This window comes from Arctopsyche grandis, chromosome 1 (genome assembly GCF_051622035.1).
Source record: "Arctopsyche grandis isolate Sample6627 chromosome 1, ASM5162203v2, whole genome shotgun sequence".
In the NCBI taxonomy this organism is placed as follows: domain Eukaryota; kingdom Metazoa; phylum Arthropoda; class Insecta; order Trichoptera; family Hydropsychidae; genus Arctopsyche; species Arctopsyche grandis.
The window spans coordinates 5,093,147-5,152,602 of record NC_135355.1 but is presented as its reverse complement, the minus strand read 5'-3'; the positions used below and the strand labels follow the sequence as shown (position 1 = coordinate 5,152,602).

The following is a 59,456-nucleotide window of genomic DNA, read 5'->3' as shown; positions in this document are numbered from 1 at the left end:
TACCTACAAGTATAAACCATTTTCTTAGAAAAAATATTGTATGTATGTTTGTAGAAATTATTAAATAAAATGTATTTTTTGTTCCAAAAGTACCGCTATAATTTAGTACGTGTTGTAGAATTTTATTGAAATAAAAATGTGTTTTTTTTTCTCTTGCGAACCTGAATTTAAAGGCGAGATTTTTTTAATGAACTCAATAAAATTTGTGAAATATTTCCTTTAATTTCAGCGTGAAATTTATTAAGGTAAAAACCTATTAAACTTAAAAATGTTATCGGATTTATTTATCCACGTTATAACGTGCTTTTTCGTAAATTAAATTTGACCACGTTATATTTCATTAATAAAATGAAATTCTTACGTTATCGAAACTATTTTTTCATGATATATCAAATAACTACTAAACCAAAAGCTTTGCAGTTTTGTCTGCAGATGACGATTATTGAATATACATAATTATCGATTGGTTCAAGAATCGGATTTTATTTGAAAATTTATTATTTAGTTGTGTTTATATTCGATAGAAAATAAACTTTATATATTTTTTTTAGATAGTTATTTCTCAATACTAAATTTAATATACGAATATTAAAATTTCATCTTATATAGCAATTTTATTCTACATATGTATGTATGTACATATATAATGCGATTTACTTTGACTAAATAAAATTATTTATAGTATGTTTTCGACTTATCGAATTTATAGAAAAATTAATAGCTTATATAATAATATAATCGCAATGATCAAAGACTTTATAAATATTTATTAAAATATATTTTTTTGAATATTTCATCGTATATTACTTAATGCCATCTTGTTATGAGAAGGTATTTAAATAAAGTTTTTAATAAAAAAAAAATATATATTTATTTGAAATAATATATACAATTTACATATGCATGGATTTCATTATTTTATACAAAAAATTACTCGATACGAGTAATGCAAAAAATATATATTATATGTATGTATGGGGGGATGTGAGATATACAACGATTGGAATTTTATGGTGTAATTTAAGTGCTTGGTTAAGTAATTAAACGAATTAAGCTTGAGGCAAATGAGCTCCAGAAGGCTGGAAACCATTTTCATCGGCAATATAATTGAGAGTATACTGCTGACCATCTGGGGCCACCCAAGAAATGGTACCTCGAACTACGAGTGCTTCGTTTTCAGTGCCTACATTTTTTAATTCGGCCTGTTCCTGTCTGGAAGTTCCATCACTCGTCTCGAACCTGAAACACCAAGTATTAGGATATATTAAAAAGAAAAGTTTAAGCTCTGTGTTTAAACTTCGGCACAGCTTAATTTTGAATTGTTGCATCAAAGTGTTTAATTGTTTTAGTGTTTAATTCAATTGTCTTACCACATGTGGTTTATTGTGCCACTGTGCTTAGTTTGTTTAGTGACCAAGATTTAGAAAAAGTCAGCTGATAACTAAAAATAATTGTATGTGATGTATGTATGTAAGCTTATTGTAAAAAACTAAATGTATGTAAGCTTATTGTAAATCATATTAACAATTAGATACAACATAACTTCTTATTGAATACTTATCTCGCAGATAAAACCGACTGAGGAGATATACAGTGAAATGTCAGATTTGACATATTTGGCCAAAAATCAATATATATCGTGTATTACATTACATGAAGCTAGACGCCAAATTTGAAATTTATATATACATATGAGAGTTGAAACTATAAATATTTAAATATTAGAGATAACGAGAACCTATAGAGCAAATTTTATAAAATATAGAGTGAATTATAGGCGTTTATACAATTAAAATCTGAAATAGCATATCAAGGCGAAAAGATTGAAGATAGATTATGGTAGCCTTACGTACCGTCATAAACGTCACCGTATCCGAGATTCTGGATATTTGTTACGCATTGTATACGATATTTTATCTCCAACGTAATGGCAGACGATACATTTACGTATATTGATGACCAAAATGAGCAATATGGCAAAGTATGAAAACGATCGGATAAGAGATAAAAATGACCACTGACACGAAAGCCATGTGAAACGTAAAGGAGGTATGTAAAAATGTAAAAAATACAGAGTAAAGCTATGATAGGTATTTTGAATGTGAGTAGATTTAAGAGTATTGGAAGTATGTTAGATGAATTAGGATGAATGAGTATTAGAATTAGTCTAAATATTAGTACATTGTCTTTTGTTTATAAGTTAGATCATAAGTTATTGCCTAAGTATTTTGATGATTATATAATAAGGAATAGAGATAAACATAGTTTTTTTGAAATCTAGAAATAAAGACAAACTAGTTGTAAGTAGAGTAAGAAAAAATAAGACAGCTGGGGGTTTTTTTCACAGGGGTGTGCTCATGTTTAATGCCCTCCTTGAGTGCATCAGGTTTGCTAAGACCATGGATGCATTCTTGCGAGGTGCGAAGAGACACCTCTGTGAGGGACAGTACATATAAGTTAATTATAAATTAAGTAATTAAGATGTATTTTTTAAATTAGCTTGATAGCTGAGGTAATATATAAATAAATAAATAAATAAAGTTGCTATTTTGTAAAGATTGATGTATTTTACTGTTCTAAATTTGTTCTGGAGACAATTGAGAGATAATTTTAAGGGTCTGGGCTGCTGCCAAAATATTGCCTTATGAAGAGGCGTAGTCCTGCGTCAAATGAGAAATGAAACGTGATTGGATAATTGACACATATGATACTGTGATGTGAATGCATGTCGCAAGCGCAATGTTGCATCTGTTTAGCGCGACGATATATCTATCAAACTTGTTTGGTCAATACGAAAAATTTCACCAAATCTGGCGAAGGTCTTCGCCCACGTTGCGTAGGTAACCCAAGAGATGAGTTTTCCTCACGTGTGAAATTAGCACCGTTGCATAATACGAACGTGTGCAAACAGAACGGTTGCGAAATGTCACACAGTCCTTGAAATAACTTTTGACTTAGAAATACGTCCATCCACGTAGGTGCATGGCGGCAGACGATTCAAAATATGTCACCTTTAAAATCACTACAGATCTGAAATTGCATATTGCATAATCAGCATGATGATTTATAGTTCAACAGATGCAATATTGCACTTGCGACATGTATTCACTACAATGTATAATACATATCACATGTGCCAATCATCCAATCGCGTCCTTTTTCATTTGATGTAAAATTATGTCTATACCAGCTGTTAAAACGACGCTTTTAAAAGACGAACTTTCAAATGATTCTTATATCATTGAATAGAGGAAGAAATATACTTTACAATGTGACTTATGATCAGTCTACAGCATTGCTTCAAAGCTATGCGATAAATGTATGAAATTTAGCTTGTAAATAGGTTTTTGAGCTCTTTTTCCTATTATGCTGTACATTAACATTAAAATAATATAATACCATGATTACTAACCAAATTAAATTAAATTGTAAAATAGAAAATGATCAGTAGATCAGTAGCTATTAAAATAGATATAATATGTATTGCGAACATAATTTCGTAATAATAAAAAGCATTTAAAAATCAAAATCAAATGAAGTCATGTTGTAAATGAAACGATTGTTACTTCCAACGATGAAAGCAACTTTGTTGTCTTAATTTTTCCAGATATCTTCAGCTAAGAAGTATATACTTTTATGTTTGAACTAAACTCCAGGTATGTATGTATATATCAGTATGCTTACGCAAAATTGTATCCTTCCAATCCTATATTGTCGTTCTCATATCTGATGATAGTTGCCTGTTTAGGGTCCTGTTGAGGTGCTGCCAAAGCTGCGGTTATGAAGACTACGAAGAAGATTGCCTGGAGATAAGAAAAATCAATGTAAAAAAATGAGAATTCGTTTGAACAAATGTACGTGACAGGTTCAAGGTAAAGCTGTGCAATTTATTTGTTTAATACCGTTTCGAGCATATTTAGTTAGCTATGCGTCGAATTGTAATTCAAACTACGTAAGTGTACGTACATACTTGTGGAAAACTTACGTAATTGTTTTTCGACAAACAAAAAAAAAATGGCTATTCAACGGTAGCATCTTTAGACAACAATGGCTGTCGTTGAATAAATCTTATGGGTATAATTAGGCGCAGTGTGAGTGTTAGTAATTCGTTGGATGTGATATAAACTGTAATTTACATACATATAAAAAGTCGAATGTGACATTTCTATGTTGATTGAATTTTAAATTTTACTTAGCAATTATTTTACATACAAAACTATTTGGATATTTACATATACTGAAAACTAGATATCTTTTACAATATAGACTTGTATCATTGCTTTACTCCTTGTGTATAGGAAAATTGTACAATGAAAGATCTAATCGAAAACAGCACTTACTGAAAACTAGATATCTTTTACAATATAGACTTCTGTCATTGCTTTACTCTTTATGTATAGGAAAATTGTACAATAAAATAGAATATATCGAAAACAGCACTTACTTAAGTACAAAAAAAATTGATATAAACAAATAGTATTTATAAATTGAAACAATTCGATGTGATGTTTTTTATGCGTTGTTTACATTTTGTTTTTTTTTATCAATTGATTTTTTGCATGTATTTATTGTTTGCTCAATATCAATTCAAAATGCAAGTGGTCATTCGCTAGAGTACACTCGTTTTATTTTTTTTATTAATATTAAAATCAATTTGCATGAAATAATAAATATAATTCAACAACTTAAATATTATGCTAGTGAAATTATTATTCAAATATAGTTTTTTTGCTAAACGGTCATACTATGCGTATAGACTTTATGTTTATTCAACTTAGTGATATTTTAAAAGGTTATTGAACTTTTTTCTATCATATCTTAAGCACTAAGCATTACCTATATAATAAGAAAAATATTAAAAATAGTTAAACCAGTAAAAATATGCAAATAAGACTAGTAACTATTAGAATAAACCTAAGACAAATGAGATGTTATATTTTAAAGTGGCGAAAGTCCAATTTTCAGTTCCAAAAATACTATTTCTGTTTGATTTAATGCAATAATTTTACTTAATTTACTAATTTTAATTCGATTTGTCTAGAATCTCGGAAAAGCAGAATAAACGTATTGCAAGTCACTACCTGTATTTTTAAACATTGTTAAACGCCAAACATTATATTTATTGTTTTGCAAAATATATCTCGAAAGTGGACTTACATATATCAAATATAACGGCTATTATTTTTATAACAAATATAAAGGTTATTATAATATTATTGTGACCATATATATATATATATATATATATATATATATATATATATATATATATATATATATATATATATATATATATATATATATATATATATATATATATATATATATATATATATATATATATATGTATGTATGCATTTATCAAAAGTAATTATACTGTTAAAAATTAAATCGATTAAATGGATATTTTTTCAAAATGAAAGTAAATCATCAAATATTGATTATTTAAATTGATTCAATTTTTTTTTATTATAAATTCGAATAAAAATGTTAGGTTTTATCTGTCATAGTTTCCTAGCAAATGTGTCTACTTAACTTATCGCTTAATACTACTTAACTTAATATTATGTATTATGAGCATTTATAAGAATTGAAAATTGGTTTTTGAGCTCTTTTTCCTATTATGCTGTACATTAACATTAGAATAATATAATACTATGATTACTAACCAAATTAAATTAAATTGTAAAATAGAAAATGATCAGTAGATCAGTAGCTATTAAAATAGATATAAGATGTATTGTGAACATAATTTCGTAATAATAAAAAGCATTTAAAAGTAAAACAAAAAAAATATATAATAAGTTTTAAATAGAAATATATATATATATATTTTAAGTTAGTTGATATATACATATACATATGCACATATGTACAAATATTCCTTTAGATATGTGTGTACTCACTAGTTTCATTTTGGGTTAGATGTAGAGAGTAGTTGTGTTCGCGGAAGTCTCGATACGTTTGCAGTATAGACTATAATAGCGCACCCCTTTATATATATGCACCCCACCTTTCTGTTGCTGTCAACAATTTTCCTCTTCTGATATTCACCCAATACCCTTCCTACTTCTGCTAGACATCTTCTTCTTCTAGTCGAAACGACATTTGTTAATTCGCTCGTAGTCTCCACTCAAACGAAAGCGCCGAAATGACCTAATGAATTATTGATACAGTAAACAACGCATCATTTAAAATATAATAGAAAATGTACGAAAGCTTTCCCAATTCGTACGATACATACTTACATGATAATTAAGGGTTGTCAAAGCCTTCCAAGCTTACCATCGGATACTATATGTATATATATATATATATATATATATATATATATATATATATATATATATATATATATATATATATATATATACATATAGTATCCGATCCGATGTATATTACGCCTAATTTGCTATGAAATTGTCAAAATTGTGCTCAGTTGAAGGAACCTGTTGCCTTTTTTATTACATATTTACGTTTCACTTACGATTACAATTCAGGAAAAGATTTGCCTCTTATCCGATCGCTTTCATACTTTGCCATATTGCTCATTTTGGTCATCAATATAAGTAAATGGATCCTCCGCCATTACGATGGTGCAAAAATAGAGTGTAAGACACTTTGAAATTTGAATTTCTGAAAAGTGCCTAACGTTTATCCAGTTTTTAGTTTTAAACATAGATGACGGTAGTAAAATAAAATTATTGGTATTTTTATTTAAAATAATAATTTTATATACAAATTATAGAAGAGCTATGTTTTTTAAAATCATTTTTTTATAATATTATATATTACATACCTCTTTTATGTTTCACTTACTATTACTATTAAGAAAATTTTTTGCTTCTTATCCGCCATTATAAGGTATCATCCGCCATTATGATTGTGAAAAAATATCGTATTAGACGCGTTTGAAAATTCTCCCACAAAGATGTGCCTGACGTTAATCGCCCAAATTGTTCGGTCGCATTGTTCTACTGCGATCGCTTCGGATTGCTTTGTCAGATTCTAACTATTTCTTTGTCACTCTATATTTTATAATTCCATGTATTGTTCATAATTTGCTTTATACCGGGTTGACACGATACGAATAAACCTAGACCGAGCTCATCGGACGTTACCCGTAACGTGGCAACATCCGAGTAAGGCCCGAGTGCATTAGTATATCTTGAAACCGGTAATGGATTAAAAATCGTACGAATCGTAAAGCATGGTTTGATATAGCCAGCAGTGTGGCTTAATCAGTGGGTTTGATCCACCATACTGCTAGATTTTGGGGGTTTGTGACTCCAAATCGATCATTTCTTATCAGAGTTTGCCAATTTTATCTGATCATTGTTGAAACGGTTCCTCAAAATTGGCAAAAAATCATCTTTCCTGTTGTCACAAATCTTCTGTATTCATTATATGTACAATTTGTAAAAAATATGTACTAATCAATAATCCATAGATGTCTCAATGGATTAATTCTATAATTAATTGTTATTTCGTGTTCTTCAGCTTCTGGAAATACCGTGATTTATTTAATAATAAAAAGCTGCATTGTTTCTAACTAATTGTCCAGGAAGGCGCATTGGGGTCTTCCTGTCAAGCCTTCCTGGTAATATATCTATGTAAAAATACTCAATTAAAATTAAAAATATATATTTTTTCGTTCATAGCGTACATCGTCGTATTATTTCTATAGACTTTTATGACAACATAATTCGAAATGAGAATTACTGTTTGGTTAGTAAAGTAGTCTAATTTTTTTTAAATAGTAAAATAAGAGGTGAATGTCCCGAAATAAGCAATAAAAAATTAAATTGACAGATTTTTGACAATTTCAATAAATATCAAATTTCCAATCTTATTACATCCAACGAAAACACTCACCTCAGAGGTCACTCGCTTAGATTCCAAAAAGAAAAATCTAATAAATTGATCAGAGATTCCTTCTTTTCAAACAGAGTGGTTTCAGTTTGGAATAGTCTTCCCAATGATATTGTAATTTCTGACAACCCTAATATTTTTAAGAATAAGCTTGGTGTATTTCTCAAACTTAAAGGATTTCTGTAACTCTTTCCCAATATATCTTATTTCTGTTTTTTGTTTATTTTTATTTTAATATTGTCAATTTGAATATATTTTACTTTTTTCTCATTTAATTTACAAATATGTATAAATTGATATAATATGTATAAATCAAACCCCTTGGGTCTATCTTTTTTACCGCCTCTCCTAAATATGTTAAATAAATGAATAAACAAACTACAAAATTAATATAAAATGATTTTGTTATTTAGTGAAATCGTATAATTTTCAATTCAATAAGAATTTTAAGATTTTAAAATGCCTCTTTACAGAATCTTTTTCATCTTCAAATTGAGATTTAAAATTTCAGAAAATAAGCACTATCTCATTCGAAAACTGTACGTACGCAATATTGCCGAATGTGCCGCTAAATATCGATTGCAATATCGATGTGTTTATTTTGTATTCTCACATATGTATTTATTTATTGTAACACACACTTTTTGGATTTGACGCGATCGTAAATCCAACACGTGACATTTTCGACGATTTCGTGTATTTTCACGAAATAAAAATATGTATATAAATATATTGAAATTGCGACCTTTGGTTTTTATCACCCGATCGATTTCGCATCAATGGAAGCCGACCGACTAATTTAAAATTTATTTGTCCCAATGCGCGGCGAGCATTTCAATCGAACATCACGTACTTACTTGCATATGTACATACTTGGAGTTTAAAAAAAATGTATGCATACATACGTGTATGTGTTCGGTTTCGAAACGGACCAAAACACACTCGGCAAAGGTTAATAATCGTGGTATTCAAGCGATTCAAATCGATTTTCAGAGAAATAATCGATTTTGTAATAACGAGAGTGATGTACGGTCGTAAATGGACGTAACATATCGAGGTGCAATGAGGTCATCGGAAAGATGCAGCTGATTTGACTTTTACTTTCATCTGGGTGAGTGTGTCCGTGCTTTACTGTCGTTGTTTGCAGAAAGTCATCTCTGTTTCCCAAACTGTAATTAGTTATGTTAAATATCTACGTACATACGCAGTGGAGTACTAATCCAAACTAACAATGACTTGAATGTTCGACTACGATGAAAATTTCTTAATTAAAAATATGATTGCTTTATTGAAAATTATCACAGTGTATGTTATCCGCATACATATATGTGTTTTATTTATTTTATAAAAAAATATTTAAAAAATATTAGGATTTAATATTTATACTTTCAATGTGCAATACCACAATAACGCGTGCAATTCCCGTTCCCGTTCCACAATCATTCAATTTTATATATATAGGTATAGATATATTTGCTGACGTGGGCCATCCGCTGTGTGTTTGTGGTACAGCCCTGAATGGTCAGTACATTCGAGTGTGAGGTAGGCGTGGCGCGATTATTGTCACACTCGCGGTGTAGTGCTTTGAAAGCTTTACTTTCGCGTCAGTAAAATCGATATTACGATAGAGGTTTTTTCCGGTTCTTTTTTCACAGTGATCTTCCCGGACATGCATACAACAAATCCGGAAAGTTCCATCGTAATCGGTTCAGTGGTATAGGAGCCTATTCGAGACACACACGTAGACTATAAGTGGAGGTACTATTTCCGGCCAACTTAAAAATTTGAAAAAAATTTACGTCGTGTCGATAAGAATTTCAGTAACCGATACTAAGTTTCAGTTTGATAAGACTAACGGTGTTCAAAAAATCCCCAAAATACACAGACACACACACATTTTTTCTAGATCATGAAAACAGTGATCAGTGATCTATTATGAGTTCGAATCAGTCAAAATCTCGAGTTTGAATTTTCGCATGATGACAAAACTTCATCTATTGTTACTACGTATATAGATAAAGTTAAAAACAAAAAGTTAACAATATGGTAAATACACATCTATATACATATATGTACATATATATATAAATCAATGTTTGTATGTCTCGTATGCATTATTCTTATTATACCATTCAACCAATTGCGATGAAACTTACAAGACTTATTGTTTGTATGTCTGCGATGGTTTCTATAAAAAAAAATCAGCCAAAAACTGGAACGGAAACGGGAAAAACGGGAATGAGTGGCATTGCAACGCTATAATTTCAAATGTCTCCACCTGCGTTGTTAGGGTAAAATAAACAAACAATTGAATAATTTCAAATGTGTTCGCTGCATGGGTTTCTCCGTTGTTAAACACTGGATACATCAGATTACCATGACTTTAGCTCGGGAACGGGAAAAACGGGAACGGGAACGGTAATTGCATGCGTTATTGTGGCATTGTAACGCATGCCGGGTTCAGCTAGTTGTATATTAAAAAAATTAACGTTTGTTTGCTTGTCTGTTTTAAAAGCAGTTTTCAATTTTGATTTACAAAATGTTGTATATTATCTACATATATGTATATACTATTGGTTTTACCTGGCTTCGCTTGGTATTTGGCATATAAACCGCTTAAACATGGCTAATCTAATAGTAAATATTTTATTAAATTTATTTGAATATATTCATTTGTATTTTTTTTTAATTTAACGTCATGGATTCTACCACCCAAACTTTTTATAGTTACATACATTAAACCTTACAAAGTCTCTTTCAAAATTATGTATACATATGTATTATATATTAGATTTTTATTTGATTTTAAGGGCTTTTTATTGTTTATAAATTATGTTCACAATACATCTTAGGTATATTCTAATAGCTACTGATTCAGTGATAATTTTCTATTTTACAATTTTTTTATAGTATTATCTTAATTTAATATAAGTGATGTATAAAGAAAATGGAAAAATAAACTTATTTAAATTTTTTATGAATATTCATAACTCATTTTATACATATACATACATATGAGGGATTGAAATTTACCATCGAATTTCATAAACTAGTAAATTATTTTTCCTACTTATAGCGAAATAGCGAAATTTTGCCATACATATACATATGTAGTTATATTATTTTTAACTTAAAATTAAAGTCGACGTTCTGAATCAAATTTTGTTAAGGTAATTTGTATTAAATATACTTTACTACATATACATATGTATTTTATGAAGTATACTAAATTTGATAGTAAAAATATGTAGTTAAACTGTAGAATTTTTTTTAAAAACGTTCCATTTTTGGCTCTATTTTTACGTGGTTTTGCTTAGTTTTTTTGACTTTGACTCAATGCTGAGTACTTCAGTTATGGTTAAAAAAATTGTTTTAATTAATTAAATTAAATAAAAAATTGTTTGAGGAATATGACAAAAGAATTACAAATTTGGGAAAAGAAACTAGTTTACATAATAAAGGTCAAAACGAAGCTGTAATGAAGCTAATAAAAAAACCAACGTGGGTTGTAAAGCCGTTAAATGAAGAGCAGAATCTGTGTAGCATTTAAAAATATCTATCTGAATTTTTAAACTATTGTCAGCATGACTGGATTAATAAGAATTCAAAATCTAATATATAATTTCGAAAGAGATTCGTAAATGAATTTAAATAAAATTTTTACTATTAGGTTGGCCATGCTTAAGCGGTTTATATTCGAAATACCGAGCGAAGCCGGGTAAAAACACTAGTATATAATATGATCTAAAGTGTGTAGAAAGTGATTTTAGTCCTAATTTTCCAGTTAATTTATTTAAAAATTTGTTGCAAATATCTGAAATGTATGGTAATATTTTCAATGTTTTAAAGGTGAGTTTATATACATAAATACGTACAATATATGTACATATTATGTGTGTACGTATGTAAAAAAACTATTGAATTGTGAATGAATGAATGAAAATGGCTGAAAGACATTAGAAGTAACTTGCGAAAGATGGATGGATAGAAATGGAAATGAATTGAAAAGACCTTCGTCTTGCATTCGATGGAGAAAGGTTGAAGATGATGACATACATAGGTATGTATGTACATACATATATATAAATCATATAATACAGAGTCAAAGGTGAGATGTTAATATTTGATGATCTTTATTTAAGTTGACTTTTCACTTACGGATTTCGTACATCAAACAAACTCAGCACGATGATAAATGCTATTTTGATTTGCTATTTCGTTTAAGTTCGTTTCAATTATTGATCTTTTATATGAAATGTTTAAAAATGACACATCGTTTTGTCGTGGGAAGTGTTGTAGACAAGTGTAAACAACACTGTAAGATTTGTCATTGAAAATATTACATTTCCTTGTGCTTAAGTTCAGAAAAATATTTGCTAAGCCTTGATTATTGAATTTTCATTCGGTTCTATTGTTGCTTTGAGTCGAGTGTCTCTTCTACGAAAACAAAAATACAATTTTCAAGTGTTCTAATTAGCTTACATGAAAAATCTGTAAGCTTTGTAGTATTGAAAGGCGAAAATGAAGCAAGGAAAATTTCTACTGAGATCTAAATCGAAAATTTTTAAATACACGTCGTCGTCTTTTCGTTGTTGCGAAATTAGAGATGCTCTTTTGGTCGTTGGCGTTTCAGAGCTTGTTCGTTGTTCCACTTAATTTATGATAAGACATGTAATTACCCACTTCTTGGTATTGTGTAATGTTGCCATAAGCATGTTCGTTGAATAATAACAATAATCATTTATAATCGTATTTTACAAATGGAAACTGGTGGTGTTTCCTTATATTATAGTTAAATATGAATACACACACGTGTTAACTTACACATATGAATCATAATTATCTCGCAGATAAAACCCAGTGAAGAGATATACTTTTAGTCGTGAAATGTCAGATCTGACATATTTGGCCAAAAATCAACATATATATCGTGTATTACCTTACAAGAAGCTAGACGCCAAATTTGAAATTTATATATACATATGAGAGTCAAAACTATAAATATTTATATATTAGAGATAACGAGAACGTGAATTATAGGCGCTTAAACAATTAAAATCTTATATGGCCATATCAAGGCGAAAAAGTTGGAAGACACGGGACGAACGCTTGTTAAACGTCAGGAAGGTCTACGTGCCCCGTTTATAAAACGCGTTGTATACGATATTTTATCTCCAACGTAATGGCAGACGATACATTAACGTATATTGATGACCATAATGAGCAATATGGCAAAGTATGAAAACGATCGGATAAGAGATAGGAGATATAAAAAATGACCACTAACACGAAAGCCACGTGAAATGCAAAGGAGATATGTAATAAAAAACATGAACTTTCTTAATGCATACTATTATATTATATTGGATTATATTTAAACGTAGATAAGTACATATTTAAAATTTAAATAGCTTGTGGAATGTGTTCTCCTTCCGGTTTAAAGCCTTCTTCATCTGCAACGTAGTTGACTACGTATTGTTTTCCATCAGCGTCGAACCAACTGTATGATCCTTTGACGGTCAGAGATTCATCTTTACTTCCGGCATTTTTCAATTCGGCTGCTTCCTGTCTGGAAATTCCATCGCTTGTTTCATATCTGAAATTTAAATATTAAATGAAAAGTTTTTCATACTATGAAAAAGTTTGGAAAATTTTCGACAGATGTCTCATTTTTTTTAAATATTGAATTTATCACTCACGCAAAGTTATAACCAGTTAAGCCGATGTCGTTTTCGTATTTTATAATTCGAGCATCTTTTGAAGAGGATTGAGGAGCTGAGAATGCTGTTGCTATCAAAAGCGCCATGAATACCATTATCTGAAAATTTTACGACGGTAAATTATAAAGTGGATTAGTTTGCTTATAATATTATTAGTAATAAATACACACGGTTTCATTTAGATTAGATTTTTTGTGTATACGAGTCAAATTATATAATCAATTTTGGAATGATCTCTACAGAGTCGATTTTCTTATAATTTCGAACACATACGAATTTCCGATGACAATAAAATCAAAATAAACATATTTAAAAAGCTTTTGAATCGTCAGTGAGAGTTAATATAAGCTGTAGTAGATAAATGTTATATATGTTTACTTGATTACCATATCAATTAATCAATATGAAATGTGTATTTGCATTATAAAAGTGAGTGAATATGTTGTGTTTTTCCAGTACTATGTAACATATATTGAAAAATGTTTAGACACGATTTTTATATATGTATAGATAAGTTGAACTTACGAATTTCATGTTGAATTGCATGTTTTCGTACTTGGTTGGAGTGAAACGCTTGTGTAAATGATATCAGATCCAATTTTTTCATACTATTTATACTGAATAACCCTCGCGTAAAAAGATGTAGGTTTTATGAAATTCCAAAGAATTTTTACTCACTCGTGTTACGAAATGAGACGTACTCTTTTCGCAACCGAAGAACCCATTAAACGCTTTGTCCTTTCGATCTCTCGAAATTCTTTGCAATGTTAAGCACAAATGTACGAACTTGGGTTCGAAAGGAGACGATGTTGTGTAGTTTTCACAAGATTTTATTGTACGATAAATTTAACAATACAAAGGTGATATTTTCAAGGTCCTGAAATTCGTTTTATTATGGGTCGAAAGCCCTTTTTGTCGGCTCTGAATATCATTTGGTATCGAGATCCGTCGTCTGCTACCCAGGATATTGTTCCATCTACTGCCAGAGTGTCATCTGCATTGTTTCTGCCGTCTTCTGATCTTGATGTACCATCGCTGGTATCAAATCTGTATTAAAAATTAAATTTGCTTAGAAATTGATTTGCAGAATAAAATTATGATGTTTGATATAATCCATTTAAGTGGTTCTTAAATGAATAGTTATTCTATGCGTCTTAATCAAAATGATCTTTACATACTTAAATTAAAAAAATATATCAACTATTATAATGCATATATACATAAGTATGTATTTGTAATATTTGATGACAAAGCAAACCTAAAATATAATGAAAATTTTGATATATGTAATTATATCATACAAGGAAATTGCAAGATTTATATGATATGTGATGTTGAGTTTTGAATCAATTATATTAAAAAAAACATTGTTAAATATAAGTATGACTTAATAGAAGAAGTTGAAAAACAGTTGAAAAAAAATTGCACGAGGCGAAAACGATAAAAATTACTTTTTAATACATAAAATTACTTTTTAGTACATAAAATTATTTTTTAACATAAAAAAATTACGTTTAAACACAAAAAATACTTTTAAACGTAAAAAATGAACTTTTAGCAATCAATAATATAAAATTATTCCAAGAATTTATAAATATTTAATCATATTAAAAAATCGAGGCTATCAAGACTATTCGTCATGTCACCTTCTCTAATTATAAAATGACAAACCTGTTCTTCTTTCAGATATATATTTAATGTTTTCTTTTAACATATCAACCCAGCTTATTTTTATTTTCAATAACAGATGATATCATGTAGCTAATTTCAATGCAGTGTAATACTGCTAATTTCCAAGCATAAATACACATATATTTACCCAAAATGATAACTGTTTGACGGTCCGCGTTCGTATTCGTAATTCGTAATCACAGCATCTTTGTAATCTTGACATGCACACATTAGAAAGACTGCCATGAAAATAATCACGGTTTGTAGCTGAAACATTTAAAATATAATTTTAATCAATGGTACATCTTCAATTGATGATCTTTTGGGTCTGAATGTAGCTTTCGCCCACGATTTATAAAATTTACTTTATTACTTCAACGTATTGACACTGAAAATCTCGAAGATGCGTATTTACTTTTTATTTATATACATATTTATATGTATTTCGTTGTCTGATGAAAGGTCGTTGAAAAAATAAAATGTACGTTTCGTCACTTTGAGGCTTTTAGGAAGTAATGTATTGTATAATTTAAACTCACTTTAGACATGATGATTTGGAAAATATGTTGCCGATCAGTCAAGTTCTACAGTTAGAGAAGAACTGTGATCCAATGACCGCTTGTTATTAGTTATATCATGATGTTAATGTTACTCATCTAATGTTTGTCTGTTTTTTTTTATTATAAAATTGAAGAAAAAAAGGAAAACTTGAATTCTTTTGAACGAGATCGAATCGACTGCAATCGTAGTCGTGTTTACAAACGGCTTTATACTGCTAGTAATAATAGGAAAATAATTGAGAATCGTTATACGAGGTGGCTATTAAGCTGTAGGAGTGTCTATTTCGGTTATATTTTTTAGTAGAATGTATCTTTTCAAGTAATACAGTTGGTTTTGCTTAAAACGAACACATATGAAATTTCCAAATTTTTTGTATGACTACGTGTATGTTTACCCTTCAGTTTATTACTACCAGCGGAAACCTATAATTGGTCTTTTGTAATATATTTTATTATTTGTTCTGTTTTGAATTAAGACTGTTGGTTTTCCTTTTAAAATAAAATAAAATAAATACATAAAATATGTAGTGTGATCTTGAAGAAATAGCTTCAATGGGTTTGGTTCAATAGTTTTCCTATAAAATGGCTTAGTCATATGTACATACATATATCTACATACATAATATGTATATCGACTTATTATCGACTACTATTTGAATATTCTTTATAAGTTTGCAAAAAAATTCCGATTAAAAAGCCCAATTGCAAAAGTCTAGAAATTGACCATTCCCAATAAAGCACCGAGTGTTGCTTGAAAACGTTTTTATTTATTAATTTGTTTAATAAATAGACAATTTTGTAGACCTTTTCAAAGGCAATTTTGTAGACATTTCGAAAAAATCATAATTGAAAATCTTAACTTGTTGGGAAATGAAGATCAGTGCTAAGGAAAGACTTGTATTAGATTATATAATATCTCCAAATAATTTAACAGTATTTTTGAAATCAAATAAAACCTTCTTATTAAAATCATATCTGCTTTGATGATTCGTGAAATTATATAGAGAAAATTTATTTATATAAAATATATTATTTAGTGCATCGTTGCTTATACAAGCATATTAACGTTGATTGAATGTAGGTACATATCTACTGATTTATAATTAAAAAATAAATTGAAGGTAGATTTGACTCGATACTGATATTCAGTCAGCAGTATATATAACTCCGTGGCTGCGTTAATGCAAACCACCGAGAGGTTCCCAGGTTCAAGCCGTGGGTTGACCTCGACTGAAAAAAAAATATTCCCAGTATTTCTGCAGTGCTGCTGGTCAGATTTGGAAATCAGTGACTCCAAGTCGATTGTTTTCTATCGGTGTTTGCCAATTTATCTGATTTCATTATTTAAACGGTTCTTCATCAAATTTATATATGTATACATTTAATATTGTAATGGCATGATGGGAAAAATATAAATTAAAAAAAATAACAAGAAAATGTACTCTGTAATTTGAATCTCGTTATAAGCGAGATGTTTTGGAAATTAAACCATTCAATAGCCCAATAATTTGTGTAGATAAATTTTAAATATTTGGAACTGTTTTTGGTCTTTAATCCATTTAATCAATTTTAATTTTTAAATATTACTTCAGTACGATAACCAACAAGTCTTTGAGATTTTAATAAGTCGCTTATATTATTATAAATTATTAACCTTCCAGTGGGTGCGCGGAGTTATTTCCTTTGAGCAGGCGCATGTCGTAAATTTTACGTCATCAAGTTTTCTCCATGTAAATGCTGTTTTATTTATGTAAATGGTGATTTATTTATGTAAATGTTAAGGAAATATTGTAAGGTTATGAAAAATGATAAATGACAATACTTTAAAAAATATATGTTTTACTTTCTAAACAAAAAACCAAAACAACACTCTAAATATGCTACTATTTAAAAACAAAATATTTTATCGACCAATTCGATCATTAGTTAAAATTATTAATCAGAATCAATATTACTTATTAGTCCAAATTAATATTTTCATCCTTACAATTATTACAAACCACATCAACGGCAGAACGCTCAACGGAAATTCCCAAATATCGATGACTCACAAAAACTTCTAAGCACAACCGATTCGCCTGCAGTTTCGGGAAACACTGACCTACGAATAGCTCGAAGCTCGATGCTTATCACTAAGTGGTAAAAGTAGGAGATGCGATAAAGCGCATTTGTCGTAAATTTTACGACAGCGCGCCCGCTGGAAGGTTAATTTATCTAATGTATAATTTCGAAAGAGACTTTGTATGTATGTATATATATTTGTTTGGGAATTTCGTAAACAAGTCAAAATTTCTATGACGACGAGTCAATTTTATTTTTCGATTCAAATAAATTTAATGAAAAAACAAATTAATATTTACTATAAGATTCGCCATGTTTACGCTGTTTATATTACAAATACTGAGCGAAACCGGGTAAAACAACTACTATGTATAATACAAATTATCGTCTAGGTATTGGAGTTATTTAATGTAAGCTCTGGTAGTTTTAAAGTCATTTAGTGTGCAAACGATTAGCCTGAAGTTTAAAAAATCACTTCAGACACTAATAGGCATCTCTGCCTCTTGCAAAACGACATGACAAGACCGAAACGACATGACAAGTCGAACCAAACACTTTAGTCTGAATGTACCTAGTCAATTACCAATAAGATTAGTAAAGTAAAAGCTTTTTTACCATCAAAATATAAATAAATAAATAAACTGTTTGATTGCTAGAAGCTCGTTGGGCCTGTCTAATAAATTAACAAATTTAAAGTTTGAAACAATCTATTTGGGCACGATTATCTTTCGATCTAAAATAATTAAAGGAATAGGTGTACATACTAAGAAGGTCACATTGCAATATATAAAATCATTATGCTCTTTTTACAGTGGAATAATTTTATCAAGAAAAGTTTGAGATGCGCAGATGTGTAAATAGGCAATGAATTACAAACATACATACATAAACCATACACGATGAGATTTATTAGCGATGATCATACCGGCAGTTGATTTTTATTTATTTCAAATATTACTGATCTTTGTTTTTTTATGTATGTACATACCTACCTACCTATGAAACATCAACATGATGGCGTTCGCAAGGATGATTTTTCAATGTTTAAATGATCATAATGATAAATATCGTCACTCTCAAAAATTTAGGTCAGTAGGGATTTTACGCTTCATTGTTTATTGCATGTTTAGAAACAAACAGAAACATGTCATCACATATGCGTATAGGTTTTAACTTAGAGATTGGCAATATTTGAGATACAGAAATGAGGAAAACGCTTAATTCTCGAAATTCCAATTGAGAAATTAGCTCTTAAAAGGGCTGGATACCCGAAACGTTAATGTTGTTGCCGTTCCTTTCTTCGATATATATATTGAGTGAATGCGACAATATATATATATATATATATATATATATATATATATATATATATATATATATATATATATATATATATATATATATATATATATATATATATATATATATATATATATATATATATATATATATATATATATATATATATATATATATAGATCATCGGTATGAGAAAGATATTTTTTATGTTTGTGTGGTTGTATTTTTTTTAAAAATCGACCATTAAATAAACACGCTGGACTCTTTTCGTGGGTGTAAAAAAGAGCGATTTTATAGATGTTTGGTGGCTCCTAACTCATATAAAAAATAACTAATCAAAAAAATAAAACCACAGAAACATGCCAATGGTGGATATTCATAGGATATTAAAAAAAAATTTCTCTAGTGCCATAATTGAGGAAGGAAAAAGTGTAATACGTTTGTATGAACAAAGCGCTGGTGTACAGCCCTCTTAATGTTTTCGAATATATTATATTTATGGATTGTTTTGAATTGATATGTTGTGTTATATATTAGGGATTTAAACTGTATGTTCATATTTATATTTATATATATATATATATATATATATATATATATATATATATATATATATATATATATATATATATATATTACACACACACACACACACACATACATACATACGTAATTTAAATGTACGTATGTATGTATATTAAATGTTAAACTTAATGAGCAATCTAAGCGCGTCTCGTTCAAGTTAAATGTCAAATTAATTCATTAGAATGTATGTATGTGCGTATGAGAGCTGTGCGATATTTAAAGGTTAAATATTAAAATAATCTACCAATTGGAATGATGTTGAATTTTATTTCTATTTAATTGAAAATTTAAAATAATGAGGCATCTTTTGTCGTATTGTTAAAGTTTCGTCTGTGTAAATTGATTGTTTTATTATCCGTGTAGTACATAAAAAAACAAATAAATATTAACGAAAGTTTATTTATAAAAAAATAAAAACAATATATTTTAAGTATATGTACAGCGTGTCATATTATGAGGTATTTTTTTGGTATAAAATAATGACGTAAAAAATTAAAATAAATTATAAAGGTTTCGGAATATGATCTCCCGTTGGCTGGAATCCATTTTCATCGGCAATGTAATCCACCTTGTACAAAACTCCATCAGGTCCCAAGTATTGGAATGTACCCGTTACGGATAAGGCTTCGTTTTCAGTGCCAGGGTTCTTCAATTGACCCTGTTCTGAGCGAGATGTGCCATCACTGGTTTCGTAACTGAAAATAATTATCCGTTAAAAATACTATTTAAGTAGCATAGTTGTATAAAGTTTCATATTTCATTCCTCGACTAAAGGAAAAACTATGTAGTATTTAACATATGAAGCTTCGAAATTACATATCTATCGATGGTAATTCAAAAACGTTGTAAAGAATAAACCTGCCTTTTTGTTGTTGCAACTTGCCAATGTTGCAACAACAAAAAGACAGTAGTGACGATAGCGTAAGTAATGTGCTACTACGATCACCGAAGTAATTGTCACTAGGCGTGGTCAGTGTTTGTATAAGTTTGCATAGATTCATATTTTAAAATTTGATTCAATAAAAGTCTATTCATACTATCTAACAGTTCACGGTTACAGCACAGTACAGCAGTTCACGTTAACGACAGTTTCTATTCATACTATAAAGCAACGTACGTTTTGGCACGTTCAGACAAGTTTCGGTCGAGTGCAAAGCAACATCGACTTACCTATACATAACAGAGCGCAACGATACGGCGCAATATTGCTTGCGTCGTGTCAATATTGTCACAATATGACGTTTCCGAAAATATTCATTTGCGCATGCGCACTTTCGTTAGTACGCGTGCACTCGCTACTATGATGTCACATGGTGCGTGAATATTTCTACAGTGGTCGAATAAAACCGGCTATGCTTGAGGCGTACTGCTGTATAGTATGAATACATTTTAGTACGCCACGTTAGATATGAATGTGTCCATATAAAATGTACCAAAGAATACTTTTCGTACTGCTGATTTCGTGCAGTTCTCGGTACGTGCTATGCTAGTATAAATAGCCCTTAAATTGAATTACATCAAATTATTAATCGTTCAATAAAATTTAAAGTATTATTTATTGATAACATCATAAATTAATTATCATAAGCCAACTGTCCCTTTTCCGGAGTATGGACATTTTATTTGATATAATTAATATTAAATTAATTAATATTATTAATATTAAATTAATTACTATTTTTAATATAAAATTAATTAATATTATTAATATTAAATTAATTAATATTATCAATATTGAATTAATTGCTATTATTAATATTAAATTAATTAATATCAAATTAATCAATATTAAATAAATCGATATTAAAATAATTAATATTAAATTAATCAATATTAAATTAATTATTTTTAAATTAATCAATATTAAATTAATTAATATTAAATTAATCAATATTAAATTAATTAATATTAAATTAATTAATATTAAATTAATTAATATTAAATTAATCAATATTAAATTAATCAATATTAAAGTAATTAATATTAAATTAATTAATATTTTATTATTTAATAATTTACCAAAACAACTTTTATAATATTTTAACAATAATGAATCAAAACATTCAATAAATAATAATATAAAAATTAATCGAGAATTTCGTCGCAAACCTGACCTATTTCTTATTTGGTATGCATTTTGATTTTGCATAATGCAGTTTAATTTTCTTTTTAATAAACGGTCGATTTTTATATTATTTTTATAATTAATATTTTTGAGAATGATTGTCAGGTAGTCAATTTTAATTAAGAATTGTCACAATATTTTATTTAGATGAAATAGACTAATCCAGTATGAATTTCATAATTGTCTAAATCTTGCCAGTGGCATAACACCTCTACTGTTGTACAATTATTCGAACAAACAGTGGCTTTGTATGCAAAATTTTAAGGAAACTGACCAAGTGCAAGTGGGTCAAAAATTGATTGAAATATTTCAGCAATCACCAATAGAAATATCAAGTTGAACAAAACCATGCAAGAAGAAATGAGAAGTCGCACTAATATGCCACTGCTATATTGTGAAAAAAATTAACAACAAACGAAACTGGTAGTTGAAATGCGTTGCACAACCTTTCGTCACTGTTTATACAATTTTATATACAATTTGTGTCTGTAGTGTGTGAATTTTTTTCCAACACAATAAAAAGCCTCGTACGTTCAATTGTCTGCACGGGGTAAAGTTTGCTCGATTCGTCTTCATATCGTACTTGCTGAAAAAAAAAAGAAGAAAGCTGATGAATAACACTTACGCAAAGTTGTACGAGTCCAATCCATTGTTGTCGTTGTCGTAACGCAAAATGGTGACGTCTTGAGGTGCTGCCAAAATCATGGCCACCAAACAGGACAGAATGATGATCTGAAACATGATCGATTTGAAAATTGGACAAGTTCAAGTCTGGTTCGGGTGCGTGTGCTGAAATCAGCGTCCTCACCGATTTCATGGTTTCGATTTGGAGTTAATTGTTCCAGGTGGTGTTGTCTTGCCAACGGATAGGATTTAACTGATGAGTTAGAGATGTGACCGGTTGTATATATAGTCGTGTCGAAAATATAAATTATGCATATTATATTTTCACATTTGCATAAACCTACGGAGACGCCGCCGCGTTGATAATGCAATCTAACAAATAGTCATTGATTAGCTAATATCGTCTAACAATTTTTCGGACGTTTGTGAAAACTTTCTTATTTCATTTGAGTAAGAGGTTAAGCAATGTCACATACGGATTAAAAATATTTTAATTCGTTTATTCTACGCAAATGAGTGTGCGTTCGAATTGATGTCAAATTGTAAGCAAATATAATATTGTACGTGTGTGTTCGAATTAGTTTTATTCCATACTAGTGGTGCTTGGCTTCATGAAAACCATGAAAAAAATCGTCAATTGTTTTTTTTTATTAAATTATTTGAATCGAAAAAAAAATAAATATATATTTAACGAGCGACTAATCACAAATGTCTTTGACCAATTCAGCCAATCAGAAACTAATTACATACGCCGTAAGATTACCTATTTTGAACTTAAAGTCGCAATCAATGATTTTAGATAGCAATGAGCACTACAAATATAATCAGCAGCGTGGTGTAGTGGTGAGTGTTGTATTCTTTCGTGCAAGGTGTCACGGGTTTGATTCCCACTAGTCTCGTTGTTGGGCAGACTCGTTGGTTTGTCGAGGTCAATCGTTAATTTTGCCAATTTTTCTGATTTTCTTTGAAACGGTTCCTGTAAAATTGGCTTTTCTTATCCAATTTTCTATCGCAAACCTTGAGTTATTATAATATCTCAGGTTTCGCCAAATCTCTCTCCATAGATGTCTCTGTGGATGATTATTGAGAGTAAAAATTCGTATTGTTACATGAAAAATGTTATTGATTGTATTCTTTACGATGTTTGTAATGCCTGATCATAGATGTCAGGTTTTGTTTTGATTTACATGTGTATATATGTAATAATTATGTATTTATTATATGTAATATATAATTTCTCGAGTCTTAATCTGCTTAGCACACTCGCCGCTTTAGAGCAATCTGTTAAGCGAGTGTGCATTGAAATAAAAAAAATATATAAAGTAATTTTTAAAACTTTTTCAGCCATTAAAAGAGGCGGATAAATAAACGTGATAAATTTAACTTTTACTTTAAATATAAATAAGTTGAATTAAAATAAAACATTTTATTAATATCGAAAAGGGTTGCCATTAAAAAAGGACTGCAGGAGTATAAGTTATTTCAATGTATTGAATCCTACAGGATATTATTTTAGCAGCGTGGCTCGGTGGTTGCGTTAATGCTAAGCACCAAGAGCACGTCGGGTTTCATCCCGTGAGCTGATTGAAAAGTATTTATTTTGAGTATAATCTTTAACGCTGCTGGTCAGACTTGGATATTTGCGACTCCTAGTCGATCATGTCCTATCAGAGGTTGCCAATTTATCAGGCGGTTCTTCCATCAACTTGGCAAAAACCATCCTACACAGTATGTTACCACTATTTGAATATGAATATGATTTAAAAAAATTATTATCTTTAACATAGATGTCTCGCTAATTCTTATATATATGTATTATTTGTATTATGCTTATATGCCTTGTCACAGTGACGCGTATTCTGTATTCTGTAATGTCATTGTAGCAAATATGTAAAAAATAAATAAATAAATAAAAATCGTAACTAAAATCTTGGGTTTGGGAAGTCGAAAATTGCGCTTCACAAAGAAATTTATACAGAAGTTTTGAACATTTATTTTCATTTCATGAATTGATGAATTTTTTTTCCAGATATTACATATTATTTTTTTTTCAAACACAATTATCTATATATAAACCTCACAAATGAACTCCATTTAATCAAGATGCTTAAATTACAAACAGAAGAAAAATATACCATTATATTTATACAATATCATTGAGACATCTCTGTACAAATTCGATATCCAGCAAATTTTTACACAGAAAATATATAATTTTTTACAGATTGTGTAGGTGGGTGGCATTTTTATAATAATCAACAAATTTGCGATGCTAGAATCTCGAATTTGTGAGTTACGGGTTGGTTGGGATAGGTTGCCAATTTGGTGGAACCGTTTCAACCAAAAAATTTGATAAATTGGTAAACTCCGAATAAAAAAGATCGACCTGAAGTCACATATGTATGTACCTATAAATACATACATATATCCAAGATCTGGCCAAACAACAACAGGCCAGGGAATTAACCCATGGCCCATCAGTTTAAAGCATTATATGCTGAACTACATATTTTGCTGGTTAAGATTTTCTAGGAAAAAACTCTACAGTCTAGAAATTAATTTTTCTCTACTAATCCTATGAGATTCATAAATGAAATATTTCTATTTATACGTACGTATACATACACGATAAAGAAAAATATATTAAACAAATTACAGGTACATATTAAATATTTTACTACATTTCAAAAATGAGGTAATTCATTGTTTTGAGAGAATAAATTGAACTGTTTTCCTTAACATCTTTAAGTTAGATAATATGAAAATTCAAAGTAATTTGATAAATTAAATGGATTTAAAAATATTTCAATACATAAATATGTATACATATATGTATGTATGTATGTATTATGTATTTTACAGTATGTAGTTGTTTTTTTTATATTTTTTTATATTAGACAAACAAACCCAAGAACTATGTATCACTAATTCTAGTTTTGATCTTTTCTCAATTACGAATAACGAATTTAATTCATATTAGCTTTAATAAAAAAACGACATAACAGGTAGTCTCAAATCGTCGCTATGACCAAAAAATCAAAATAAATTGAAATGAATGAATTTCACATTACAAAAACTATCATATTATAGCCTTAAAAAAAACATTATCTATTTGGTTGAAAGACCACTTATTTAAAAAAGTAACTAAGGATTCTGTAAGAGAGCTGAAACGGTAGACGGGACTAGTAGGGTAGAATAGGTGCCGAACGGGAGATGATTATCCGTAGCCTAATCAATTAGAGAATCTAAATAATTCTGTAATATTTCGGCATCAGATAAGCTTTTAATGCTTCTGAATAATTTGAATCGTAGTAAAAAGTAAGAATAGGAAATCGTTTTGTGAATATCATTAGTACATAAATATGTTAAAAATAATTGGTCCAAGATAAGAATCTTGAGGGACACCAGAGAAAGTGCCCATTATTGTCATATTCGGAATTAATTAGTAAGAAACCTAAAATAATTATATATGTACATTAGTTTTATTTTTGAGGAGGTATTAAAAATATGAAGACAGTAAGTAGTACTCAGTCGCTGAAAATTATCCTGGAGAGCAAAGCGGATGGTTGCAGATCTAGAGAAATATCAAACTAGACCTATGCTTACTGGAAATGAAGGAATATTCTTGGGATGTTGTGCCATTAATATTATAAATATACTGTTATATATAATGATAAATAATATACTTTGTACGTATTAAATTTTATATTTACATAAATATTACATATAGGACAAAACACTATCAATATACTGAGTTTCAGGTGAAACTTATGTGTATTTACATACATATAAATTATAGGCACATCATTTTAGTAGAATTTTAGAGTGGTAAAACCTACATACACTATTTAACAATACAATACCTTATATGTATATACAAGAAAAATACTGTTTAAATATTTTATTATAATAAAAAATTACACTTGAATTATTAGACCAGTTGTTCTGAAATTTTCTAGCACTTGATAAAAAAAAACAGCATATATGTAAGAGTAAATACTCAACTTGACACACTTACGGATTTATAGACGAGTACGAAAGAGTGAAATCATTAGAGGTACATATGTTGGCTTTAAAATGTTTCCGCGTTTCGTCAAATTGCATAACAGGTCAGAGGTCATGTTGACTCTTTCCATACTCTCGTTTTGGATAATATTGCATATACATACATACATACATATAATACATATGTACATACAAGTATTTGGAAACATATTTGTCTGTAATATTATATGCATATTCAATGGTTTAATAAACACTGTTCGACAAATGACGACTTTTTTTTGGTTCAGACACGAGATATGACTTTTCTTATAGATCTATGCCCAGTAAACACGAATATGGTAATAAAAAATATTGATTGGCTCGATATTCGGAGATATATGTGTTCAAAAATCCCTAGTAAAAATACGTACTTTTGACTTTTGATTTGAACTGGACGACTACTTAGAGAGATTTGAAAGCTGAAAAGTACTATGTACAAATGAAAGATAAAATACCCGACTATAGATTCCAATATTCATTTTGAACAGGAAATTGACAGATTTTGAGACATCGACCGAAAAATACCAAGATATAGAAAAATCGCGCGATTAAAAAAACACATATCTCCGAATCTCGAGCCAATCAACATTTTTTATTACCAGATTCGTGTTAACTGGGCATATATCTATTAGAAAAGCCATAATTCGTCTCTGAACCATTTTTCGTGCCGAGCAGTGAAATAGTGGGAAAATTGAAGTATAAAATAAATGCCTGATATTTCAATGAATATTGATAAATGCTAGTTTACCTTTAAATTCTTATTAATACAATTAAACGCAAGGTTTAAATTATTTGTAACATGGTGCTGATTAATTGGATCAAACCCAATATTTTAATATTGATCCGGTAAATTTAACATATAATGTTTAATTTTCACTTCACTTTTTTCTTGACAGTCTCAATTGCTGAAGTTTCTGTAAGGTTTTGACACAATCAATAATGTCGCAACTGTTCTTCTTATTCATTGCATATGAGCTGGCGAGAGACAATGTAACACCACTCTAAAAATTAGAAATACGTAATTTAATATAATATATGGCAAATATTACCTTCTTACAAAAAAAGTACATATTATACATGTGTAAGTAAGTATGTTATGGTCAGCGTAATAAGTACGGTTGATACTAGATGGTAATTTTAATATCTACTGTGTAATTGTGCAATAAATAATACTTTGACAATCGTAATATGAGGTTTTGATTAATCGGAAATGGCAGTTAAATTTGATCGCATTTCCTTCTCTTATATTTTAATTGGCTATTAAATATGTGTGCTCTTCCCGAGAAAATTACTAGATGGTCCTTATTATTATGAAACGGAAATGGGACTTTTTCCTTATAGAAAAATCAAATGTGGCGTTACTACACGTCCAACACTATGTACTAACGTATAAACCTGATAAATTATATATGTATTATTAATGTAATAATTACACGGAGTTAGAATCCATAAGCTAGAAGTAGTAATTTTCTTTTAAACAATATTTTTTTATATAATTTTGTTTTTTAAAATTATTTATGCCTATTGATATTTATTATCTTTAATGCAATATTGATAAGCAAAAAAATTGGACAAAAATTGATAGCTGGAACTAGAGCTTTTTTCTTATTGAAAATTCAAATTGTCCAAGTATCGAGATTTGCTGTTTGCAAATTTTTTTTTTTGATACTACATATTTACTAATGTTCCTCAAATATATGTATGTATGTATATGTATGTATGTATGTATGTATGTATGTATATATAGTCACGTTTGAATTCCTTAAGGCAGAACCATTTTCTTGAACTAACAATATTTTTTTGTAATTCAAAATAACATATGAATTACTAGCATTCCAAAGCATTTATGTACTTTGAGACGTTATATATATATATATATATCTATACATTTTCTTTCAATTGAAAAAATGATTCTTATACAGATTATAAATAATTTATTGTAGAGCCTGGTTAAAAAAATTAAGGTAATTATTTTCAGTTTCGGTTTTAAATTTAAGTAGTAACTACTTAAAAAATTTAACAATAAATCAAAACCACTATAAATATTAATAGAAATAATTTAAAAGTTCAAAATAAAATAATGAAATATTGTTTAAAAAAAATTGCTACTTTTGCCTAATGAATTCTAACCACAACCTTATCAGCTCTAAGGTATGTACATACATATGTACATGGTTATGTATGTCAAACATAAAGGAAAATCGTGTGGTCACAACATTTTTAACATTTATAAGAGGAAAAAATCCCACATTAAATAACGTATTTTTATTTACATAAAATCGATACAAGGATTATATTGGAATTTTTTTGTGAAGAGCACATATATTCAATTAATTAGATACAGTTGCGACTTACAGTTAGTCAACTGTAACATGTCTACATTTTATTTTTTATAGTACCTCTAGATATGGAATTTCAGCTCAATACACTGAAAGGTTTCTGAGATAAACATAAAAAACCTTGGTTCTCATGGTGAAAGTATTTTAAAAATATCAATGTATGAAATTTATCGTTTCTATTTACATATATGAAAAACGGTTCAGTCTGATCCGTGGAACGGTTTAGGATATAATCGAATCAAAAACTCAAAAAAAGACACCTATAATGGGAGGTACTATTTCCGTTGAACTAAAAAATTCGAAAAAAATACGTCTTATCGATAAGCATTTTAGTAACCGATACCAAATTTAAGTTAGATACGACTAGCGGTGTTCAAAAAATCTCCAAAATATACAACACTTTTTCTAGACCATGAAAACGTGACAGTTATAGATTCCGATTTCGAGTTAAAATCTCTAATTTGGATTTTCGCATGATCACAAGATTTCATCAATTATTACTATGTACATATGTAGATAAAGTAAAAAAACAATATCCATACCGAACTAGGTATGTAAAATCTATTATCGACTGCTATCATAACTGGTTCATCTGTAATAGTTGTTATTTCTTGTATTAGATATTCCTGAAAAAATTAAAGTCAACTTACATATATTACAATATATCTTCTATGCATTATATGAAATATTCCCAATTTTATTAAACAAAACTAACGTCCAAAGGCAATCCTAATTTTTCATGATATCCAGTTGTATCTTCATAATATTCAACCGTGTATATTTTATTGTCAAATAGGAGTCTTGTGAAAAGTCCCACTTTCACCAGAGATTTTTCTCCAGTAGGAGATGTTTCCCAAAATCCTTCTTCAATTCTGAACGATCTCTGAGACGCAAAATAACTGTAAAATATTTAAAAAAAAAGCATTTACATAAAGTTTATTCAACTTATAAAAACTGGTAATGATCATATTATGTAAATGTTTTTGGTCTTGAACTGTGATATTCAACTTTCGAGGTTGTATCCGATAAAAATCATAGTAAATTCGTAAGACTTAGAATTGTGTAAAAATAAAACCTTTAATAGATACTGTTCTTTAAAATAAAAACGGAAACAATGTTACCTGAAGACATAATTTTCACCATCCCAAAATGTTGTATTTTCCATTATTGCAAATTTTGGTTCACTATTCACGTCAAAATTCAGAGTCATTGTTAAGAATGTGAGATTTGAAATAATTATAAATGTAGTTATAATGTTGATAGTCATTTTATTTATATTTAAGTAATATAGTACAATACAATTTACAAAATATACATATGATGTAAAACTTTTTATGTAATTCACGAATCACTTTTATATATATGATATGTACATTTACATATATATAGTTATTATTTAATGTATATATATATTGTTGTAAAATTTCCGCCACTTTATTTATATATGTATATATTTTATACTATTATAGATATAAAACATGATAATTTGATATGCAAGTTATGTTGATAAAATTTTACTTGGGAAGTTCCACTCAAATTTTGTAGCGAAAATCTATTTATCACAACATATATATTTTATGTAAATAAATCAAAATTGAGTTGAGTTTATATAAATATATAAAAATTGAGTTGACTTTGTTTCATGACGAAATCCAACACTATACGAACGATATGTACATATGTAAACGAATAGACGGAATGATACCAACTGAATGTATAAATTGAAATGATCGTGTTATATGTATTATACAACTACATATATATTGAAAAACTCGTCTTAGACCTACAACGTTTATGTATATACTACCTCATTTTGACAAAACGTACGTATTCATAGTTCATTCATGAAAAATTTTGCATTAAGAAACAGCAATGTTGAATTAAAATTAAAATTAGATAAATATGTACACATGTATATATTTTATAAATAATTTAAATAAATTTATCTAAGAGGAACTTTGCACATAGGACATAGTGGTTAAACACTATTATAAATAATTTGTTAAATATAATTTAATTTTATCCTAAAAGTGAGCCGACGAGTCCAGGTGGCAGATCAAATCTATTCCCAACACCTTCTGAATCTTTCAAAATGGACTCCTTCTGTGAAATTGTCAAAGCCTTCTGTGAAATTGTAAAAAATACATTAATAAATAAATATGGGGTACTAAAATTTAAACGAATTGGGTAAACAATGTTACATACTGCATTTAATTTAACAATTGGTTGAACTGTAGTAGCTGATTCCGTGTTGCTGTACAACGGAGTAGAGGCACTGTCTTTTGGAAAGTATATTTTATCCTTATTATTGTCACTTGTATTCACAGAATTATCCATGTTGATTAAAGGATGATATCCGTTTTCATCTGCAATGTAATCAACGTGATGTGTTTCGTTATTGGGAGTTTTGAAATTGTAAAATCCCACAATTCTCAAAAAGTTTATTCCGTTATCGGCCTTTCTCCACATTCCCGTTTCCTTCCTCGACAATCCAGAATCAGTCTCATATCTATAATTTATAAAATACATATAAATATTATTTGAAATATTCATATTTATGTACAAATATGCATATATGTATGTAGGTATAATACTGACTCGAAATGATAACCATACGGTTTCAGTGGATTTAGTCTGAATTTTCCAATTACAGTGTTTCTTGGATTTTTAAAACGGATTACAGCTGATTGGACGTAGGTGATTGCGAAAATTGCTACAATAATTCCAAAAGTGATCTGAAATGAGAAGAAAAAAATAATAAAAAAATGTTTTTGATCCGTATTCTTGAAATACATATAAACAAGTCATGTTTGAATTTAGTCAAAACTTTAAACACTCTGGCAATAAAATAAACAACTAAAAAATACTCAAACTTCAAACTCAAAATGATTTTTGTCGGTTTTTTCTAGTTTATGAGATATGAGCGTTTAAAAAAAAGTGTAATTTTTACAAATTTTCATCTTTTGCAGTCTTTAACTCTAAAATTTAATATTGCTATGCCAAAATGAGCATTGAAATCAATAGTTAGATATTTTTCTATTGATTGTGTTTTTTTATTGCTTTGAACTACTTATAATTAATTAACTAGCGAGTTTTAAAAGTCAAAAATATATATTATTTACAAATTTTTTGTTCGTCATATGATGAGTTAATTTCGCTATTTTTGCAAGGCTATTCTTAGTTTCACTTCGCTTATTTTACTTTATAACGTCTATGAGGATTGGTTTTCAATCTCAATATATTTTTTTATTGAAATGATTTTAAATTATGCACAATATTAAATGTTCTAGGAGGGAGCGAATGGATGAGCGAGTGATATGGAGTGATGCGCTCTCCATTCTCCATCTCCTTCTTGCATCTTACTTGTGGTCGAAAACAGCAGCATTTTTTAAATCAATTTTAAAATTATTTACCGTTCATATTTGTAGGTTTTGATAAAATAAAAACAATATCGAGATAGAAAACCAAACCTTATAAACGTGCTATAGTTAAAAAATGTGTGTCGAGCATTGCTGTGCCAAAAGTGAGTGAGTAAATTTTGAGTTAAAGACAGCATAAGCCAAAAGCAGGTAACAAATATTAAAAGCGATCATATCTAATACACGAGAATAAACCAAAAAATCAATGGCATATTAAAATTTAGTGGGTCAAACTTAGTAAAGATTTATTAGTCTCCGCTCCGTTATAACTTTGTTGTTGTTCAGAAGAATTCAATTGCGTTGTAATTGAAATTGAGTTTTTCACTAACGAAAATATGATATCAAAGCTTCTAACCTTCATTTTTGTTAGCACGTCGGAATGATGCTTTGAAGTTGAACGTATGAAAATTAACACTTTGAAAAAATAAACACGGGAACAATATTGAACGTTGTTACTAGTCTTGAACTCGAAACACAACTGAGCATCTCTAAATGTACGTTCTATCTCATATATACATGTGTATATATGTATGTATAGGAGAATCGAGAACAGTAAACGGAAATAAGGATAAGAGAGACATAATGCGGAAAATCCTCGCTTTAAATTGCTGTTTGCCTTTTATTTTTATTTACAATTGCCTCAAATCCGTTCGGGGAAGTACCAAGAAAATTGAGCGAAATCGCGACAAATTACTATGAAATCATGCGTAAATTGAATTACATAAAAATTATAATATGCATATATGTTTTATTACAAACCGTATGCGGTTTGTAAAATACATACGTACATACATATGTACATATACATATACTACGTAGTTATTCAACATTAGGTGGCATTTGGATTATCGGATGCGGTTTAAAACCTGATAAAAATAACAGAGTATTATTTATAGTTAGAAAATTATGAAGAATTAAAAATTCGCGGTTAAAAAATCTTTTCCAAACATATAAGCATATGAAAATGCAGTATACCGCAGTTTGAGGAAAAATTAAATTTTAATACAATGATCAGCGATTTCAATCCCACGAAGATTTATATTTAAAAAAATTGAGTTTAAAGTGTATAACAAACAGGTTCAAATTCACTGATGATATTCCTATAGAGCTGGACGTCAGGCAAGGATTCTTTCTATCATATACTCTTTTTAACACCTACATCGAATCCATCTTCCACGATGCTCTCCAAGAAGCAGAGGGTATCAAAGTGGGCGGCGAGACGATCACCAATATAAGATATGCTGATGACACGGAACTAGTCGCTGAATATTTATCAGACCTGCAAAGATCTCTAGACCGTGTACATCAAGAAAGAAATCGAAGAGGTCTCCGCATAAATCTAAAGAAGACAAAATTTATGATAGTAGATAGAATGCAAACAGATACCGGTGATCTAACGTTGGATGGAGAGGTGTTAGAAAGAGTGAAAAGATTCAAATACCTGGGTACCTGGCTGAATGAAGAGATGGACCCAGATAAAGATCTAAGAATCCGCATCGAGATGGCTAGAACAGTATTTATCAAAATGAAGGCGGCGCTTACAAACAAGCATCTCAATCTTCGTACGCGGTTGAGATTCGCGAAGAGCTACGTCTGGACAGTATTACTACATGGATGTGAGACGTGGACTCTGAAGACCAAGATGATTAGCCGCATCGAAACTTTTGAGATGTGGGTCTATAGGCGTATGCTGAAGATTCCGAGGACCAAAAAGATATCAAACGAAGCTGTCCTCGGCATGATGGGGAGAGGCAGGGAACTTGTTTCTGTCATCAAGTGGAGAAAGATGGAGTACCTCGGACACATGATACGGAGTCCAAAATACGAATTTCTCCGTTTGATAACCTTGGGGGAAAATAGAAGGAAAAAAATGGATTGGCAGGAAAAAGCTATCTTGGCTTCGAAACATGCGCATGTGGACCGATATGAGCGCCGAAGAGTGTTCCGAGCCGCTGAAGACCGGATGCGGATATCTTCAAATAATCGACGAGGTGGTCGCCAACGTCCGGATGCGGACAAGGCATTAAGAAGAAGAAGAAGAAGAAACAGATATGTTTTTTTATTTTTATTTTTACATATGTAGGATATACATATACCAGGAAGGCCTTATAGGTAGACCCCAATGCGCCTTCCTAGATAAATAATTACAAACATTGCAGCATTTTTATTACATAAATCACTGTATCTAAAATGGCTAAAGAACGTAAAATTAACAATTAATTAAATAATTAATCCATTGAGACATCTATAGATTTAGACTTGTACATACATTTTTAAATATTGCACATAAATCAAATTCAGATATTTGTTACAGCGGGTAGGATGATTTTTGCCAATTTGAGGAACCGTTTCAACAATGAAAATCAGATGAATTGGCAAACTCTGATAACAAATGATCGACTTGGAGTCACAAATATCCAAGTCTAATCAGCAGTATTAAAGATTAGCACGGGATCGAACCCAGTAATCTCTCGGTGCTTAACATAAACGCAACCACCGAGCCATACTGCTGGCTATACATACGTGTACATCGGAGTTGTATTAGTGACGTGGTGGTATACATCATCATTTGATGGTTATATCTCCTGCCCGCACAGTTCTTTATCGAATGGCTCTAATTTCAAGAGCTATCCGACTTAATAAAATCGTTGCTGCTGAGCTGTTGAATCAGCTGTTGACACACAAACATGGGTTTGCAAAATCAAAGATGTTTGAAGAGGATGCTGTATGGAGGTTTTTATAAAATATGAAAAACGTCATAATTTTAACATGTAAGAATATTTCTTTATTAGCATTTGAGTTTGAGTTTTTATAAATATTTGAACTCCAAATACTAGGATACATATTTTTAAGTAACGGAAATATTCGGGGGGGGGGAGGGGGTCGTACATTTTTTTTAATTTACATACATATGTATATGTACATATATGTACATATATGTATACCGGGAAGGCCTAACAATTACACACCATTGCGCTTTCTTGGCCAATTACAAACATCCATATATTATTTTTTAAATCAATATATTAATACACCGATGCATCGATATAAATACAATTTTTTTTAGAATAATTTTAACCAAGCATCATAGAGACATCTGTGGATAAATTTTTGATTAATTTACATTTTTATATATAAATCTTCAAATTTCGAGATGCTGATTAGAAACTCGAAACATGCGAGGCATTTATGGGCAAATTTGTAGCATTTTTATACGAATCAGCCAAATCCGAGATGCTGAAAACTCGAAAATTGCGAGAAATGGGTAAAGGTTGGGAATTTGTTGGAAACGTTCTAATGAAAATCAGATATATTGGCAAAATCTGATAGGAAACTATCGACCTGGAGTCACAAACCAAGGTGTGGCTAGCAGCAACCAGCGGAACTCGATCCCATGACCGAGTTTGAGACCAATGTTCAAAAGCATATATGCTAACCAATAGTCCACGCTGCTGGTTATGATTATGTATATAAACATATTTTTTCTTGGATGAATATATTTTGATCAGTATTTATTTAGTAAACGATCAGTATTTTTATACCAAAATGATCAGTATTATATATATAATCTGCTTAGTAAAAAATACTAAAATATCAATAAAAAATTTAACATATGTAAGTGTAATTTTAAAATATTGTCAGTATTAATCAAAAATTAATCAATATTATATTTCAAAGATGGTGAGTAAAATAACTGAAATGTCATTATGACTATTTATTTTTGGTTGAGAATTTATTTTATGTTTCTTTTTCTCTTTGTAATATTTTCGATCACTTTGAAGCATTAGGGAACTGAATTGAAATTTCACATATATGTTTCAGTTTCGAGTTAAGCAACATTGTAGTTATAATTAATTAACTAACATTAGTGGCATTTCTTTGAGTGGCAATTTTTTTGTACTGAAAAGATGAATGCAATTCATATTTGCTAAAATAACATAAATTGCATTGTCTATATACTACGAAACTCCGAAGATAAAAAGAAAAATAAATTGACTTAACCGTTTAGATAAATTTGAAAATCGTCATTCTTTGATGAGGAAAATAAATACGAGGAAAAATAAAATCTACAGGTTAAAACTTGTAAGATACATTAACTTGAAACGATTCAAATGGTTTACTTTTTAGATTATATGTAGAGGTTCAAATTTTAAATAATAGCAATCTCACATTTGTTTTTATCATACACGTGTTAATTAATTTGTAGTATGATCATATTTGAATTGAGCGCTAGTCATCGTATATTCTTTTTATAATTATAAGTTTGATTTCAATATAATCATATATACTTATGTGAATTTAAGAATGTTTTTCAACGTATAAGCAACAATTTATTTCTAAGGTTTGTGACTTAAATCAGGCATATTAAATAAAAAACTTAACACTTGAATAAGTATAAGATTGAATTTTATACCCTTACAAATAATTTTTCAATGAAAAAAATCATATTTTCATACCGGAAAAAAATGTTTTCAAAATGAATATGCAATATTCAATTTTTACATTTAATTAAATTTCTAATTTTTCTTATGACAAACTCCACACTCAACTGCCAATTTAATAATATTGCACGTTTAATTCATTCTACATAGAACTTGTATATTTTACATACAGATGCCTCTCATACAGAAGACTTCATATCTTTACATACAGAAGACTTCATCCTATTTTAATTTTTTCAGTTTATTTAGTTCTTTGGTTATCATAAATGAATTTATTATTAAATTATAGCATTTGAATTAACGAATATTATAGAGAAAAAAATCCGATGGTGAAAAGCAAATAAGTTATAAAATATTACACATGGACTGATAATAAAATAAATCATTAATGTATTTTCAACCTTTATAACCTCACATTCAATCAATCAGTATAATAATTTACTGTAATTAATTTAATTTTTGAAGTTTTATATCATTTTCTTTCCAATTCTTATATATATATGTACATATATAATTTTAGTTCCATATTGTAAGCTTCCACTAAAACATACAATATTATACCGTTCGAAAAAACTACCCAGTGTTATTATTTAAATGATATACTGACGAATTATTATTTAAAATAAATATATAAATAATAATAAATAATGATAATAATAATAATAACAGCAATCAATTACACTGTTCGACACAAAAATGGTTCAGAGACGAGATATGACTTTTCTTATAGATCTATGCCCAATAAACATGAATCTGGTAATAAAAATGTTGATTGGCTTGAGATTCGGAGATATAAATATGTATGTATGTGTTTTTTAAATCGCGCGATTTTTCTATATCTCGGTGTTGTTCAGTCGATGTCTCAAAATCTGTCAATTTCCTATTCAAAATGAATATTGGAATCTATAGTCAGGTATTTTATCTTTCATTTGTAGTACTTTTCAGCTTTCAAATCTCTCTAAGTAGTCGTCCAGTTCAAATCAAAAGTACGTATTTTTACTTGGGATTTTTTCCCATTGTTAATACTATTTTATATTGAGTATTTTCTATTGAAACATGTTTATAGTGTTCTGGCCACACTATTTTTTGTTTTCGTTTAAAAGGGTTAATTGGAAGTGTGTTGAATTTTAAATCGGTAAAGTTGCGAGTTAAAAGCTCGTACTAGTGTTCTGTGAAATATTGTGACTCCAAATATCGATAATTTAACAGTAATTCACACAAAGTGGAGAATAATCTGGGTATGTACATATATTTTTTTAGTTTGCTCATATTGACGACTTGGAACTATGTATGAAATGTCACTGTGGAAAAATTGTAATAAATAAATGAAATACGAAAAAATAAAATGAGCTGTTAACTCTCTTTGACAATATTATATATTTAATATTTAAAAAACACATATATGTACATATCATAGGGCTTTACGAAAACATGATATCTTGTTGCCAATTAGGGCTAGAACAAACGTGCTCATGAACTACCCCCTTTCGAGACTCCTTACTGGCACATTCCTTGGATCTCTTCAATGCCAGTTAAGTCGAGTTGGTCGAACACATCTTACTTACATACATAGCATGATATAATTATCATTATTATTATACATTAAATATACATACATACATACACACGTATTTCTTAGATAGTTTATATTTTTTAATTTTTTTTGTTATGCTTGTTTTATATTTGTATTATAACCACAGTGACACTTTGGGACTACTTGTCAAGTCGTTGTAGTATTGAATTTTTGAAATATGTCTCACATTTCAATACATCCATCTCAATACAAATCTACATTTATTTAATATTAGTTTTTTTTTTTTTTTTAAATCGAACGCCATTTTCATCAAAATTTCTCTTTTCAATTTTTTTAGTTTCATAGCTATTTTATCGAACGTATTTCCAAAGTCTCCATGATCTTTTTCATCCATCACATAACTACCGAGAAGAGCTTTATGATGCAACTTCTGAAAAGTTAAAGAAACCTAGTGAGGTAAGGCTTATTTCTAAAATATGTAGGTTGCTGATTTCAAATACTAACCGCAGTTGGTGCCAATGGGGGTGGATATGTTTGGGGAGACGTAGTTGAGCTCGTATTTGGTATGGTATATATCTCGAATGGTGACGGACTTGTAGTCACTAAAGTTGGTTGTGGCCGTGGTATTTTATAATCTTCCAGATATTCCTAAAACATATTCAATTTTAATAATCAAATATCCCTATTAAGAGAAGTTAAATTTAATTCGATGACATTTACCTCTAAACGCATTCCCACTTTTACATGGTAGCCATTTAGATCAGAATAATATTCGATAACTTCTATACGATTATCATAAAGGATTTTGCTGTAAGCTCCAACTACCATTAAAAACATTATTCCATTGGGAGCAGTTACCCAGTATCCTTTCTCCATTCTGAACAGTTTCTGAGACGTAAGATAGCTAAAACAATAATTATTATTTACGAATTTTAAAATATATATGTATGTTTATAATGATGATGTACAAAATCTTACCCGAATGCATAATTTTCACCGTTCCAAGGTATGTTAAATTCGTCGAATGTTGTTGCATCTTTGGAATCAACATTTACGTCGAAATCAGGAGTAGATGATATTAATATTAAATTTGTAATTATCAAAAAAGCCTGCAAAGTTTTTAAATTATTCAATAGAACCACCGCTTGAAGTGAATCTTCTTGATAACCACAAATAAAAAAAATTTCAACCAGATGACCTTGACTATTTTCATTTTATTTTGAGTGAACTGTTCACAATGACGAACACGAAGACACTGAATCTTTCCATTATAGTAGTTGATATTATACTAATAAAAATATGTAGACAGGCGCTAAATATTGCGTAAATTTAAGAAACTTGTTTAAGAATAAAATGGAAATGTCAATTCCTTTACAATTTGGGATGGATTATATCATCAGTTGTGAATGCACACAATATTTATGAATACATATTGTACAAAAATATTGGGTGGGTCTTACTTTTGACTTTTTCTGTATATTTGAGAAATTTTGGGATTGTTGTCAAAACAGCATTTTTCTTTGACACACACAAAACAACAATGAATGTGTATAGGATAGGTACATATATCGTGTCTATATATATATATATGTTTTCCAGTAATTTAAGTTTTGAAAACCCAATGATTATATAAAATAATTAAATGGCTCGGTGGGGTGAGGTCACTGATATTAAATTAGCACAATATTGAACTAATATGATATAAATAAACTTTAATATCGGGTCTATCTCACGGACCTGAATGTGAAACGCCCGAAAATGCAAATATCGGAAGGCAAAGATCGAAAATCGAAAGATCTTAAGTCGAAAGATAAAAAAAAGGGTGCATGGTAAACGTTACATACTCACGTACATACTCACTTAATTTGCGCGAGCAGGATACAACAGGAACAAGAGGAACAAGCTTTTCCTCCCGTATTCTGCGCGCGCACATTAAAAGTGGAGGAAAAGTCTGTTCCTCTTGTTCCTGTTGTATCCTGCTCGCACAAATTAAGTGAGTATGTACGTGAGTATGTACCGTTTACCACACACCCTTTTTTTTGATCTTTCGACTTAAGATCTTTCGATTTTCGATCTTTGCCTTCCGATATTTGCGTTTTCGGGCGTTTCACATTCGGGCCCGTGACGGAGACCGCTTTAATTGATATTGCTGTTGTAATATAATATTAAATATTCATTTTGGAAATAAAATAAAAATTTTCTGGCAGTTATATTTTATTTTTATTACATACCTCCTTTACGTTTCACAAGGCTTTCGTGTCAGTGGTCATTTTTATCATTTTTATCTTATCCGATCGTTTTCATACTTTGCCATATTGCTCATTTTGGTCATCAATACACGTTAATGTATCGTCTGCCATTACGTTGGAGATAAAATATCGTATACAACGCGTTTTTAAAACGGAGAAAGTAAATCTTCCTGACGTTTAACAAGCGTTGTTTAACAAGGCGTAAACTGTTCGCCATGACACGGCATTATCAGATTTTAATTGTTTTAACGCCTATAATTCACTCTATATTTTATGATATTTGCTCTATTGGTTCTCGTTATCTCTAATATATAAATATTTATAGTTTTAACTCTCATATGTATATATAAATTTCAAATTTGGCGTGTAGCTTCTTGTAGGGTAATACACGATATATATTGATTTTTGGCCAAATATGTCAGATTTGACATTTCACGGCTAAAAGAATATCTCTTCACTGGGTTTTATCTGCGAGATAAGTATTCAATAATAAGTTATGTTGTATCTAATTGTTAATATGATTTACAATAAGCTTACATAAATTTAGTTTTTTACAATAAGCTTACATACATACATCACATACAATTATTTTTAGTTATCAGCTGATTTTTAATGTAATAGTTCTTATGTGTGTATTATAAATGTGAGACCGGAGCGAAAATCGCGAATTTTGGATTTTCATCAATGGGCAAAGGGGAAAACTTTTATCGTATCAAGGGAACGTTAAATAACATTTTAAACAAGGTTCTTTGTCTCCAACCAATCGATTTTTTGACAAAAAATCGGAAAAATCGGCTTTTTCATATATTTATTTCGTTTCCGAGAAAAGTTTCGAATTTTTCACTTTTTAAAAATAAAAAAAATCTCAGTATTTTAGATACAAATTGAACGCAACTGTAGGGAAAATTACACAATAACTTACGTCGTATCGATAAGCATTTGAGTAACCGGCGTTGGGTTTCAGTTCGATAGGACTAACTAACGGTGTTTAAAAAATCCTCAAAATACACATATACACACACAATTTTTTTTTTGATCATTAAATCGTGATCAGTGATTGATTCTCAATTCGAATGAGTCAAAATCTCACATGTCACATGATCACAAAACTTCATTTATCGTTACTACATATACAAGTATACCAGTGGCGTGCCGTCCATTGATGCTGTGGATGCTGCGCATCCCTTAAAATTTACGTCAAAAATATTTTTTGTTACCGTTTACCGTTTGTTTTCTGAATTTTCTTACTTTATTTATTTTTGATTATGATATATACGATCTTTTGTCTGATCCAAAATTGACATAAACAAACATCCCCGTTGAGAGTCCATAGCTGACTGCGCGACCGGTGTTTATTTTTTCACATCACGCTCGTATCGCCATAGATGCTGAAGTTCTCTACAAATCTTTTGCGCAGGCGCACAAGTGAGCTGTCACTCTTGCGTATGCGCATGAGTGAGACGACTCTACAATCGTCTCGATCGTGCGACACTTACTCTGGAAGCAACATCTCCTTTTGCATATGCATGGACTTGATTCGATTTTTTTTTTATGTATGGACTTGATTTGCTTTTTATGTATGGACTTTCGCTTGATTCGTTGATTAATATTTCGTACGTGACGTCCTAAGTTATTTACTTTTATTATTTTATTGTAATTTATTACGTCCTAAATTATTATTTATTATGGCCCTAAATATAGATAGCCAAAGTAATGCAAGTGGATTTATCGCTATTGTATCAAACTCTCGGTAATTTATTATGTAATAGGTAATTTAATATGTATTAGGTAACTTATTATGTATTTGGTAATTTAATATATTATGGTTTTGGACCATTGTGTGCATTACAGAAAGAACTCAATGCGCCACAATGGTCTACATACATAAGAAAACAAGAAAAAAAAATAATACATAAAATGAAACGAAATAAAAGGCAAAAGGAGAAAAATAGAATTTTCGTATAACTGAACACAAAGAGAAAAATAAGAAATTCATAATAAAAAAAATCCAAATTCAAAATATAAAAAAATAAACATACAATTATCAATGTGCCCCCAGTTTCTTCAGGTTGTCCGGGTTTTCCAGGTTCTCCAGGCTATGCAGGTTCTGGAGAAGTTGAAATTGGCTTTCCCGTGGTATGAAATTCGATCGGTGATAGACTTGTACTCAATGAGTTTGGTTGGGGCCGTAATATTTTGGAATGTTCCAGATATTCCTGAAACAATATCTGGAATAAATTATAATTATTCGGTATGTTATTATAAATTATAAATAATTATATAAATATTAATTATAAATTATTACATAATTATTAATTATAAATTATTATATAATTATAATAATAATACTTATTATTATTATTATTATATAATTAATATTAAATTTGAAATAATTGAAAACATTTAAAAATATATTAAATCAATGAATTAAAATGCTCACCACAAATAAATTTTATTTGTAGAGTGATCAGTAAAACACCTTGGTGTTGAACAATTATTAATTTAATTTGTTGTTTTTATTATATTTTTTATTTAAAAGTAAATAAATATTTGGGACTTCAAATATCGATAAAATGGGTTTGGTGCATCCGCTCTAAAATCGCCAGATTAACAGAACGGCAGCTTTAAACGTAATTTTCGTTTTCTCGAATGATAGATTGCATATCAGATGACGAGTAACCTTTCGATGTGCACAGATGCAATTATTAAAATTGAGTTGGATATTTCTGGCGAGTTTAATAAGGCAAGATTCGGAACTTATCGAATCTTGCCTTATTAAACTCGCCTGAAAGATCCAACTCAATTTTAATAATTGCATCTGTGCACATCGAAAGGTTACTCGTCATCTGATATGCAATCTATCATTCGAGAAAACGAAAATTACGTTTAAAGCAGGCTTCCGTTAATCTATCGTTCAATTTTTCTGGCGATTTTAGAGCGGATGCACCGCATCCCGATAAAATGACTATTCACACAAAGTGGGGATTATTCTGGGTATGGACATACATACATACGTACATACATATATTTTTTTTGTTTGGCCATAGTGACGACTTGGAACTATGTATGTAATATCACTATGGCAAAATTTTAATAAATAAATAACAAATCAAAAAATAAAATTGTTTGTTAACTCTCTTTAACAATATTATATATTTAATATTTAAAAATACAAATATGTATATGTACTTCTACTTTAATTAATATTCATTGAATTTGTATTTTTAAGTCGATCGCCATTTTCATCAAAATCTCTCTTTTCATTTTTTTCATGTTTTTGGCTAAAATCTTAGCGAGTGTATTTCCAAAGTCTCCATGATCTTTTTTATCCATCACATTACTACCGAGAAGAGCTTTATCAACTGGCTTCTGAAAAGTTAAAATAACCTAGTGAGGTAAGGCTTATTTCTGAAATATGTATGTAGGTTGCTGATTTCAAATACTAACCGCAGTTGGTGCCAATGGGGGTGGATATGTTTGGGGAGACGTAGTTGAGCTCGGATTTGGTATGGTATATATCTCGAATGGTGACGGACTTGTAGTCACTAAAGTTGGTTGTGGCCGTGGTATTTTATAATCTTCCAGATATTCCTAAAATATATTCAATTTTAATAATCAAATATCCCTATTAAGAGAAGTTAAATTTAATTCGATGACATTTACCTCTAAAGGCATTCCCACTTTTACATGGTAGCCATTTAGATCAGAATAATATTCGATAACTTCTATACGATTATCATAAAGGATTTTGCTGTAAGCTCCAACTACCATTAAAAACATTACTCCATTGGGAGCAGTTACCCAGTATCCTTTCTCCATTCTGAACAGTTTCTGAGACGTAAGATAGCTAAAACAATAATTATTATTTACGAATTTTAAAATATATATGTATGTTTATAATGTTGATGTACAAAATCTTACCCGAATGCATAATTTTCACCGTCCCAAGGTATGTTAAATTCGTCGAATGTTGTAGCATCTTTGGAATCAACATTTACGTCGAAATCAGGAGTAGATGATATTAATATTAAATTTGAAACTATCAAAAAAGCCTGCAAAGTTATTAAATTATTCAATAGAACCACTGCTTGAAGTGAATCTTCTTGATTATCACAAATAAAAAATAAATTGCAACCAAATGACCTCGACTATTTTCATTTTATTTTGAGTGAACTGTTCACAATGACGAACACGAAGACACTGAATCTTTCCATTCAAGTTGTTGATATTATACTATTATATACATACATGTAGAAAGGCGGTACATATTGCGTAAATTTAAGAAACTCGTTTAAGAATGAAATGAAAATGTTAATTCTTTTACCATATGGATGGATCATATCATCGGTTGTGAATGCACTGAATATTCAACAATATATACTGTTAAAAAATTGAGTGTGTCTTATCTTTGACTTTTTCTGTATGTTTGAGAAATTTTGGAATTGTTATAAAAACAACATTTCGTTTTATTAAAAACACAACTACAATGAAAGTGCATAGGATAGGTATTTGATCGGCTTACTGTTTTTGATTCAGTTTTGTAAACATAATGGTTAGTTATATAAAATATGTAATTGAATGGCTCGGTGGGGTGAGCTCGATGATATTAAATTAGCACAATATTGAATTGTTGTCTTTGTACTAATATGATATAAATAGATTTAAATATGACACGCATTTCATTTTTGTCTTATTTCAAAACCAATATAATCTTCATTTTGTCTTTATGATTTTATAATCCATGATCGCTTTATATAGATTTGATTTCGATTTTTTAACTTTTTAAAAATAAAATAAAAATATCAGAATTTTCGATACAAATTGAGCACAAATGTAGGGAAACGTACACAAGAACTTATGTAAGTCATATCGATAAGCATTTTAGTAACTGGTACTAAGTTTCATATCGATAGAACTAACGGTGTTCAAAAAAATCCCCAAAATACACAGACACACACACAATTTTTTTCTAGATCATGAAAACGTGATCAATGATTGATTCGAGTGAGTCAAAATGTCGAGTTCGAACTTTCACATTATCACAAAACTTCATCTATTGTTACTACGTGTGTAAAGTGATAACATAAATATAAAAGCCATGTAAAAATGAAATTTTCCGTATATAATATATATTAAAATAATGCTAAATTCATTACATACATATGTGGGTATAATTTACATTTACTTAAATAATCCAATTGAAAAATAAATTTATCAAAAAATATATGTGGATAAGTTCTTAAAAAACTGTGAAAAATGTATGTTTTTTTTATTGAATGTCCTTTACTAAATAATATGAATCGAATTTATACATTATGAATATCGTTGATTTTGAAAATGCTTAACGCCGTTTTTGATAAATTTTACACACATTATTTTAAGCCTTAATTTTATCTTAGCAATTTAATTTTGAATTAATATTTTAAGGTTGAATGTCATTCTTTTCATTATTGCTCTTTTCATTTGTCGCATCCGTTTAGCGATCAAATCAGCTAGCTTGGGTTTAGTGATCATAAAATCATTGTCCAACACAATATTACCGAGAGTGCTTTTATCGACATCACTCTGAAAAATAGAATATATATTTTCATGTACATACATACATATATTTTTCTGAGAAAATAAAATGCAATGATATAAAAATAAATGACTGACTATTTCTTCATTATCGCCATATCGATCAGGTGGTAGTGAACTGTTAAATGGAGGTGGAGTTTCAAGTGGAGGTAGAGGTGGAAGTGGCGTTTCTGTTGTTTGGTTCTGGCTGGGCGGTTTTTGTGTTAAATAATCGAATGGTGATGGACTGGTACTCACAGAAGATGGCTCTGGTCGTGGTATTTTGGCATCTATCAGATATTCCTAAACCATATGTAATTTTAATAATCATGTCCCGGTCAAGTGAAGTAAAATTTGATTCGATGTCATTTACCTACCTCTAAAGGCAATCCTAATTTTTCATGGTAACCATTTAGATCGGAATAGTAATCAATAACTTCTATACGATTATCATAAAGGATTTTGCTGTAAGCTCCAACTACCATTAAAAACATTACACCGTTTGGAGCAGTTACCCAGTATCCTTTCTCCATTCTGAACAGCTTCTGAGACGTAAGATAACTAAAATATTCATTATAATCGAGGATATGTACTGAGAAATTTTCATATGTCTATGTACATATGTTTATATTTATTTATTTAATAGTTTTGGACCATTGTGGCATTACAGGAAGAACCTAATGCGCCACAATGGCCTACATTTGAAAAAGATATAAAAACATGATATTAAAACAAGTAAACTGTAAATAAAGGAAAAAAGCAAAAGCATGGTAAAATAAAATAATAAAAAAAAGTAACAAAAGGAAAATAATACATCATTCAGAGAGAAAAAAAAAATAACAAAAGTGTAAAAATTAAAAATAAAATCCATAAATCCCATTCTATGTTTACACTGAACAAAATTAAAATAGTATATAAAAATGTACAAAGGAGAAAGAAAAAGTAAAATAAAATAAAACAAAATATGAATAAAAAATAAAATCACAGCGAGGCCCAAATGGAAGAGAGTAGATTTAGATTCCACTCATTCATCACATTCAAATTAAGAAAGTAATGATGAGCGCAGGTTACCATATAAATATGTTAAGATAATATCCGATAATCTACGCTCCCCAAGGTGGAAAATATCACATTCAGGGACAGCAGCCACGATTTCATTGATAAGTCGAATAGCTCTTGGAATAGGAGCCATTCGAAAAAGAACTGTGCGAGCAGCAGGTACAACCATCAAATGATGATGTCTACCACGCACATAATTATTAGGGACATAAAGTCCCAACTGTTCCAGCAACAACGGGCATGACGTATTACCACGCAATAGCTGGAGAACGAAACGAATTAACGAGAAGTTTCTCCGAAGTTCAAGGGAATTATACCCAAGCATGCCCAAAAGGAAAGGAGTAGGATAGAGATATGGGTAGTACCCATATTCTTTCTTATAAAGAAAACGAAGAAATGCTTTTTGTACTTTTTTTATAATAAGAGAGTAGTTTGCTTCATGCGGATTCCACACAATTGCATTATACTCTAGCTTACTTCTAACAAGCGAGTTGAAAAGCAAGCGAGAAGACAAGGGGTTAGAGAATAATCTAGCATATCTCAAGACAAATCCAAGTCAACGAAAGTAAACGTCAGCGATTGTCTTGATGTGGTTGTGAAAGGTGAATTGAGGATCAAAAGTGATACCCAAGTCGATCATTGATTCTACGCGCTTCAACAATACGGATCCAATGGAATATCCGTGACAATAGAGCGAATTCGCACGTCCATAACTCATATTAATGCGATTGATGATGATTAGAGACACGTATTTTGGGCATTTTGCTATTAATGCTTAATTCATGCTAATAGATGATAAAATAACAAACAAAAGTAAAATTAGCATAAAATTTATAAAATTAATAGACAATTTACAAGGGTCTTCCTATCGCTTTGCCCATTTATTATGTGAATAAATTGAGGGGATAAAACAGAGCTTGCAGTTTACCATAAACGGTGTTTTTCATGTCGAAACCAAGCAACTGATTTTGTCTACTACTGCAAACAAAAGAAGACAGTTGGAGCTGTGTATCCAAAAGGCTGCTCAAAAAAGCGTCTTAAAACTAGACCCGCACTCAAGACTAAATGAGACAAATCTATTCCTCCAAACATTGAGTAAACTATTCAATCCATCTGTGGCAGGTACAAAATCTAATGCTAATGTTAAAGAAACAGTTTTGTTTTTTAGAAACCTGCCATTGTTTAATTTATTAACAGAGGCTCAATGTTTGGAAGGATATCAACACTTTTTTAGACAATTGATAGAGAAAATAAAAAGTTAATCCACGCCGGATATATTGCTATTATTGATGGCAACAAAAATGAAATATGAAGAGTTTGGTTGTGCAGCTATAAAATTTTTTTGGTGTCCCGTCAATAGTGTGGATGCTGAAAGTTATTTTAGTAAATACAATATATGTAATTGTTACCGATCGTCGCACAAATTTCAAAAAAGAATCTGTAGAAATATGCTCCGTGTTGAGTTTTAATAAATTTTAATTGGTATCATATTTTTATATTCAATATTTTTTGTCTTTGTATTTTTATATTCATGTTTTTTTTCATTGTAATTTTAATTCCAAAACATTTTTGAATTTTTCTATTATTTTTTAATTGTTGTGTTGTCTTTAAATTGTATATATGCATATAAATTTTATTAAAATTCATTGAAATTTTTTATTATTTAAAATTAAACTCTTCATAAAAATAGATGCTAAAATTGAACATTTTTAATGCCCTAAAATGCTAAAATGCAAATTGAAAATGCTAAAATTGACAAAAATAGATGCCTAACATACGGGTCTCTAATGATGATGTTTAAATTCTTACCCGAATGCATAATTTTCACCGTCCCAAGGTATGTTAAAGTCGTCGAAAGATTTCGCATATTTAGGATCACTTTTTGCGTCGAAATCAAGAGCTGATGTTATTAAAATTAAGTTTGAAATTATAAAAAATACATTCAACATTGATTAAATTATTCAAATGGAACACTATTTGAACTAAATTATTTCGATCATCACGAGCAAAAAATGTACTGCAATCAGATGAGTTCTACCTCTACTGTTTCCATTTTTATAGTATTATATTTTGAGTGGAAGGCGATCGCGAAGATACTGAATATTTCCGTTCTAGTTAGAGGTTTATATTATAATACGATATACATATGTACAGCGAAAATGGAGTCAATTTAAGAAACCAGTTTGAGAATAATCCGAGCAAAATATCCTTGAAATTCAAAATCAGTGAATGTTGGTTCATTTGCCCTATTGAATATATGTACATACATATCTATCATCGGTCGTGAAGTATAGTCCTTGCCGAATATGTCGAATTAGCGTTTACAGAACAAAAAACATTAGATTATATATAAATACATATTTATTATTATATATTCTTACATTATTTAAAACATTTTTGGTCAAACATTTCAAAGTACCATTGCCAGCATTTATACAACACGATCAATAAATCAATACAAGCATTTATGAGATGCGAATTCATACAAACATCATTCACAGAGACATCTATGGACAAATTTTTGCAGCATTTTTATTATACAAATCGGCGAACGTTGGATTCATCAATACGTTGGATTGCTTGAGATTTGTAAGAGAGATCGGAAAGGAGCCAATTTAACAGTAACTGTTTCAATGAAAATCAGAAAAATTGGCAAGCTCTGGTAGAAAACGATCGACCTGGAGTCACAAATTCAGGTTTGGCCAGCAGCAACTAGTGGGAATCGAACCGTGACCAGTCTGCTCGAAATCATAATATGCTAACCACTAGTCCACCCAGCTGATATATACTTATAATGCAATATATGTATATTTCTATGGTTTAAAGTTTGCATTTTTTATTACTTATATATATATATATATATATATATATATATATATATATATATATATATATATATATATATATATATATATATATATATATATATATATATATATATATAATTTATCGATAGTATTCCAAAATAATAATATTCAAAACATATTTCAAATCTTCCATATCTAAATTCACCGATTTTTTCTCGCGTAGCATACATTGAGACATTGAATCTTACATTCAAATAAATAAATAACATGATCAATAAGATATATGTATATCGTTTATTTATACATATACATACATTTAATATAAAATTGAATACAGCAATGATCACATTTTGAGAAATACTGATTTGAGAAATCTAAAAAAGCTGTATCTCAATTTACAATTTAATTTATTCAAAGGTTTATGAATTAAATCATCATCATTTTTGAACGGTTTAAATAATTAGATTCCGTTTTTGAAAACTCCTCTTTTATCTGCATTATTTTATCTCGCATGATATGTACTGTTAATAGTGAAATCAGTCAATTAGCATATTAATTCAACTACATTAATTATTTAAGATTGCCAATTTTATCAAAATGGCTCTTTTCATTTGTCGCATCCTTTTGGCGATCAGATCATCTAGATTGGGTTTCATGAAATCTCCATCCATCACAATATTGCCAGCAATGCTTTTATCAGCATCACTCTGAAAAAGTAAAAAAAGGATATTTAGAATATGTATGTACATGTTAAAAATGGCAAAAGCATACAAATTCCAAATTGAAAAAAAAAAGCATACAAGTCCTCCAAATCCTCCTTGCCCAGGATATCCAGGTGCTCCAGGTGCTCCAGGTTGTCCAGATTGTCCAGATGATCCAGGATATCCAGATGGTCCAGGTTCTATGGGTCTTCCAGGTATTCCAGGTTGTCCAGATTGTCCAGGCCCTACAGGCCGTCGTATTTTAGAATCTTCCAGATATTCCTAAAACATCAATTTAACTAATCATATGTCCAGGTTAAGTGAAGTAAAATTTGCTTCGATGACATTTACCTACCTCTAAGGTCAATCCCATTTGTTCATGGTAACCATTTAAATCGGAATAATAATCAACAATTTGTATACGACTGTTATGAAGGATTTTGCTGTAAGCTCCAACAACCATTAAAAACATTACACCGTTTGGAGCAGTTACCCAGTATCCTTTCTCCGTTCTGAACAACCCCTGTGAGGTAAGATACCTGCAAAATTCATCATCAGCGACGGTGTTTGTATTAAGATTATCAGTACAATATTCACTTATGCTTACTTAGACACATGTCTTACCCGAATGAATAGTTTTCACCGTCCCAAGGCATGTTAAATTCGTCGAATGTTGTCGCACTTTTAGAATCAGCATTGTCGTTAAAATCAGGAATCGATGATATTAGTATTATATTTGAAATTAACAGAAAAACCTGCAAAGTTTAATTAATTATTCAATTGAAACACTGTTTGAACTGAATCTTCTCGATTATCACATATAATAAAAAATAGATTGCAACCAGGTGACCTCAACTATTTTCATTTTATTCCGAGTGAACAAATCACAATCGCGAACACGAAGACACTAAACAATTCTATTCAAGCTAGTAGTTTATATTACATATACTATTAAAAACAGGCGGTAAAAATTACATAAATGAAAAAAACCCGTTTGAGAAAAAATCCTTGACAATTGCCAAAAATTTGAAAATGTTAATTTCTTAGCCATATGGAATGGCTTATACTATCGGTTGTGAAATGCACCGACTGTTTGAGAATACATGTATGTATATATTATATATAATTCTAATGAGATCTTCTCTAATACCATATGCATTTAATTTTGATCTTATTTAAAAACCAATAGAATCTACATATTAACTTTATTTTTTTTAATTTATACCAGGAGGGCCTGACATGTTGGGGACATACATACGCTTTCCTGGCTATAAATATTGTACATTTGATACAAGTAGTATACAAAGAAAATACATATCAATTTTCATTTATCCGCTATTTTATTACTTTAACTGTTTTTTTTATGATTGTGTTTAAATGTTGTTTTTTTTATCTTTTTTTTTGTAATTTTTTCCTTTTGCTTTTTTGTTCTATCTATTTATTTGTTGTTTTCTCCCCCTCTTGTTTTATTATCTAGGCCATTGTGGCGCATTAGGTAATGCCACAATGGTCATAATCATAATCTTCCTGTAATGCCACAATGGCCCTAAGCTTTTAAATAAATAAATAAGTACATCTATGGTGAAATTTGCAGAATTTTTATACAATTCAGCAAATTTCAGTTAAATATCAATTAATATCCATAAGGAAATTTGAGTCAAATTTGTAAATTTGCAGCACTTCAACGAAATTCGAGATTGCTGAAAACTCTAGATTTGCGAGAAAATAATAAGGTTGCCAATTTGTTGGAACCGTTTCAATGAAAATCAGATAAATGGGAAAACTCTGATAGGAAATGATCGACTAATTTTGCAAATTCAAGGCCTGGTCAGCAGAAATCAGTAGCATTTGAACTCGTGATCACTTTATTCAAAGCGTTATGTGCTAACCACGACTCTATTCTGCTGGTTACTTGTATAATAATAATATTTAAAAAATATTATTGCATATAATTTATAATTTCTATTCCATGTAAAAAAAAATCAGTCTGATCCGTTGAGTGAGCTATTCGATAACTTCTATACCTAAATCATATGTAATTATAATAAACAGGTCCTGGTTAAGTGAAGTAAAATTTGTTTCGATGAAATTTACCTACCTCTAAAGGAAATCCCCATTTTTCATCGTAATCATTTAGATCGGAATAATAATCAATAACTTGAATATAACGACCATTAAAAACATTACACCGTTTAGAGCAGTCACCCAGTATCCTTTCTCCATTCTGAACTGTCTCTGAGATGTAAGATAACTGTAATATTGTATTAATATATTGTAGATATAACAATAGATTTTTTTTTACTATTTTAATTTTTTTTTGTACATATATAATATATTATAATGCAGTATAAATGATGATGTATAAAGTCTCACCCGAACGAATAGGTTTTACCATCCCACGGTATGTTAAATTCATCGAACGTTTTTCCATATTTACGATGACTTTTTGCGTCGAAATCAAAAGCTGATGATATCAATAAGTTGGAAATTATAAAAAATACCGCCAAGATTGATAAAACTATTTGAATTTAAATTTTTCGATCATCACAGGCAAACAATCAGATGAATTCAATGTCAACTACATACATACATGTGTATTTAGTATTATACATGTGTATATATGTATTTCCATTTTATTATATGTATTATATTTTGAATGCAAGGCGATCGTGGAGACACTGAATATATTCATTCAAGTTAATAGTTTATATTAAAATATTTTAGACAGGCGTAAATACCGCGTAAATTCGTGAAACCCGTTTGAGAAAAAATCCTTGACCATTGCATTATATGTACATATAATAAAATAGAAAATGTTAGCTGATTCTCCATATCGGATAGCTCTGTCATATTTAATGATAAGAACTGAATATTTGAGAATATATGTATGTATGTATAAAAATCGATTCAGCCTGTAATTTTTTCACATGTAATAGTAAAAATATTAAAAATAAAAATATTTTTATCTGTACCAGAAGTAGTACTTTTACTCTAGAAAATTTAGGTTTTTTATATTTCCCTATGAAACCTTTTAGTGTATTGAACTGAATTTTCATATCTATCAGTTTAAGCTTTATACCAAGTTATGTATAAAATTTGGTAAGCATCCGTCAACCGGAAGTGGCAGTTTACTCTTGTTAAATTTTTCTTCCACTATTTTTTTCGACCTCTTAAACATATGTGATCTTCACGAAAAACTTCAAGTGTAATTTTTGTATTAATGTGATGAAAATAAAAAAAAAATGATAAAATTTTATAAACCGGAAGTGGGATTTTTTCCTCTTAGAAAGGTCGAAATTGTTGTCGCCACTACTCTGTCCACACACCTGAACGTATTAATCTGAAACTTTATATTTGTATTCTTTATTTAAATATATTTTAGGAATTTAGTCAGATAGCTGCAACTCGCGAAATATTTCAAATATACCTACCTGTAAGCTAAAAATTTTATTATTATTCGAACATGCAAAATAAAAAATAGATTTGACTCACATAATTCGAGGCTCCCAGAACCTTGCATGCAGAATCGTGACACGTGTCATGATGCACGAGAGCTTCAGTACTTTTCAGATTTTACCTATAGAATGGTAGCTCCGATGACATCTGTTGCATTTTTGTTAAAAGAATCCAGATAAATTTAAAACATCGATTTTTTTTATTATTTTTGTTACGAAGTTCGTCCATAGATGGTGCTTTTAAAACCATTTTTAAACGAACAGAAATGCGACTCGCCCATGAGACGCTGGCCTACAGGGCGAGTCCATACGCAGGCGCACAAATTTTCAATACTAAGCCCGAATCTGTTGTTTTCGTGCCATGCTGATATTTTTCCTGCGTCTACCTAAATGCGTCTTGCATAAAGCAGGCTATACACTACAACAGTGGCGTGCCGTGACTTTCAAATCAAGGTTACAAGAAAAATAAATAAAAAAACATATAAATGTATATAAAAATATTTTCAATTACAAGTAGGTACAAAATTATATTATATATTATGATTTTTCATGTACTTTTCAAATTTGTTTCATTTGTATACGAGAGCAATCCTTCTATCACCTTTTTGTTCAAACTTTTGAACTACCATATCATAGAAATTTCTTCGATTCTGTATATCGTCATGTAATTTTTACTTTAAAATCCATCACTTTAAAATAATCATGGGTGATTTATATGCAAAAATAGGACAAAAGACAAATACGGAAAGAGCAGTAGGCAATTTTGGTACCAGCCAAAGAAATGAAAGAGGCGATCGCCTCATAGAATTCGCAGAACTCAAAAGGCTCTTTATCACTAATTCATTTTTCTGGAAAAACACAAACAATAAGTGAACTTGGAGAGTCCCAAAGGAGACAGAAACGAAATCGACTTCATCCTAACAAATACCCTGCACTCCGTTAAAGACGTTAGTGTTTTAAGTAAAGTACATAGATATAGGTTGCGATCACAGGCCATTAATATAAATTGCGAACGTAGGAAATTAATAAAAGGATGCAGTAACACTCTAGATTTCGCTCAATTAAGGTCTAGGAAAAAGGAATTCGAACTCGAACTTGGAAATAGATACGAGAAATTAAACCCAGAAGCAGACATCGAGGAATTCAACACTGTTATTAGCTCTGTTCTAACCTCATCAGGTAAGAAATTAGGTGGATTCAGGAAACAGATTAAGATTAAATATAAACCTTCAAGCTAATTGATTTTCAATTTTAAAATTATTTCTTATTAAAATCTTTCAGCCGATATACCGACGATTTGTATGTACATTATATCATTATATTATATTTATTAATTCTATCATTCATTTGTATTATCTATGTCTATATTATTTATATGGACGAGGGAGTTACACTATTATCCCTATCGTCTGGAATAAAAAGTTATTTTTATTATTATTATTAAACTAAAAAACCAACAAATCTTCCACAATTTTTATAATTATATAAATTAAATGTTATAATTATAAATATAAATATTGAAATAAGGAAACATTTCAGGCAAATTTTATTTTCAATGTAAATAGCGTAAATTTTCAACGTAAAAATAGCATTTTTAATTTAAATTAAATTTCAGAAATAGTTTCATTCAACTCTTCATATGTTTAATAAATATTTACTCAAATATTCATTAAAATACAGATATACCATAAATATTTCGAATTACCTAGGTTTTGATAATATGTTTCTGTTTATCTGCATTATTTTTCGTCTTAATTTGATCAGGCTCGGTGTTGTTATTTGTACAAGAATCAATTAGCATAATAATTTAATTTACAATTATATTTTCAAGGTCGAATTCCATTTTATCAAAATGGCTCTTTTCATTTGTCGCATCCTTTTAGCAATGAGATCTGTTAGCTTGGGCTTAGAGATCATAAAATCTTTATCTAACACAATATTTCCGAGGGTGCTTTTATCACCGATGCTCTGAAAAAATTATATATATATATATATATATACATATGTACATATGTACATAAAATACAAATTCAAAATATAAAAAATAAACATACAATTCCCAATATGCCCCCAATTTCTACAGCTTCTGCAGGATCTGGAGAAGTTGAAATAGGCTTTTCCGTAGTATCAAATTCGATGGGTGATGGACTTGTACTCAATGAGTTTGGTTGTGGCCGTGATATTTTGGAATCTTCCAGATATTCCTGAAACATGTAATCATGAAAAATAATAATCATATGTACATATATCCTGGTTAAAGGCAAGTAAAATTTGATTCAATGACATTTACCGCTAAAGGCAATCCCAATTTTTCATGGTAACCATTTAAATCGGAATAATAATCAATAACTTGAATACGATTGCCATGAAGGATTTTGCTGTAAGCTCCAACAATCATTAAAAACATTACACCGTTAGGAGCAGTTACCCAGTATCCTTTCTCCGTTCTGAACTGCCCCTGTGAGGTAAGATATCTGCAAAATTCATCATCAGCGATGGTGTTTGTTTTAAGTTTATCAGTAAAATATTCACATATGTTTACTCGAACACATGTCTTACCCGAATGAATAGTTTTCACCGTCCCAAGGCATGTTAAATTCGTCGAAAGTTGTCGCATTTTTAGGTTCGCTATTCGCATTAAAATCAAGAGTCGATGAAGTTACTATTAAATTACAAATGATCATAAATGTCTGCAAAATTTAATTAATTATTCAACCGATCTTTTTGTTTAATTAAATTATAAATGATGTTAATTCAATGATATGTTAAACCTTAATTTTTTTCATATTTTTTCAATGAACTAACTTCCTTGGCGAACTTGAAGACACTGAGTGACTTAAAGTTGAAGCTTGTAGTATATGTATGTAGGTTCAATAATATACATAGTATGATGAAATTTCTTAAACATCAAAAACCTGTTTCAGATTATGCACAAAAATTCTTGACCGATGCATTTTCCAAAATTAGAAAAAAATCTTTTTATATTATGAATTGTTCCGGACGAAATACAGCTTGTGTTTTTTTTTATTTTTTTATATTACATATTTAAAAAAAAAGATAGGAAATCCATCATTGATACCAAAAAAGTGTTTAAAATTTAATAGCAACAATGACAAAAATGAAAACAAGAACAAAGAAGAAGAATAAATAATGGTAGATAAAGGGATACATTTTCATATATATGATCAAATAATGAAAAATTATCAAATAAACATTTAAAGTAAGAAAGAGAATCATTATGAGGCGGAATATCGTTAAAAGAAGAGGAAGACCTACATATATAAAAAGTAATTACAAGAATAGTTAACAGATATTAATATGAAATAATGAATAATTACGGAGGATCTGATAAGACATCGGAATAGGATCTTACTGAACAAATAAGGACTTTTAATACAATAGTAAGAATGCAAAAATTAAAGTAGATTAAAAACATTAACAAAAAGATCTAAAAGAGTTTTTACATCTATCAATAAAAGGTTAATAATTTTAATGTTATTTTACGTGAATATTACACGAAGGTTATCAGAAAGTTACTTTCAACTACGCTGACTATACATGCATATGTGTGTTTATATAATTGTATAAGTACATGATTAAGTATTGCAGAATCTGTCTGAACTTGTTTAAGATGATACACCAAGAAATCCTTGTAAATTTGTATGTTAAATTTTAAATACAACTTGAAAGGGCATGACATACAGACTTTTTAATATTAGCAGTTGTAGTTCAATTTTGTAGTTCGAAAGAGGTTTCAATTTGATTAATTTATTGTACTAGTCGTTTTACCCGGCTTCGCTCGGTATTTGTAATATAATCTACTTAACCGCTTAGCTGCCCAAAGCGCCTTAAGGCGCAAACAGCCGTATAAATTATACGCTCAGCGCGTCGGCTGGGCGTCTAAGCGGTTAAACATGACTAATCTAATAGTAAACATTCATTTGTTTTTTTTTATTTAAATTTATTTGAATCGAAAATAAACATATTTAAAAAATTTAACGACAGGCAATCAGAAACGAATGTTTTTTTATATATTAAGGAATCGGAACTGAAATTAGAACCGGGAATCGAAACTGAAATCGTATATATATTGTATATATATATATATATATATATATATATATATATATATATATATATATATATATATATATACATATATATATATATATATATATATATATATATATATATATATATATATATATATATATATATATATATATACCTGGAAATTATGTCAAATTACTGGAATCATACTTATCCGGACGCAAATTCAGAGTTGCTCATGAGGAGGCATTCTCTAACTTTTTCACAGCCTCTGCAGGAGCACCACAGGGAAGCGTAATAGGGCCTATACTGTACCTGACGTACACTGCTGACATCCCGACAAGCGAAGAGACATTCATTGGAACATTTGCAGATGACACAGTCATTATGTCATCGAGCGAGTCACAGGAGGAAGCATTTGAACGCCTGCAGCGTGCACTGGACAAGATCAGCAAATGGACCAAGGACTGGAAAATGAAACTCAACGAGCTAAAATCAATGCAGGTCACATTTGCACTGCGACGAAATAGTGTCAGCACTCAGACTTTCATAAACGGAATCCAAGTTCCACAAGCTTTGTCAGCCAAATATTTAGGACTGCATCTTGACTCAAGGCTTACGTGGAGGCATCACATTAAAAAAAAATAGAACAGATTCGAATTAAACAAAGAGAAATGCATTGGCTAATAGGAAGACACTCCAAATTAGACCTACAATGCAAAAAACTGATATACCAGGCAATCGTGAAGCCAATATGGACATATGGGCATACAACTGTGGGGATGCAGTAAGCCATCCAATATCGAAAAAATGCAAAGATGTCAAAACCAGTTTTTGAGGATTATCACCGATGCATATCGCTTCGTCACAAATGAAGAGATCCACAAGGACCTTAAAATCAAAAAAGTAAAAGAAGTCATCCGAGAATGCGCCGGGAGGCACGAGTTGAGACTGCACCGTCACCCTAACATAGAAGCGTTGCAGCTATTGGACACAACTCACCAGCAGAGGCGTTTAAAGCGAAAAAAGCCTCATGAATTGGTGTTCTGAATGTGAGAGATTCAGAAGCCCAATTCACAATTTTGGGGACGGAGTGATGATTCCGTAGTGCCCGTTCATGATTTGAAGAGCAACGATATCGCTGGTGATGATTTATCGGGAATCGATAAGATGGCACAAAAAAAAATAAAACTATATATATATATATATATATATATATATATATATATACTGGTTTTTTTATTGATTCGTACATTTTGTTGGTAGTGTTTTAACTGTGACGTA

The 59,456-nt window shown here is 29.7% G+C and overlaps 6 protein-coding genes and 1 pseudogene across 10 annotated transcripts; all 7 read right to left on the bottom strand.

Annotated features, from left to right (window-relative positions):
• Positions 1–854: 854 nt before the first annotated feature.
• On the bottom strand, positions 855–5,973 carry LOC143909171 (endocuticle structural protein SgAbd-6-like). Its single transcript, XM_077427076.1, has 3 exons — positions 5,907–5,973; positions 3,685–3,803; positions 855–1,239 (listed from the first exon to the last, which is right to left on the bottom strand). Exons 1-3 carry the CDS (start codon positions 5,913–5,915, stop codon positions 1,050–1,052), a joined length of 318 nt encoding a protein of 105 aa, XP_077283202.1. The 5' UTR covers positions 5,916–5,973; the 3' UTR covers positions 855–1,049.
• Positions 5,974–13,275: 7,302 nt separating this feature from the next.
• On the bottom strand, positions 13,276–14,354 carry LOC143916536 (endocuticle structural glycoprotein SgAbd-5 pseudogene; annotated as a pseudogene). The gene is made up of 3 exons (XR_013260983.1): positions 14,271–14,354; positions 13,572–13,690; positions 13,276–13,468 (listed from the first exon to the last, which is right to left on the bottom strand). The product of XR_013260983.1 is annotated as an endocuticle structural glycoprotein SgAbd-5 pseudogene (transcript).
• Positions 14,355–14,387: 33 nt separating this feature from the next.
• On the bottom strand, positions 14,388–16,037 carry LOC143913717 (endocuticle structural protein SgAbd-6-like). Its single transcript, XM_077433686.1, has 3 exons — positions 15,803–16,037; positions 15,412–15,530; positions 14,388–14,639 (listed from the first exon to the last, which is right to left on the bottom strand). The coding sequence occupies exons 1-3, from the start codon at positions 15,809–15,811 to the stop codon at positions 14,462–14,464; spliced, it is 306 nt and encodes a 101-aa protein (XP_077289812.1). The 5' UTR covers positions 15,812–16,037; the 3' UTR covers positions 14,388–14,461.
• Positions 16,038–20,219: 4,182 nt separating this feature from the next.
• LOC143911202 (endocuticle structural glycoprotein ABD-5-like) lies at positions 20,220–22,752 on the bottom strand. 2 transcript variants are annotated; one of them, XM_077429995.1, is made up of 3 exons: positions 22,702–22,752; positions 22,519–22,625; positions 20,220–20,463 (listed from the first exon to the last, which is right to left on the bottom strand). In XM_077429995.1, the coding sequence occupies exons 1-3, from the start codon at positions 22,708–22,710 to the stop codon at positions 20,271–20,273; spliced, it is 309 nt and encodes a 102-aa protein (XP_077286121.1). In that variant the 5' UTR covers positions 22,711–22,752; the 3' UTR covers positions 20,220–20,270. The 2 variants fall into 2 exon arrangements, with proteins under 2 accessions (XP_077286121.1, XP_077286114.1); XM_077429988.1 differs by lacking the exon at positions 22,702–22,752 and having other exon boundaries at positions 22,519–22,634.
• Positions 22,753–38,429: 15,677 nt separating this feature from the next.
• On the bottom strand, positions 38,430–44,740 carry LOC143913749 (uncharacterized). Of its 2 annotated transcripts, XR_013260765.1 has the most exons (10): positions 44,688–44,740; positions 44,466–44,596; positions 44,208–44,391; positions 43,992–44,135; positions 43,734–43,913; positions 42,584–42,760; positions 39,274–39,404; positions 39,016–39,199; positions 38,800–38,943; positions 38,430–38,725 (listed from the first exon to the last, which is right to left on the bottom strand). XR_013260765.1 is itself a non-coding variant. In XM_077433738.1 (6 exons), the coding sequence occupies exons 1-5, from the start codon at positions 44,700–44,702 to the stop codon at positions 43,752–43,754; spliced, it is 636 nt and encodes a 211-aa protein (XP_077289864.1). In that variant the 5' UTR covers positions 44,703–44,740; the 3' UTR covers positions 41,806–42,760; positions 43,734–43,751. The 2 variants fall into 2 exon arrangements, 1 of the variants encoding a protein (XP_077289864.1); XM_077433738.1 differs by lacking the exons at positions 38,430–38,725; positions 38,800–38,943; positions 39,016–39,199; positions 39,274–39,404 and having other exon boundaries at positions 41,806–42,760.
• Positions 44,741–45,796: 1,056 nt separating this feature from the next.
• On the bottom strand, positions 45,797–48,137 carry LOC143919028 (uncharacterized). The gene is made up of 3 exons (XM_077441190.1): positions 46,478–48,137; positions 46,200–46,403; positions 45,797–46,109 (listed from the first exon to the last, which is right to left on the bottom strand). Exons 1-3 carry the CDS (start codon positions 46,631–46,633, stop codon positions 45,948–45,950), a joined length of 522 nt encoding a protein of 173 aa, XP_077297316.1. The 5' UTR covers positions 46,634–48,137; the 3' UTR covers positions 45,797–45,947.
• Positions 48,138–50,235: 2,098 nt separating this feature from the next.
• On the bottom strand, positions 50,236–53,347 carry LOC143913357 (uncharacterized). 2 transcript variants are annotated; one of them, XM_077433100.1, is made up of 6 exons: positions 53,041–53,347; positions 52,766–52,918; positions 51,292–51,422; positions 51,023–51,206; positions 50,767–50,949; positions 50,236–50,673 (listed from the first exon to the last, which is right to left on the bottom strand). In XM_077433100.1, exons 3-6 carry the CDS (start codon positions 51,321–51,323, stop codon positions 50,533–50,535), a joined length of 540 nt encoding a protein of 179 aa, XP_077289226.1. In that variant the 5' UTR covers positions 51,324–51,422; positions 52,766–52,918; positions 53,041–53,347; the 3' UTR covers positions 50,236–50,532. The 2 variants fall into 2 exon arrangements, with proteins under 2 accessions (XP_077289226.1, XP_077289218.1); XM_077433092.1 differs by lacking the exons at positions 52,766–52,918; positions 53,041–53,347 and adding an exon at positions 51,518–51,586.
• Between the last annotated feature and the right edge of the window lie 6,109 nt (positions 53,348–59,456).

Excerpts from the sequence above, each read along its gene's own strand:
- LOC143909171 (XM_077427076.1), bottom strand. Across the intron at positions 1,240-3,684 it reads TTGGAAGGATACAATTTTGC|GTTCGAGACGAGTGATGGAA; the intron begins GTAAGCATACTG and ends TTGGTGTTTCAG.
- LOC143913717 (XM_077433686.1), bottom strand. Across the intron at positions 14,640-15,411 it reads TCAAACAGTTATCATTTTGG|ATTTGATACCAGCGATGGTA; the intron begins GTAAATATATGT and ends TTTTTAATACAG.
- LOC143911202 (XM_077429995.1), bottom strand. Across the intron at positions 20,464-22,518 it reads TTGGACTCGTACAACTTTGC|TTACGAAACCAGTGATGGCA; the intron begins GTAAGTGTTATT and ends AATTATTTTCAG.
- LOC143913749 (XM_077433738.1), bottom strand. Across the intron at positions 44,392-44,465 it reads GGTGAAAATTATGCATTCGG|CTATCTTACGTCTCAGAAAC; the intron begins GTAAGATTTTGT and ends TTATTGTTTTAG. Across the intron at positions 44,136-44,207 it reads AAGTGGGAATGCCTTTAGAG|GAATATCTGGAAGATTATAA; the intron begins GTAAATGTCATC and ends AATATATTTTAG.
- LOC143919028 (XM_077441190.1), bottom strand. The coding sequence starts at position 46,633 with ATGGAGAAAGGATACTGGGTAACTGCTCCAAACGGTGTAATGTTTTTA. Across the intron at positions 46,404-46,477 it reads AATTAGGATTGCCTTTAGAG|GAATATCTGATAGATGCCAA; the intron begins GTAGGTAAATGA and ends CATATGGTTTAG. Across the intron at positions 46,110-46,199 it reads ATGGCGATAATGAAGAAATA|AGTGATGTCGATAAAAGCAC; the intron begins GTCAGTCATTTA and ends TCTATTTTTCAG.
- LOC143913357 (XM_077433092.1), bottom strand. Across the intron at positions 51,207-51,291 it reads GGTGAAAACTATTCATTCGG|GTATCTTACCTCACAGGGGT; the intron begins GTAAGACATGTG and ends TGAATTTTGCAG. Across the intron at positions 50,950-51,022 it reads AAATGGGATTGACCTTAGAG|GAATATCTGGAAGATTCTAA; the intron begins GTAGGTAAATGT and ends TTGATGTTTTAG.